The following is a 71749-nucleotide window of genomic DNA, read 5'->3' on the forward strand; positions in this document are numbered from 1 at the left end:
GTTTTTTTCCTTTACTTTTTATTCTGTGCCGAATCTGTTTTGCCCGTGACGCTCATTGCAGAATGATCTCTCCCTGTCCTTATCTCAGCTTATGTTTTGTCTGGCAAATTCAAAGACTGCTCAGGTACCGAGACCGTCTGTGTCATTACCTCCTCTGCTCCTTGAATCCACCGGCCCAAGGAGGTTTCTTTTTCTGGCAGGACTGAGTTTGTCCTCCAGAAGACTGTTGGTGACACTGGGATGCCTCTTGTAAGACCACTGGGGTCTTGAGGGAACTGGCAGTGCAGGCAGAGAAAGCAGGACAAAAAAACTCTCTCAGTCAGAGAAGAGGGGGAAAGGAAGGGCAGGAAGCAGAGGAGGTACTAAGTGGAAAAGGAGTATCATCCCTTGGGCGGCACTGATGAGGTGGAAAGCAGGTCCCTCTTGTGCAGGGGAGATTTATGCTCAGCTTCCTCAGCAACCCAGCCACTGTGTTTAACTCAGCACAATAATATACACCAGAGTCATTGAGAAAGGCACGATCTATCAAGATGGTCATGCTGTTTCCTTTTATCTTATTGGGCTTGAAACGGCTTCGGAAATCCTCCTCAACATCTGGATTACTGTCTTCAAACGCAGAAGCGACGAGGACCAGCCTGGAGTCCTTCCCCAAAGGCAATTTATACCAGTACAAGCTGTAGGTACTAGTCTTTTCGGAACAGGTTAGATTCACAGACTGGCCTTCTCGTATCACCGTGTCTGGGGACTGTTTCAGAGCCAGCGCTGGAAGGGAAAAGAAGGAGCATTGAGGAGGACAAAGAGGAGAAAATGGAAAAGCATGAGCTCGGCACCACGGGTGTTTAGAGAAGATGTTGAAAAGCAACAGGACATGCTAGGGAGCAGCAGAAGGGATGGGACAGTTCTTCAGATCATCAGCTGAGTTTCCAATCTCTCTCTGATAGGCCATAAACACTCTTGGGCAGTTTTTGTCTAAGCTCCGTTTAGTTGCTGAGTAGTGCCAGCAGCTGAGTCCACAGCTGGCACAGCAGCAGGGCCAGCGATGTAGGTGCTCAGGGGTGAGTTGATTTCACTTACCCATGGAGGCCAGCACGGCCACAAAGAAGCAGCGGGGAGCCATGGGAGGAAAGGCCCTGTTCTTTCAGGGACCTGCCTGTTATAGCCACCCAGAGCTATGTGAAGAAGCCGCCCTGAGGGTGAGACATGTTGGGGCTGGTCAGGACACAAGCTGTGAGTGAGGATTGGCTGGCTGGGAACACGGGGGAGTGACACACGTGACCACAGGAAACTATAAACCTTGCAGAGATGGGGGAGGGGAAAGGGGGGTTTCATGCATTCTGATGTGTCATGGGAGTCTCCATGTGTAAGGCAGAAGAATGCTGAGCCACCTTGTCTCCTTGCAGTTTCCCAATCATTTTCTCTCTCCATTCCAGCCGTGGCTGGTCTATTAAAATATTCCTTGAATTTTGTCCTGACTTTGGAAGGGCTTTTTTCTCTATGCAGTACTGTAAGCACAGCAACAACTATCAGTGAGAGGCAGGAGCATGAAAGACTCCACAGCAGCACAACCAGTCTGCCTGCCTGCTGAGGGGTCTCATGGGCTTTGAAGGTCAGCTCTTCCCCCATCCCTCCTCTGAAGAACAAAATTGTGTCTAGCATGGAGCATAGCATGGAGCTATGCTGAGGTGTCATGGGAGTCTAATTGTGCGCAAAGGCGAGCACTGGTTAGAGCTGCCCTGTCTCCTTTGAGAGTACTTGAGAGCTGGAGAAATGAGATTTGAAGGACACACATAGGTCCCCTGCATTTTCCAACAGTTGAGGCCACACATAGGTGCTTTGTATTTTTCCAATGATATTTTCTCCCCTACCTCCCCAAATATGGTTGGTCTCTTATGAGGTTCTTCTAATGTTGTCCTGACTGTGGAAGGGTTTTTTACTCTATGCAGTACTGTAAGCACAGCAATTGCTATCAGTGGGAGGCAGGAGCAGAAAAAGACTCCACAGCATCCCAAGCAGTCTGCCTGTTGGGGTGTCTCATGTGCTTTGAAGGGAAGTGCTTCACCCATCCCTTTCTCTGAAGAGCAAAATGGTCTCTGCAGCTTCTACCTGCATCTGTCAAAAAGGGACGGGTGCGGGGAGATGCTTTAAGATCTGTCTTTACTTCTCAATATACAACTCTGGTTTTGCTGTGTCCATGTCTGTAGTATAATAGATGAGATGTTTTTTTCCTTTCCTGTTTATGCTACGTTAAGTATGTTTTGCCTTCAATGCTAATTTCGAAACTATCTCTCCCTGTCTTTATCTCGACTCCTAAGTCTCCCAATATATATTCTCTTCACTGTTCAGCTGAAAGTCGGAGGGATAAAATGATGTCAGTGGGCGTCTGGCCTCCAGAATGGGTCAAAGTACCCCACTGTCTCAGCCGCCACACACTATCCCTACCCATAGCACCTTGTCGTGGGCCAGCAGGGGCAGGAAACAAAGCTGACAAGGTCCCTCTTTCCTGGCTGCTTTCCCCAGCCCTCCCTGCTCCACCAAGAGACTGCAGGGAAAGGAGATGCTGAGCAGCCCAAACCTCTGCCCACTCCAGCCAGGTCAGTCACATGCGTGTTTAATTCTTGACAGTGCCCCATGCTGCTGCAGTGGTCATGGTACTGGGCATGGGAGGTGTAGGAGGTGTCAGTGTGCCTGTGTGCTGTGCATGCACACTTGTGCACATGTGTAACTATGTGTGCATGCGTGTGTGTGTGTGTTAGGGCTTCCCCCAGCCCTGGTGCAGCAGAACTGGTGAGAGTGGTAGGAGAGGAAGGTAAGTGCCTGTGAAGTGCCAAAAACAACCAGTTCACTGGCGTGGGAAGGAAGAAGGAATTGAGTGCAGCCCAAAGTGGGAGACATGCACGAGAAGAGGTGCTGAGGATAAAGGGCAGGGTGACCTCTCCCTCCACCTTTCTTGCTAACAGGCAGTAGCCCAAGTTTCTCCCTGGGGTGCCCCAAGTGTCTCAGTCGGGTTCTGAGCCTCTTGGGCAAGAGCTTCTCGCAGGTCTGTTTTGTCTGGAAAATTCAATGCCTGCTCAGGTACCGAGATAGTCTGTGTCATTGCCTCCTCTGCCACATGAATCCACCTGCCTAAGGCGTTTTATTTTTCTGGCAGGACTGAGTTTGGCGTCCTGAAGTATGTGGAGGTTGCCATTGCAATCGTGGAATCAAAGAATGACAAAATCTCTAGATTAGAATAGATATTGAGATAGGCAAGTCCAACAGTTTCTATCCTATGCTAAACCATATCTCTTGGCCCCACATCTAATTTTTTTAAACACATCCAGGGTTGGTGACTCAACCACCTCCCTGGAACAAAATCTAGCTTGTGACACCACTGGAATCTTATAAAGAGCTGGCAATGCAATCAGAATCAGAGAAGAGGTGGAAAGGAAGGCCAGAGAGCAGAGGAGGTAGTAAGTGGAGTATCATGCCTTAGGCAGCACTGAAGAGGAGGAAAGCAGGTCCCATTTTTTGCAGGTGAAGATTTATGCTCAGCTTCCTCAGGAACCCAGCCACTGTGATTCACTCTCAGCACAGTAATACACACCAGAGTCATTGAGAAAGGCACCATCTATCAAGATGGTCATGCTGTTTCCTTCTATATGACTGGGCTTGAAACGGCTTCGGAAACCTTCCTCAACATCTGATGTTCCTAGCTGGACTGTAGAAGACACAAGGACCAGCCTGGAGTCCTTTCCCGAAGGCAGCTTGTACCAGTACATAACTGTACTAGAGGATTTCTTCTCGGAACAGGTTAGAGTCACAGACTGGCCTTGTCGTATCACCGTGTCTGGGGACTGTTTCAGAGCCAGCGCTGGAAGGGAAAAGAAGGAGCATTGAGGAGGACAAGAAGGAGAAAATGGAAAAGCATGAGCTCGGCACCGCGGGTGTGTAGAGAAGATGTTGAAAAGCAACAGGACATGCTAGGGAGCAGCAGAAGGGATGGGACAGTTCCTCAATTCATCAGGTGAGCTTCCAATCTCTCTCTGATAGGCCAGGAACATTCTTGGGCAGTTTGTGTCTAAGCTCCGTTTAGACGCTGAGTTGTGCCAGCAGCTGAGTCTGCAGCTGGCACAGCAGCAGGGCCAGCGATGTAGGTGCTCAGGGGTGAGTTGATTTCACTTACCCATGGAGGCCAGCACGGCCACAAAGAAGCAGCGGGGAGCCATGTGGGTGTTAAAGGCCCTGTTCTTTCAGGGACCTGCCTTTTGTAGCTGCCCAGAGCTATGTGAAGAAGCCGCACTGAGGATGATATATGTTGGGGCTGGTCAGGACACAAGCTGTGAGTAAGGATTGGCTGGCTGGCAACATGGGGGAGTGACGCTCGTGATCACAGGAAACTATAAACCCTGCAGAGATGGGGGAGGGGAGAAGGGGGTTTCATGGATGGAACTTATTGAGGTGTCATGGAGCCTTGAGTGTGTGCAAGGGAGAAGAATGCCATGTTTCTTTTTTTTCTTTCTGAAGTCCTTGAGAGCTGGAGAAATGAGATATGAAGGACACACATAGGTCATTTGCATTTTCCCAATCATTATGTATCTCCTCAAGCCATGGCTGGTTTTGTTATGGGGTTTTTTTATTATTATTTTTTCCTAACTTTTGAAGGGTTCTTTTCCTCTTTGCAGTATTGTAAGCAAAGATATTAATAGCAGTGAGAGGCAGGAGCAGTATAGACTCCACAGCAGCCCAAGCTGTCTGCCTCCTGAGAAGGTCTCGTGGGCTCCAATGTGAAGCTCTTACTCCATCCCTTTCTCTGAGGAGCAAAATGATGCCTGCACCTTCCAGCTGTTCCACTGCAGGGAAGATTGAATCCCTCTGCAATTAGTCTCTCTTGCTCTCTGCTGAATTGTTGGGGATGTTCCTGAACACCAAAAAGGACAGAGTGGGATGGGTGTCGGTTGTGGTCTTGTGTGGCTGGGTTCCGGTGCAGCGGGATGGCTGCAGGGGTGACTTCTGCAAGGAGCAGCTAGAAGCTTCCCTCTGCCCGACTGAGTAAATACCGGCTGGAGTCAAAGCTGCACCCCTTCTCTCTCCTGCAATGGAGAAGAATGTCCCATTTCCTCTTCTCCTTCTGAAGTCCTTGAGAGCTGGAGCAATGAGATATGAATGCCACACATAGGTGCCTTGCATTTTCTATCTCCTCAAGGCTTGTCTGGTCTATTTTTTAATTCCTTGAATTTTCTCCTGTCTGTGGAAGACTTTTTTTCTCTATGCAGTACTGTAATTACAGCAGTACTGTAAGTATATCAATGAGAGGCAGGAGCAGGAATGCCTCCACAGCAGCCCAAGCACTCTACCTGCTGGGGTGTCTCATGCGCTTTGAAGGGAAGCTCTTTCACCCTCCCATTCTCTGAAGAGAAAAATGGTGTCTGCAGCTTCCTTCTGTTCTCCTGCAGAGAAGTGTGAATCCCACTGCGGTTCATCTCTCTTGCTCTCTGCAGTAGTGTTGAGAATGTTCCTGAACACCAAAAATGTGAGTGTGGGATAGGTGTGTGTTGTGGTTTTGTGTGGAAAGGGAAGGACAGAGGCTGCAGGGTGGCTTCTGCACAAAGCAGCTAGAAGCTTCCCCTTGGACCAACAGATTAAATACCGGCCGGCATCAAGTCTGGTCCTTCTGCTGACCCAGACCAATCCCATGAGTGAACGTCACAGAACCTCTGTGAATCACATGAAAGAAAAACAAAGTGCAAGCAGACACTTTTTCCATGAGAGAATTGACTGAGGAGATGTAAGGGACCCTGCAGACACTTAGGTCAGTGAAGAACGTAGCCAGGATGTCCTTCAGGTATTATAAATACCATATGAATTATTATATTATTCTGATGTTAATGTAAGATATGATTGTGACTCTAAGGGAAATGTAGTAGTTTTCTGAATGTAAAGTATCTTTTAGGCTTTTAGGGATAAGACGGTGTGTGCCTTGATCACTATGGAAAATCACTGTGGACTCTGAATTAAAACAGTGGGTACTGGTTATGGACCTTGAGTTAAAACAGGAGGCACAAGAAAGAACTGGCTGTGGTTATGAAAGTTCAGCCGGAGGTGAAATGAGCATGTGCAAGAATGGGGGTCACTCACAGACACAGTGAGGAAGACTATCGACGACCACCATAGGACCCCTGCTCAACATAGCTACACATGTGCAGAGGACATTTGCATATGATAATGATTTCCAGGAAGTAACATGAATATGCTAATCACTACCCTCCCCTCTTTGTCTTTAAAACACTCAGCAAAGTTAACCAATGATTTTTATAGAACAAGAATATCGATAAAGTGAAGCAATTGAATGCCAACCATTACAACAGTCAGATTAAGAAGCAATCATTCTATGCAATTATAAACAATGTCTTTGCTAAATAATTATATAAAGATACATTGTGCTTTGTACCTGTGCATGAACAAGTTTTTGGAGGAGCTATCCCCTGTGATCCCCAGTGCTGGAATAAGAGAAGCGCCTGCTGATCTTCTTTGTAAGTAGGTTCTTGTAATTGTGACCGCTTACATAGGTGCCAGAAGAGAGATTCCTCTGCAACCCGTGGAGAAGACCATGGTGCAGTGGGTTGAACTCCAGCATGGGAGCGCATGGAAGATGATGGGGAGCAAAGATCCCCTCTGCTGCCTGTGGGGAAACCTCGTGCTGGAATGGGTGGAGATACATGGAAGATTCTGTGCAGTGTGTTGCAGAAAATTCCTGGCAGGTCCTGCACAACATGGATTGAGAGAGGGAAAGTGGCCCATGCCAGAGGTCGTATCCTGGGGGGAGGTGTGACTCAATGGGGAACCAGGCTGGATCCGTTTGTGCCCGAGAGATTTCACCCCACTGAAGTGTCCCATGCTGGAGCAGCTGATGAAGAGCCGAAGCCCCGTACGAAGCGTCTGTGATTCTGTGTGATTCTCTGATTCACTTTGGAGAAGTTTGGGAACTGGGGGAGCAAATTCCCCCCACTGTAAGAGCAGAGCAAGTCCGAGACCGCCTCATGAGACTGAATGTCTACAAGTCTATGGGGCCGGATGACATGCATCCCAGGGTCCTGAAGGAGCTGGCTGATGTGGTTGCTGAGCCGCTCTCCATCATATTTGAAAAGTCGTGGCTGTCAGGAGAGGTCCTTGGGAACTGGAAAAAAGGTCACATCACTCCCATTTATAAGAAAGGGAGCAAGGAAGACCAAGGGAATTACAGGCCGGTGAGCCTCACCTCTGTGCCTGGGAAGATCATGGAACAGATCCTCCTGGATGACATGTTGGAGCACATGAGGGAAGAGCATGTGATCCGGGACAGACAGCATGGCTTCACCAAGGGAAGGTCGTGCCTCACCAATCTGGTGACCTTCTATGATGGAGTGACAGCATCGGTAGATAAAGGGAAGGCGACCAATGTCATCTACCTGGACTTGTGCAAGGCCTTTGACACAGTCCCCCACCACATCCTTATCTCTAAATTGGAGAGATTTGGGTTTGATGGATGGACCATCCAGTGGATAAGAAACTGGTTAACAGACTGTAGCCAAAGGGTGGTGGTCAATGGGTCTATGTCCAGGTGGAGGCTGGTGACAAGCAGTGTCCCCCGGGGGTCTGTCTTGGGATAAGTACTCTAACATCTTTATCAATGACATGGATGATGGAATTGAGTGCACCCTCAGCAAGTTTGTGGATGACACCAAGCTGAATGGTGTGGTCGACACCCAAGAAGGAAAGGAAGCCATCCAGAGGGATCTTGACAGGCTGGAAAGATGGGCCCGGGGGAACCTAATGAGGTTCAACACTGCCAAGTGCCAGGTGTTGCACTTGGGCCGGAAGAATCCCAGACACAGATACAGACTGGGAGAAGACCTTATTGAGAGTAGCCCTGCTGAGAAGGACTTGGGGATTGTGGTAGATGAGAAGCTTGACATGAGCCAGCAGTGTGCTCTTGCAGCTCGTAGGGCCAATGGTATCCTGGGCTCCATCAGGAGAGGAGTGGCCAGCAGGGACAGGGAGGTGATTGTCCCTCTCTACTCTGCCCTCGTGAGGCCCCATCTGGAGTACTGTGTCCAGATCTGGGGCCCCCAATACAAGAAAGATGTGGAACTGTTGGAGAGGGTTCAGAGGAGCTGGAGGGCTGGAGCACCTGCCCTGCGAAGAGATGCTGGGGGAGCTGGGCTTGTTCAGCCTGGAGAAGAGAAGGCTGCGGGGGGACCTCATTGCAGCCTTCCAGTACCTGAAGTGAGCTTATAAGCAGAAGGGAATTCAACTTTTTAAAAGGGTAGACAATGTCAGGACAAGGGAGAATGGATTAAAACTAAAGGAAGGAAGTTTTAGATTAGATATTAGGGGAATTGTTTTACAGAAAGAGTGGTGAGGTGCTGGAACAGGCTGCCCAGAGAAGCAGTGGATGCCTCGTCCCTGGAAGTGTTCAAAGCCAGGTTGGAAGGGGCCCTGGGCAACCTTGTGTGGATCCAGGCCTGGAGGTTGGTTGCTCTGCCTGTGACAGGGGGGTTGGAGCTCTATGATCCTTGGGGTCCCTTCCAACCCATGCCATTCTATGATTCTATGATTCTAAGTTTCTGGAGGACTGTCTCCTGTGGGTGCAACCCCATGATGGAGCACGGGAAGAGTGTGAGGAATGCGACCCCCACCCCAGCTAGGAAGGAAAACAACTTGTGAGGAACTGACACAAACACACATTTACCCCATTCCCCATGCCCATCCCCCACGTCCCCATTTCTGCCACCCTGAGGGGAAAAAGGAAGAGAAATCGTGAATAAAGGTGACTCTACAAAAAAAGGGAGGGTTGGTGGGAGGTCTTTTAAGATATGGTTTGATTTCTCAGTATCCAACTCTACTTTCACTGTGTCTCTGTGGGTGGTGCAATAGATTGGATTTTTTTCCTTTACTTTTTATTCCGTGCTGACTCTGTTTTGCCCGTGAGGCTGATTGGGGAATGATCTCTCCCTGTCCCTATCTCACCTTATGATATGTGTGGCAAATTCAAGGCCCGTTCAGGTACCGAGACCGTCTGTGTCCTTGCCTCCTCTGCCAAAGGTAGTTTCTTTTTCTGACAGGACAGAGTTTGTTGTCCAGGGAACTGTTGAGGGTGCCACTGGGATGCCTCTGGTGAGACCACTGGAGTCTTGAAAAGATCTGGCAGTCCAAGGAGAGGAATCAGGACAAACTCTCAGAGTTGGAGAAGAGGAGGAAAGAAAGGCTAGGAAGCAGAGGAGGTGATGACTGGAACACAACTGTCATGCCTCTGGGCAGCACTGATGAGGAGGAAAGCAGGTCCCTTTTGTAGAGGGGAAGATTTATGCTCAGCTTCCTCAGCAACCCAGCCACTGTGATTCACTCTCAGCACAATAATACACACCAGAGTCATTGAGAAAGGCACGATCTATCAAGATGGTCATGCTGTTTCCTTCGATCTGACTGGGCTTGAAACGGCTTCGGAAATCCTCTTCAGCTTCTGCCTTACCAACTTCGAATGCAGAAGCCACAAGAACCAGCCCAGTCTCCTTTCCCAAAGGTATCTTATACCAGTACAAGCTGTAGCCTGGTTTCTTCTCAGAACAGGTTAGAGTCACAGACTGGCCTTGTCGTATCACAGTGTCTGGGGACTGTTTCAGAGCCAGCGCTGGAAGGGAAAAGAAGGAGCGTTGAGGAGGACAAGAAGGAGAAAATGGAAAAGCATGAGCTTGGCACCCCGGGTGTGTAGAGAAGATGTTGAAAAGCAACAGGACATGGTAGGGAGCAGCAGAAGGGATGGGACAGTTCTTCAGATCATCAGGTGAGTTTCCAATCTCTCTCTGATAGGCAATAAACACTCTTGGGCAGTTTGTGTCTAAGCTCCATTTAGACACTGAGTTGTGCCAGCAGCTGAGTCCACAGCTGGCACAGCAGCAGGGCCAGCGATGTAGGTGCTCAGGGGTGAGTTGATTTCACTTACCCATGGAGGCCAGCAGGGCCACAAAGAAGCAGCGGGGAGCCATGGGGGGAAAGTCCCTGTTCCTTCAGGGACCTGCCTGTTGTAGCTGCCCGGAGCTATGTGAAGAAGCTGCACTGAGGGTGAGACATGTTGGGGCTGGTCAGGACACAAGCTGTGAGTGAGGATTGGCTGGCTGGGAACACGGGGGAGTGACACGTGTGATCACAGGAAACTATAAGCCCTGCAGAGATGGGGGAGGGGAGAGGGGGGTTTCATGAATGGAATTTTGCTGAGGTGTCATAGGACTCCATAGTGTGTGCAAGGGAGAATGATGTTGAGTTTCCTTTTTTTCCTTCTGAAGTCCTTTAGAGCTGGAGGAATTAGATATGAAGGCCACACATAGTTGCTTTGTATTTTTCCAATGATATTTTCTCCCCTACCTCCCCAAATATGGTTGGTCTCTTATAATGTTCTTTTAATGGTCTCCTGACTGTGGAAGGGCTTTTTTCTCTATGAAGTACTGTAAGCACAGCAATTGCTATCAATGAGAGGCAGGAGCGGGAAAGACTCCACAGCAGCCCAAGCAATCTGCCTGCCTGCTGAGGGGTCTCATGAGCTTTGAAGGGAAGTGCTTCACCCAACCCTTACTCTGAAGAGCAAAATGGTGCCTAGAGCTTCCTGCTGCTCTCCTCCAGCAAAGTGTGACTCCCAGTGCAGTTAGTCTCTCTTATAGTAGAGTTGTGGATGGTCCTGAACACCAAAATGGCAGAGTGGGAAGGGTGTCTGTTGTTTTTTTGTGGCTGGGTTCTGGTGGAACAGGGTAGCTGCAGGAGTAGCTTCTGCAAGGAGCAGTTTGTAGCTTCTCATAAGTCTGATGGAGTAAATACCATCTGGCCTCAAGCCTGGACCCACTGCTGACACATGACTCAGTGGGGGACCAGGATGGATATGCCTGTGACTGAGAGATGCAGCATATAGAAGTGACCCACACTGGGGCAGTTGCTGAATAGCTGAAGCCCCGTGGGTAAGGACTGTGAATCTGTGTGCTTCCCTGACTCACTTTGTAGAAGTTTGTTGAGGACTGTCTCCTGTGTGGGAGACCCCATGATGTAGCAGGGGAAGAGTGAGAGGAATGGCCCTCCCCATCTAAGAAGGAAAACAACTTGCGAGGAACTGACCCAAACCCCCATTTCTCAACCTGCATCCTTCTTGTACCAGACTGTGGGAAAAAAGGAAGAGAAATCTTAAATAAATTTGAGTCTGCAAAGACAGGAGGATTAGGGGAAGGCTTTTTAAGGTACAGCTTGACTTCTCGGTATTCGACTCTGCTTTCACTGTGTCTCTGTGTGTAGCGTTAATAAATTTCCTTTGTATTCTGAGTTGAGTCTGTTTTACCCGGGACACTAATCACGGAACCATAGAATCACAGAATCACAGAACATGAGGAGTTGGAAGGGACCTCAAAGACCATCTAGTCCAACCCCCTGCCAGAGCAGGATCACCTAGATTAGGTCACGCAGGAACGCGTCAAGGTGGGTTTTGAATGTCTCCAGAGAAGGAGACTCCACAGCCTCTCTGGGCAGCCTGTTCCAGGGCTCTGTCACCCTCACGGTGAAAAAGTTCCTCCTTCTAGTCACATGGAACTTCCTGTGCTCCAACTTACTCCCTTTGCCCCTTGAACTATCCCTGCCCATCACTGAGAACAGCCTGGTTCTGTCCTCCTGACTCTCACCCTTTACGTATGTATAAACATTAATAAGGTCACCCCTCAGTCTTCCCTTCTCCAAGCAAAAGAGAACCAGCTCCTTCAGCCTCTACTCATAAGGAAGATGTTCCACTCCCTTTATCATCTTGGTGGCCCTGCACTGGACTCTCACGAGGAGTTCTAGCTCCTTCTTGAAATGAGGGGCCCAGAACTAGACACAATATTCCAGGTGTGGTCACACCAGGGCAGAGTAGAGGGGGAGAAGGGCCAGTCTTCAATGACTAACCACACCCCTTCTCATACACCCCAGGATGCCGTTAGCCGCCTTTGTCAGGTTGCTGGCTCATGGTCACCCTGCTGTCCGCCAGGACCCCCAGGTGCCTCTCACCTATGCTGCTTTCCAACTGCCCAGTCCCCAGCCTGTACTGGTACCTGGGGTTGTTGCACTTCCCATTATCCAACTCCAGTTTCACTGGGTTTGTAGTGTAGTTATAATAAATTATTTTTCTTTACTTTTCTCTCTCTTGAGTCTGTTCTGCCCTTTGCACTAATTTCATAGTGATCCTTCTCGGTCCTTATCTCCAATCCTGAACCTCTCAATATGTATTTTCTTCCCTTTCTGGCTGAAAAAGGGGAGTGATGCAGCAGCTTTGGTGGGTGTCTGGCCTCTAGCCAGGGCCAAACCACCTCACATGGGGAAGAAGAAGGAATTGAGTGCCACCCAAAGGGGGAGACATGCAGGAGAAGAGGTGCTGAGGATTAGGGCCAGGGTGACCTCTCCCTCCACCTTTCTTGCTAACAGGCAGGAGCCCAAGTTTCTTCCTGGGGAACCCTGACTATCTCAGTCTGGTTCTGAGTCTCGGGGGAAAAGCTTCTGGCAGCTCTGCTTTGGGAACAAGTTTTGTCTGGAAAATTCAAGGACTGGTGAGGTATTGAAACCATCTATGTTCTTGCCTCCACTGCCCCCTGACTCCACCTGCCCAAGGTGGTTTCTTTATCTTGCAGGACTGAGTTTGTTATCCAGAAGAGTGGCAAGGGTGCCACTGGGGTGCCGCTGGTGAGATCACTAGCGACTGGAGGGAGCTGGCAGTGCAAGGAGAAAATGCAGAACAAATAAACTCTCAGATTCAGAGAAGAGGAGAAAAGGAAGGTCAGGGAGCAGAGGAGGGACTGAGTGGAAAACGATTATCATGCCTTGGGAAGCACTGATGAGGAGGAAAGCAGGTCCTTCTTGTGTAGAGGGAGATTTATGCTCAGTTTCCTCAGCAACCCAGCCACTGTGATTCACTCTCAGCACAATAATACACTCCAGAATCATTGAGAAAGGCACGATCTATCAAGATGGTCATGCTGTTTCTTTCTATCTGACTGGGCTTGAAACGGCTTCAGAAACCTTCCTCAACATCTGGATTACTGCCTTCGATTCCAAAAGCCACGAGCACCAGCCTGGAGTCCTTCCCCAAAGACTGCCTGTACCAGTACATTTCAGTGTTGGTGGATTTCTTCTCAGAACAGGTTAGATTCACAGACTGGCCTTGTCGTATCACCGTGTCTGGGGACTGTTTCAGAGCCAGCGCTGGAAGGGAAAAGAAGGAGCGTTGAGGAGGACAAGGAGGAGAATATGGAAAAGCATGAGCTCGGCACCGCGGGTGTGTAGAGAAGATGTTGAAAAGGAACAGGACATGCTAGGGAGCAGCAGAAGGGATGGGACAGTTCTTCAGATCATCAGGTGAGCTTCCAATCTTTCTCTGATAGGCCATAAACACTCTTGGGCAGTTTGTGTCTAAGCTCTGTTTAGACGCTGAGTTGTGCCAGCAGCTGAGTCCACAGCTGGCACAGCAGCAGGGCCAGCGATGTAGGTGCTCAGGGGTGAGTTGATTTCACTTACCCATGGAGGCCAGCAGGGCCACAAAGAAGCAGCGGGGAGCCATGGGGGGAAAGTCCCTGTTCCTTCAGGGACCTGCCCGTTGTAGCCACCCAGAGCTATGTGAAGAAGCCGCACTGAGGGTGAGACATGTTGGGGCTGGTCAGGACACAAGCTGTGAGTAAGGATTGGCTGGCTGGGAACACAGGGGAGTGACACTTGTGATCACAGGAAACTATAAACCCTGCAGAGATGGGGGAGGGTAGAAGGGGGGGTTTATGCATGGTGCTGTGTTGATGTATCATGGGAGTCTGTTCATTTGCAAGGGAGAAGTATGCAGTACTGTAAGCACAGCAATTGCTATCAGTGAGAGGCAGGTTCAGGTAAGACTCCGAATCAGCCCAATCACTCTTCCTGCTGTGGGGTCTAACAGGCTTTGAAGGGAAGCGCCTAACCCATCCCCTTCTCTGAGGATCAAAATGGTGCCTGCAGCTTCCATCTGCCCTCCTCCAAGGAAACCTGAATCCCACTGCTGTTGATCTCTCTGCAGTAGTGTTGTAGATATTCCTGAACAGCTAAAATAACTTTGTGGGATGGGTATTGGTTCTGGTTTTGCGTGGCTGGGTTCTGGTAGAGAGGATGGCTGCAGGGGTGGCTGCTGCAGGAATCAGCTAGAAGCTTCCCCTAGGCCTGACAGAGTAAATACCGGCCGGTATCAAGGCAGGACCATCCGCTGACACAGACCAAATCCATAAGTGATGTTCACAGCAGCCCTGTGAATGACGTGTACGAGGGAAAAAATGAAAGCAGAGACTTTTTACCACCAGACAAGGAAGTGAGAGGATGTAAGGAACTCTGCAGTGTCCAAGGTCAGTGAAGAAGTTGGGAAGGAGGCGCTCCAGGTACTAGAGGGAATGAAGGCATTGAAGCCTGTGGAGTAGACTGTGGTGGAATGGGTTGTCCCCCTGCATGGAAGCCAGTGGAAGGTATTCTGGAGAAGAGATCCCAGCGGAAGCTTGTGGGGACCCACATGCTGGTGCAGGTGGAGCTGAGGGTGTGAAGATGCTGTGACCCGTGTTGCAGAAAACTCCTGGCAGGTCCTGCCCAACATGGATTGAGATAGAGAGAGAAGCCCATGCCAGAGGCCGTCTCCTGGGGGGATGTGTGACTCAGTGGATCCGTTTGTGCCTGAGAGATTACACCCCGTCGAAGTGTCCCATGTTGGGGCAGTTGATGAAGAGCCAAAGCCCTGTGGGAAGGGTATGTGATTCTGTGTGATTCTTTGCTGAGATTGACGATGTTTGTCAAGAACTGTATCCTGTGGGTTGGACTCCATGATGGAGCAGGGGAAAAGTTTGAGAAATGCACCCCCCCACTCCAGCTAGGAAGGAAAACAACTTGTGAGGAACTGACACAAACACAGTTTTGGAATTTACCACATTACTCCAGCTGATCCCCACGTTCCCTCTTTGTGCCACCCTGAGGGGAAAAAGGAAGAGAAATCATGAATAAAGGTGACTCTACAAAAAAAGGGAGGGGTGGCAGGAGGTTTTTTAAGATATGGTTTGATTTCTCAGTATCCAACTCTACTTTCACTGTGTCTGTGTGGGTAGTGCTATAGATTTTTTCTCCTTCACTTTTTATTCCATGTTGAGTCTGTTTTGCCCGTGACGCTCATTGCAGAATGTTCTCTCACTGTCCCTATCTCAACTTATGATTAGTCTGTCAAATTCAAGGCCTCCACGGGTACAAAGTCTGTCTCTGTCATTCCCTCCTCTGCCCCATTAATCAACCTGCCCAAGGTGTGGTTTTTTTCCAGGCAGGATGGAGTTTGTCCTCCAAAGGACTAATGAGGGTTCCACTGGGATTCCTCTGGGGAGACCACTGGAGTCTTGAAAGCAGCTAGGTGTGCAGGGAGAGAAATCATGACAAATAAACTCTCTAAGTCGGAGAAGGGGAGGAAAGCAAGGCCATGAAGCATAGGAGGTAGTGAGTAGAAAAGGACTATCATGCCTTGGGCAGCACTGATGAGGAGGTTTATGCTCCCTGCAGGGGAGGTTTATGCTCAACTTCCTCAGCAACCCAGCCACTGTGATTCCTTCTCAGCACAATAATATACACCAGAGTCATTGAGAAAGGCATGATCTATCAAGATGGTCATGCTGTTTCCTTCTATCTTACTGGGATTGAAACGGCTTCGGAAATCCTCCTCAATATCTGGGTCATTGCCTTGTACTGCAGAAACAACGAGGACCAGCCTGGAGTCCTTTCCCAAAGACTGCCTGTACCAGCACATATACAAGTAGTCTGGAGTCTTCTCAGAACAGGTTAGAGTCACAGACTGGCCTTGTCGTATCACCGTGTCTGGGGACTGTTTCAGAGCCAGCGCTGGAAGGGAAAAGAAGGACCATTGAGGAGGACAAGAAGGAGAAAATGGAAAAGCATGAGCTAGGCACCGCGGGTGTGTAGAGAAGATGTTAAAAAGGAACAGGACATGCTAGGGAGCAGCAGAAGGGATGGGACAGTTCTTCAGATCATCAGGTGAGCTTCCAATCTCTCTCTGATAGGCCATAAACGTTCTTGGGCAGTTTGTGTCTAAGCTCCGTTTGGACGCTGAGTTGTGCCAGCAGCTGAGTCCACAGCTGGCACAGCAGCAGGGACAGCGATGTAGGTGCTCAGGGGTGAGTTGATTTCACTTACCCATGGAGGCCAGCACGGCCACAAAGAAGCAGCGGGGAGCCATGGGGGGAAAGGCCCTGTTCTTTCAGGGACCTGCCCGTTGTAACCACCCAGAGCTATGTGAAGAAGCCACACTGAGGGTGAGACATGTTGGGGCTGGTCAGGACACAAGCTGTGAGTGAGGATTGGCTGGCTGGGAACACGGGGGAGTGACACTTGTGATCACAGGAAACTATAAACCCTGCAGAGATGGGGGAGGGGAGAGGAGGGCTTTCATGCATGGAGCTATGCTTCAGTGTCATGGGAGTCCAAGTGTGCACAAGGGCTAGCAACGGTTAGAGCTGCCCTTTCTCCTTCACAAGTTCTTGAGAGCTGGAGGAATGAGATATGAAGGCCACCCATAGGTCCCTTGCATTTTCCGAAAGTTATTTTCTCCCTTACCTTCCCAGACGTGGTTGGGCTTGAATTTTCTCCTGATTGTGGAAGGGCTTTTTTCTCTATGCAGTACTGTAAGCACAGCAATTGCTATCAGTGAGAGGCAGGAGCAGGAAAGACTGCACAGCAGCCCAAGCAGTCTGCCTGCTGAGGGGTCTCATGGGCTTGAAAGTGAAGCTCTTCCCCTATCCCTTTCTCTGAAGTGAAAAATGGTGTCTGCAGCTTCCACCTGCGTTTGTTAAAAAGGGATGGTGTAGGAGAGATTTTTTAAAGTCTGTTTTTACTTCTCAGTGTCCAATTCTGCTTTCAATGTGTCCATGTCTGTAATATAACAGACGAGCTGTTTGTTTCCTTTCCTGTTTATTCCATGTTGAGTCTGTTTTGCCTGTGAGGCTGATTGGGGAATGATCTCTCCCTGTCCTTATCTCGCCTTATGTTTTGTGTGGCAAATTCAAGGCCTGCTCATGTACCGAGACCGTCTGTGTCCTTGCTTCCTCTACCAAAGGTGGTTTCTTTTTCGGACAGGATGGAGTTGTCCTCCAGGGAACTGTAGAAGGTGCCACTGGGATGCGTCTGGTGAGATCACTGGAGTCTTGAAAATATCTGGCAGTCCAGGGAGAGGAATCAGGACAAATAAACTCTCAGAGTTGGAGAAGAAGAGGAGGAAAGAAAGGCTCGAAAGCAGAGGAGGTAGTGAGTTGAATACAACAATCAAGCCTTGGGCAGCACTGATGAGGACTAAAGCAGGTCCCGTTTCTGCAGGGGGGGAATTCTGCTCAGTTTCCTCAGCAAACCAGCCACTGTGTTCCATCCTCTGCACAGTAATAGACACCAGAGTCATTGAGAAAGGCACGATCTACCAAGATGGTCATGCTGTTTCCTTCTATCTGACTGGGATTGAAACGGCTTCGGAAATCCTCCTCAACATCTCGTTTACTGCCTTGCAATACGTAAGCCACAAGGACCAGCCTGGAGTCCTTCCCCAAAGGCAATTTATACCAGTACATTTGAGTGCTGGTGGATTTCTTCTCAGAACAGGTTAGATTCACAGACTGGCCTTGTCGTATCACCGTGTCTGGGGACTGTTTCAGAGCCAGCGCTGGAAGGGAAAAGAAGGACCATTGAGGAGGACAAGGAGGAGAAAATGGAAAAGCATGAGCTCGGCACCGCGGGTGTGTAGAGAAGATGTTGAAAAGGAACAAGACATGCTAGGGAGCAGCAGAAAGGATGGGATAGTTCTTCAGATCATCAGGTGAGCTTCCAATCTCTCTCTGATAGGCCAAAAACATTCTTGGGCACTTTGTGTCTAAGCTCTGTTTAGACGCTGAGTTGTGCCAGCAGCTGAGTCCACAGCTGGCACAGCAGCAGGGCCAGCGATGTAGGTGCTCAGGGGTGAGTTGATTTCACTTACCCATGGAGGCCAGTAGGGCCACAAAGAAGCAGCGGGGAGCCATGGGGGGAAAGGCCCTGTTCTTTCAGGGACCTGCCTGTTGTAGCTGCCCAGAGCTATGTGAAGAAGCCGCACTGAGGGTGAGACATGTTGGGGCTGGTCAGGACACAAGCTGTGAGTAAGGATTGGCTGGCTGGGAACATGGGGGAGTGACACGTGTGATCACAGGAAACTATAAACCCTGCAGAGATGGGGGAGGGGAGAAGGGGGCTTCATGTGTGGAGCTATGCTGATGTGTCATGGGAGTCTTTGCATTTGCAAGGGATAAGTATGCAGTACTGTAAGCACAGCAACTGCTATCAGTGAGAGGCAGGTGCAGGAAAGACTCCACAGGAGCCCAAGCAGTCTATCCACTGAGGGGTCTCATGGGCTTTGAAGGGAAGTCCTTCACCCAACCCTTTCTCTGAGAAGCAAAATGATGCCTGCACCTTCCAGCTGCCCTCCTCCAAGGAAACCTGAATCCCACTGCAGATAGTCTCTCTTGACCTCTGCTGCAGTGTTGGGATGTTCCTGAACACCAAAAAGGACACAGTGGGATGGGTGTCGGTTGTGGTTTTGCGTGGCTGCGTTCCGGTGCAGTGGGATGGCTGCAGGGGTGGCTTCTGCAAGAAGCAGCTAGAAGCTTCCCTTTGCCTGACTGAGTAAATACCTGCCAGAATCAAAGCTGGACCCATTATTTACCCAGTCCATGCACAGGGTTGACCTTCATAGCACCTCTCTGAATCCCATGCAAGAGGGAAAAAACGTAAGCAAACACTTTTTCGCACCAGAGAAGGGAGTGAGAAGATGTAAGAAACTCAGCAGACACCAAGGTCAGTGAAGAAGGTGAGGAGGAGGTGCTCAAGGTACCAGAGGAGAGATTCCCCTGCAGCCTTTGAAGGACACCATGGTGGAACAGCATTTCCCCCTGCACTGAAGGCCATGGACAATGATGGGGAGGAGAGATGCCCCCATGCAGCTAGTGAGGAGACCCTACGCTGGAGTAGGTGGACATACATGGAGGATGCTGTGATCCATGTTGAGCAATGTCCTGTCTGTTCCTACCCCTATGGAGAGAGAGAGACAGAGAGAGAAGGCCTCATGCCAGAGGAGGTTTCTTGGGGGAAAATGTGGCTCAGTGTTGGATCAGGATGGATCGGTTTGTGCCTGAGAGATTGCACACCGTAGCGGTGACCCACACAAGGGCTGTTGCTGAAGAGCTGAGCCCCATGGGAAGGGTCTGTGATTCTGTGTGATTCTCTGACTCACTTTGGAGAAGTTTATGGAGAACTGTCTCCTGTGGGTGGGACCCCATGATGGAGCAGGGGAAGGGTGTGAGGAATGCCCTGCTGCCCCCTGCCCCTGCCAGCTATGAAGGAAAAGAACTTGTGAGAAACTGACGCAAACACCCATTTCTCCCCTTATGGGGCCCGTACCACCCTGTGGGAAAGAAGGAGAAGAAATCATGAAAAAAAGGGAGTCTGCAAAGAAAGGAGGGGGTGGTGGGAGGTATATTAATATCTAGCTTTACTTCTCAGTATCCTAGTCCTCTTTCACAATGGCTCTGTGTGTAGTGTAATAGAGTCAGGAACAGTCAATACATTGGAACGGAAGAAGGAATTGAGTGCAGCCCAGAGAGGGAGACATACAGGAGAAGAGGTGCTGAGGATTAGGGGCAGGGTGACATCTCGATCCACCTTTCTTGCTAGCAGGCAGGAGCCCAAGTTCCTCCATGGGGCGCCCCGACTGTCTCAGTGTTGTGCTGAGCCTCTGGGGCAAGAACTTCTGGCATCTCTGCTTTGGGAGCATGTTTTGTCTGGCAAATTCAAGGTGTGTTCAGTGACCGAGATCATCTGTGTCCTTGCCTCCTCTGCCCCATTAATCCGCCTGCCCAAGGTGGGGTTTTTTTCTGGCAGGATTGAGTTTGTCCTCCAGAGCAATGTGGAGTGTGCTGCTGCAATCATGGAACCAAAGAATGACAAAACCACTAGGTTGGAAAAGACCTTTGAGATCAGCGAGTCCAACTGTTCCTGTCCTATGCTAAACCATATCTCTTAGTACCTCATCTAACCTTTTTTTAAACACATCCAGGGTTGGTGACTCAACCTCCTCCCTGGGATAAAACGCAGCTGGGTGACACCAATGCGGTCTTAAAAACAGCTACCAATGCAAGGAGAGAAAGCAGGATAACTAAACTCTCATAGATAAGAGGAGGAAAGGAAGGGCAGGGAGCAGAGGAGTTAGTGAGTGGAAAAGGGCTATCATACATTGGGCAGCACTGATGAGGAGGAAAGCAGGTCCCTCTTGTTCAAGGGGGAGATTTATGCTCAGCTTCCTCAGCAACCCAGCCACTGTGTTTCACTCTCAGCACAATAATACACACCAGAGTCATTGAGAAAGGCACTATCGATCAAGATGGTCATGCTGTTTCCTTCGATCTTACTGGGCTTGAAACGGCTTCGGAAATCCTCCTCAACATCTGGGTCACTGTCTCGGAATGCAGAAGCCACAAGGACCAGCCTGGAGTCCTTCCCCAAAGACTGCCTGTACCAGTACATATACCGATAGGAGGGATTCTTCTCAGAACAGGTTAGATTCGCAGACTGGCCTTGTCGTATCACCGTGTCTGGGGACTGTTTCAGAGCCAGCGCTGGAAGGGAAAAGAAGGACCATTGAGGAGGACAAGAAGGAGAAAATGGAAAAGCATGAGCTCGGCACCGCGGGTGTGTGGAGAAGATGTTGAAAAGGAGCAGGACATGCTAGGGAGCAGCAGAAGGGATGGGACAGTTCCTCAATTCATCAGGTGAGTTTCCAATCTCTCTCTGATAGGCCATAAACGTTCTTGGGCAGTTTGTGTCTAAGCTTCGTTTAGACGCTGAGTTGTGCCAGCAGCTGAGTCTGCAGCTGGCACAGCAGCAGGGCCAGCGATGTAGGTGCTCAGGGGTGAGTTGATTTCACTTACCCATGAAGGCCAGAATGGCCACAAAGAAGCAGCAGGGAGCCATGGGGAGAAAGGCCCTGTTCTTTCAGGGACCTGCCTTTTGTAGCTGCCCAGAGCTATGTGAAGATGCCGCACTGAGGGTGAGACATGTTGGGGCTGGTCAGGACACAAGTTGTGAGTAAGGATTGGCTGGCTGTGAACACGGGGGAGTGACACGTGTGATCACAGGAAACTGTAAACTCTGGAGACATTGGGGAGGGTAGAAGGGAGTTTCATGCATGGTGCTATGCTGAGTTGTCATGGGAGTCTGTGCATGGAGAAGGGAGAAGAATGGCCCATTTCCTTTTCTTCTTCTGAAGCCCTTGAGAACTGGAGGAATGAGATATGAAGGCGACACATAGGTGTCTTGTATTTTTCCAGTGATATTTTCTCTCCTACCTCCCCAAATAGAGTTGGTCTGTTATTATGTTCTTCTAATGTTCTCCTGACTGGGGAAGGGCTTTTTTCTCTATGCAGTACTGTAAGCACAGCAACTGCTATCAGTGCGGGGCGGGAGCAGGAATGCCTCCACAGCAGCTCAAGCACTCTACCTGCTGGGGTGTCTCATGCGCTTTGAAGGGAAGCTCTTTCCCCCATCCCTTTCTCTGAAGAGAAAAATGGTGCCTACAGCTTCCTTCTGCTCTCCTGCAGAGAAGTATGAATCCCACTGCGGTTCATCTCTCTTGCTCTCTGCAATTGTATTGGGGATGTTCCTGAACACCAAAAAGAGAGTGTGGGATGGGTGTGTGTTGTGGTTTTGTGTGGAAAGGGGAGGACAGAGGCTGCAGGATGGCTTCTGCACAAAGCAGCTAGAAGCTTCCCCTTGGACCAACAGATTAAATACTGGCCAGCACCAATCTGGTCCTTCTGCTGAACTAGACCAAGCCCATAAGTGAACGTCACAGAACCTCTGTGAATCACATGAAAGAAAAACAAAGTGCAAGCAGACACTTTTTCCATGAGAGAATTGACTGAGGAGATGTAAGGGACTCTGCAGACACTTAGGTCAGTGAAGAACGTAGCCAGGATGTCCTTCAGGTATTATAAATACCATATGAATTATTATATTATTCTGATTTTAATGTAAGATATGATTGTGACTCTAAGGGAAATGTAGTAGTTTTCTGAATGTAAAGTATCTTTTAGGCTTTTAGGGATAAGACGGTGTGTGCCTTGATCACTATGGAAAATCACTGTGGACTCTGAATTAAAACAGTGGGTACTGGTTATGGACCTTGAGTTAAAACAGGAGGCACAAGAAAGAACTGGCTGTGGTTATGAAAGTTCAGCCGGAGGTGAAATGAGCATGTGCAAGAATGGGGGTCACTCACAGACACAATGAGGAAGACTATCGACGACCACCATAGGACCCCTGCTCAACATAGCTACACATACGCAGAGGACATTTGCATATGATAATGATTTCCAGGAAGTAACATGATTATGCTAATCACTACCCTCCCCTCTTTGTCTTTAAAACACTCAGCAAAGTTAACCAATGATTTTTATAGAACAAGAATATCGATAAAGTGAAGCAATTGAATGCCAACCATTGCAACAGTCAGATTAAGAAGCAATCATTCTATGCAATTATAAACAATGTCTTTGCTAAATAATTATATAAAGATACATTGTGCTTTGTGCCTGTGCATGAACAGGATTTTGGAGGAGCTATCCCCTGTGATCCCCAGTGCTGGAATAAGAGAAGCGCCTGCTGATAGACTTTGTGGAGGTAAGTTCTTGCAATTGTGACTGGTATGATAGGCGCCAGAAGAGAGATTCCTCTGCAACCCATGGAGAAGACAGTGGTGGAGTGAATTGAACTCCAGCATGGGAGCGCATGGAAGATGATGGGGAGCAAAGATCCCCTCTGCTGCCTGTGGGGAAACCTCGTGCTAGAATGAGTGGAGATACATGGTAGATGCTGTGCAGTGTGTTGGAGAAAATTCCTGACAGGTCCTGCACAACATGGATTGAGAGAGAGAAAGAGGCCCATGCCAGAGGTCATTTACTGGGGGGATGTGTGACTCAGTGGGGAACCAGACTGGATCCCTTTGTGCCTGAGAGATTACACCCCACTGAAGTGTCCCATGCTGGAGCAGCTGATGAAGAGCTGAAGCCCCATGGGAAGGGTGTTGGAATTTGTGTGATCCTCTGACTCACTTTGGAGAAGTGTGTTCAGGACTGTCTCCTGTGGGTGCAACCCCATGATGGAGCACGGGAAGAGTGTGAGGAATGCGACCCCCACCCCAGCTAGGAAGGAAAACACACATTTACCCCATTCCCCATGCCCATCCCCCACGTCCCCATTTCTGCCACCCTGAGGGGAAAAAGGAAGAGAAATCGTGAATAAAGGTGACTCTACAAAAAAAGGGAGGGTTGGTGGGAGGTCTTTTAAGATATGGTTTGATTTCTCAGTATCCAACTCTACTTTCACTGTGTCTCTGTGGGTGGTGCAATAGATTGGATTTTTTTCCTTTACTTTTTATTCCGTGCTGACTCTGTTTTGCCTGTGAGGCTGACTGGGGAATGATCTCTCCCTGTCCTTATCTTGCCTTATGTTTTGTGTGGCAAATTCAAGGCCTGCTCAGGTACTGAGACCGTCTGTGTCCTTGCCTCCTCTGCCAAAGGTGGTTTCTTTTTCTGACAGGACGGAGTTTGTTGTCCAGGGAACTGTTGAGGGTGCCACTGGGATGCCTCTGGTGAGACCACTGGAGTCTTGAAAATATCTGGCAGTCCAGGGAGAAGAATCAGGACAAATATACACTCAGGGTTGAACAAGAAGAGGAAAGAAAGGCTCGAAAGCAGAGGAGGTAGTGAGTTGAAAATGACTATCAAGCCTTGGGCAGCACTGATGAGGAGGAAAGCAGGTCCCTCTTGTTCAAGGGGGAGATTTATGCTCAGCATCCTTGGCAAACCAGCCACTGTGTTGCATCCTCTGCACAGTAATACACACCAGAGTCATTGAGAAAGGCACGATCTATCAAGATGGTCATGTTGTTTCCTTCTATCTTACTGGGCTTGAAACGGCTTCGGAAATCCTCCTCAACATCTGGGTCACTGCGTTGGACTGCAGAAACAACCAGGAGCAGCCTTGAGTCCTTCCCCAAAGACTGCTTGTACAAGCGAATAAATGTGCTACTGGATTGTTTCTCAGAACAGGATAGATTCACAGACTGTCCTTCTCGTATCACCATGTCTGGGGACTGTTTCAGAGCCAGTGCTGGAAGGGAAAAGAAGGAGCGTTGAGGAGGACAAGGAGAAAATGGAAAAGCATGAGCTTGGCAACATGGGTCTGTAGAGAAGATGTTGAAAAGGAACAGGACATGCTAGGGAGCAGCAGAAGGGATGGGACAGTTCCTCAATTCATCAGGTGAGCTTCCAATATCTCTCTGATAGGCCATAAACTCTCTTGGGCAGTTTGTGTCTAAGCTCCATTTAGACGCTGAGTTGTGCCAGCAGCTGAGTCTGCAGCTGGCACAGCAGCAGGGCCAGCGATATAGGTGCTCAGGGGTGAGTTGATTTCACTTACCCATGGAGGCCAGCATGGCCAAAAAGAAGCAGCGGGGAGCCATGGGGGGAAGTCCCTCTTCTTGCAGGGACCTGCTTTTTGTAGCTTCCCAAAGCTATGTGAAGAAGCTGCACTGAGGATGAGACATGTTGGGGCTGGTCAGGACACAAGCTGTGAGTGAGGATTGGCTGGCTGGGAACACGGGGGAGTGACACACGTGATCACAGGAAACTATAAACCCTGCAGAGATGGGGAAGGGGAGAGGAGGGCTTTCATGCATGGAGCTATGCTTCAGTGTCATGGGAGTCCAAGTGTGCACAAGGGCTAGCAATGGTTAGAGCTGCCCTTTCTCCTTCGCAAGTCCTTGAGAGCTGGAGGAATGAGATGTGAAGGCCACACATAGGTTCCTTTCATTTTCCCAAAGTTATTTTCTCCCCTACCTTCCCAGACGTGGTTGGGCTTGAATTTTCTCCTGACTGTGGAAGGGCTTTTTTCTCTATGCAGTACTGTAAGCACAGCAACAGCTATCAGTGAGAGGCAGAAGCAGGAAAGACTGCATAGCAGCCCAAGCACTCTTACTGCCTGCTAAGGGGTCTCATGGGCTTGAAAGTGAAGCTCTTCCCCCATTCCTTGCTCTGAAGAGGCAAATGGTGTCTGCAGCTTCTACCTGCGTCTGTTAAAAAGGGATGGTTGGGGGGAGATGCTTTAAGGTCTGTCTTTACTTCTCAGTATCCAACTCTGCTTTCACTGTGTCCATGTCTATAGTGCAATAGTTTAGATGTTTTTTTCCTTTCCTTTATTCCATGTTGAGTATGTTTTGCCTTCAATGCTAACTGCAAATCGATCACTCTCCGTCCTTATCTCGACTCCTAAGTCTCCCAACATGTATTCTCTCACCAGTACAGCTGAAAGGGGGAGGGATACAATGACATAGGTGGGCGTCTGGCCTCCAGAAAGGGTCAAACTACCCCACTGTCTCAGCCACCGCACACTATCCCTACCCATAGCATCTCATCCTTTGGCCATCAGGGGCAGGAAGCAAAAGCTGGCCAGGACCCTCTTTCCTGACTGCTTTCCCTACCCTCCCTGCTCTACTGAGGGACTGCAGGGAAAGGAGATGCTGAGCAGCCCAAACCTCTGCCCACTCAGGCCAGTTCGGTCACACACGTGTTTAAATATTGACAGTGCTCCACGCTGCTGCAGTGGTCATTGTACCAGGCATAGGAGGTGTAGGAGGTGTCAGTGTGCCTGTGTGCTGTGTATGCACACTTGTGCACATGTGTGCCTATGTGTGCATGCGTGTGTGTGTGTGTCAGGGCTTCCCCCAGCCCTGGTGCAGCAGAACTGTTGAGAGAGGTAGGAGAGGAAGGTAAGTGCCTGGGAAGAGCCAAGAACAGTCAGTGCACTGTTGTGGAAAGTAAGAAGGAATTGAGTGCAGCCCAAAGTGGGACGTCCTGCACGAGAAGAGGTGCTGAGGATTAGGGCCAGGGTGGCCTCGTCCTCCACCTTTCTTGCTAACAAGCAGTAGCACAAGTTTCTCCCTGAGGTGCCCCAAGTGTCGCAATCTGGTCATGTGCCTCTTGGGCAAGAGCTTCTGGCAGCTCTGCTTTGGGAGCATGTTTTGTATGGCAAATTCAAGGTGTGTTCAGGTACCAAGATCATCTGTGTCCTTGCCTTCTCTGCCCCATTAATCCACCTGAACAAGGAGCTTTATTTTTCTTGAGAGAAAGAGTATGTCTTCCAGAGCAGTGTGGAAGATGCCAGTGAAATAATGAAATCAGAGGATCACAGAATCACTGGGTTGGAAAAGACCTTTAAGATCAGCAATTCCAATTGTTCCTGTCCTATGCTAAACCATATCTCTTAGTACCTCATCTACCCTTTTTTTAAACACAACCAGGGGTGGTGACCCAACCTCCTCCCTGGAGAAAATGTAGCTGGTGAGACCACTGGTATCTTATAAAGAGCTAGCAAATCAAGGAGAGAAAGCAGGACAAATCAACTCTCAGAGTCCAAGAAGAGGAGGAAAGAAAGGCTAGGAAGCAGAGGTAGTAGTGAGTGGCAGCACTGACGAAGAGGAACACAGGTCCCACTTGTGCAGGGGGAGATTTATGCTCAGCTTCCTTGGCAAACCAGCCACTGTGTATAACTCTCAACACAGTAATACACTCCAGAGTCATTGAGAAAGGCACGATCTATCAAGATGGTCATGCTGTTTCCTTCGATCTTACTGGGCTTGAAACGGCTTCGGAAATCCTCCTCAACATCTGGATTATTGCCTTGCAATACGTAAGCAACAAGGACCAGCCTGGAGTCTTTCACCACAGGCAATTTATACCAGTACATTTGAGTGCTGCTGGATTTCTTCTCAGAACAGGTTAGAGTCACAGACTGTCCTTGTCCTATGACCGTGTCTGGGGACTGTTTCAGAGCCAGCGCTGGAAGGGAAAAGAAGGAGCTTTGAGGAGAGCAAGAAGGAGAAAATGGAAAAGCATGAGCTCCACACCGTGGGTCTGTAGAGAAGATGTTGAGAAGGAACAGGACATGCTAGGGAGCAGCAGAAGGGATGGGACAGTTCTTCAGATCATCAGGTGAGCTTCCAATCTCCCTCTCGTAGGGCATAAACATTCTTGGGCAGTTTGTGTCTAAGCTCCGTTTAGACACTGAGTTGTGCCAGCAGCTGAGTCCACAGCTGGCACAGCAGCAGGGACAGTGATGTAGGTGCTCAGGGGTGAGTTGATTTCACTTACCCATGGAGGCCAGCAGGGCCAAAAAGAAGCAGCGGGGAGCCATGGGAGGAAAGGCCCTGTTCTTTCAGAGACCTGCCCGTTGTAGCCACCCAGAGATGTGAAGATGCCGCACTGAGGGTGAGACATGTTGGGGTTGGTCAGGACACAAGCTGTGAGTAAGGATTGGCTGGGTGGGAACACAGGGGAGTGACACTTGTGATCACAGGAAACTATAAACCCTGCAGAGATGGGGGAGGGGAGAAGGGGGCTTCACGTGTGGAGCTATGCTGATGTGTCATGGAATTCTTTGCATTTGCAAGGTAGAAGTATGCAGTACTGTAAGCACAGCAACTGCTATCAGTGAGAGGCAGGTGCAGGAAAGACTCCACAGGAGCCCAAGCAGTATATCTACTGAGGGGTCTCATGGGCTTTGAAGGGAAGTTCCTCCCCCATCCCTTTCTCTGAGAAGCAAAAAGATGCCTGCACCTTCCAGCTGCCCTCCTCCAAGGAAACCTGAATCCCACTGCAGATAGTCTCTCTTGCTCTCTGCTGCAGTGTTGGGATGTTCCTGAACACCAAAAAGGACACAGTGGGATGGGTGTCAGTTGTGGTTCTGCGTGGCTGCGTTCCGGTGCAGCGGGATGGCTGCAGGGGTGGCTTCTGCAAGAAGCAGCTAGAAGCTTCCCTTTGCCTGACTGAGTAAATACCAGCTGGAATCAAAGCCGGACCCATTGTTTACCCAGTCCATGCACAGGGTTGACCTTCATAGCACCTCTCTGAATCCCATGCAAGAGGGAAAAAACGTAAGCAAACACTTTTTGGCACCAGAGAAGGGAGTGAGAAGATGTAAGAAACTCAGCAGACACCAAGGTCAGTGAAGAAGGTGAGGAGGAGGTGCTCAAGGTACCAGAGGAGAGATTTCCCTGCAGCCTTTGAAGGACACCATGGTGGAACAGTATTTCCCCCTGCACTGAAGGCCATGGACAATGATGGGGAGGAGAGATGCCCCCATGCAGCTAGTGAGGAGACCCTACGCTGGAGTAGGTGGACATACATGGAGGATGCTGTGATCCATGTTGAGCAATGTCCTGTCTGTTCCTACCCCTATGGAGAGAGAGAGACAGAGAGAGAAGGCCTCATGCCAGAGGAGGTTTCCTGGGGGGAAATGTGGCTCAGTGTTGGATCAGGATGGATCGGTTTGTGCCTGAGAGATTGCACACCATAGCGGTGACCCACACTGGGGCTGTTGTTGAAGAGCTGAGCCCCATGGGAAGGGTCTGTGATTCTGTGTGATTCTCTGACTCACTTTGGAGAAGTTTATGGAGAACTGTCTCCTGTGGGTGGGACCCCATGATGGAGCAGGGGAAGGGTGTGAGGAATGCCCTGCTGCCCCATGCCCCTGCCAGCTATGAAGGAAAAGAACTTGTGAGAAACTGACGCAAACACCCATTTCTCCCCTTATGGGGCCCGTACCACCCTGTGGGAAAGAAGGAGAAGAAATCATGAAAAAAAGGGAGTCTGCAAAGAAGGGAGGGGGTGGTGGGAGGTATATTAATATCTAGCTTTACTTCTCAGTATCCTAGTCCTCTTTCACAATGGCTCTGTGTGTAGTGTAATAGAGTCAGGAACAGTCAATACATTGGAACGGAAGAAGGAATTGAGTGCAGCCCAGAGAGGGAGACATACAGGAGAAGAGGTGCTGAGGATTAGGGGCAGGGTGACATCTCGATCCACCTTTCTTGCTAGCAGGCAGGAGCCCAAGTTTCACCCTGGGGCGCCCCGACTGTCTCAGTGTTGTGCTGAGCCTCTGGGGCAAGAACTTCTGGCATCTCTGCTTTGGGAGCATGTTTTGTCTGGCAAATTCAAGGTGTGTTCAGTGACCGAGATTATCTGTGTCCTTGCCTCCTCTGCCCCATTAATCCACCTGCCCAAGGTGGGTTTTTTTTTACTGGCAGGATTGAGCTTGTCCTCCAGAGGAATGTGGAGTGTGCCACTTCAATCATGGAACCAAAGAATGACAAAATCACTAGGTTGGAAAAGACCTTCGAGATCAGCGAGTCCAACCGTTCCTGTCCTATGCTAAACCATATCTCTTAGTACCTCATCTATGCTTTTTTTAAACACATCCAGGGTTGGTGACTCAACCTCCTCCCTGGGATAAAATGCAGCTGGGTGTTAAAAACAGCTATCAATGCAAGGAGAGAAAGCAAGACAACTAAACTCTCATAGTTTGATAGGATGAAAGGAAGGGCAGGGAGCAGAGGAGTTAGTGAGTGGAAAAGGGCTATCATACATTGGGCAGCACTGATGAGGAGGAAAGCAGGTCCCTTTTGTTCAAGGGGGAGATTTATGCTCAACTTCCTCAGCAACCCAGCCACTGTGTTTCATTCTCAGCGCAATAATACACACCAGAGTCATTGAGAAAGGCACGATCTATCAAGATGGTCATGCTGTTTTCTTTTATTGGTGTGGGCTTGAAACGGCTTCGGAAAGCCTCCTCAACATCTGGTTCTCCTACGTCGAATACAGAAGCCACGTAGACCAGCCTGGTGTCCTTCCCCAAAAAAACCTTGTATAAGCGAATAAAAGTGCTACTGGATTGTTTCTCAGAACAGGTTAGATTCGCAGACTGGCCTTCTCGTATCACCGTGTCTGGGGACTGTTTCAGAGCCAGCGCTGGAAGGGAAAAGAAGGAGCGTTGAGGAGGACAAGAAGGAGAAAATGGAAAAGCATGAGCTCGGCACCGCGGGTGTGTAGAGAAGATGTTGAAAAGGAACAGGACATGCTAGGGAGCAGCAGAAGGGATGGGACAGTTCTTCAGATCATCAGGTGAGTTTCCAATCTCTCTCTCAGAGGCCATAAACATTCTTGAGCAGTTTATGTCTAAGCTCCCTTTAGATGCTGAGTTGTGCCAGCAGCTGAGTCCACAGCTGGCACAGCAGCAGGGCCAGCGATGTAGGTGCTCAGGGGTGAGTTGATTTCACTTACCCATGGAGGCCAGCAGGGCCACAAAGAAGCAGCGGGGAGCCATGGGGAGAAAGGCCCTGTTCTTTCAGGGACCTGCCTGTTGTAGCCACCCAGAGATGTGAAGAAGCCGCACTGAGGGTGAGACATGTTGGGGCTGGTCAGGACACAAGCTGTGAGTAAGGATTGGCTGGGTGGGAACATGGGGGAGTGACACACGTGATCACAGGAAACTATAAACCCTGCAGAGATGGGGGAGGGGAGAAGGGGTTTTCATGCATGGAGCTATGCTGAGGTGTCATGGGAGTGTGTGCATGTGCAAGGCAGAGCAATGGTTAGAGCTGCCCTTTCTCCTTCTGAAGTCCTTGAGAGCTGGAGGAATGATATGAATGCTTCACCTAGGTGCGCTGCACTTTCACAATCATTTTTTCTCTCTCCTCTCCAGCCATGGCCACTCTATTAACATATTCCTTGAATTTTCTCGACTGTGCAAGGGATTTTTTTTCTCTATGCAGTACTCTAAGCATAGCAGTTGCTATCAGTGAAAGGCAAGAGCAGGAAAGACTCCACAGCAGCCCAAGCAATCTGCCTGCTGAGTGGTCTCACGGGCTTTGTAGGGAAGCTCTTCCTCCATCCTTTTCTCTGAAGAGAAAAATTGTTCCCATATGTTCCAGCTGCTCTCCTTCAGGGAAATGTGCATCCCACTGCAGTTAGTCTCTCTTGCTCTTTGCAGTAGCGTTGAGGATGTTCCTGAACAGCAAAAATAGACAGTGCAGGATGGGTGTATGTTGTGGTTTTGCGTGACTGGGTTCTGGTAGAAAGGACGGCTGCAGAGGTGGCTGCTGCAAGAATCAGCTAGAAGTTTCCCCTAGGCTTGACAGAGTAAATACTGGACAGCCTCAAGGCTGGACTTGCCACTGTTGCAGACCAAGCTCATGAGTGACGTTCATAGCACATCTGTGAATGACATCTAAGAGGAAAATAATGCAAGCAGACACTTCTTGCCACCAGAGAAGGGACTGAGAAGATGTAAGGAACTCTGCAGACACCAAGTCCAGTGAAGAAGGTAGGAAGGGGGCATTGCAGGCTCAAAAGAAGAGATTCCCTCACAGCCTGTGGGGAGACCCTGTGCTGGAGAGGATGGAGATAGATAGAAGATGCTGTGACACATGTTGGAGCAATTTCCTCGCCTCATGGAGAGAGAAAAAGAGGGATAGGGACATGCCAGAGGAGGTTTCCTGGGGGGAGTTGGGACTTGGTGGGGGACCACGTTGGATCCGCTCATGCCTGAGAGGTATACCCCACAGAAGTGACCCACACTGGGGCAGTTGGGGAAGAGCTGAAGCCCCACTGGAAAGGACTGCGATTCTATGTGGTACTCTGACTCACTTTGGAGAAGTTTGTTGAGAACTGTCTCCTTGAGGGTGGCACTCAATGAGAGAACAGGGGAAGAGTGTGAAGACTGCGCCCCCCGCACCAGCTAGGAAGGAAAACAACTTGTTAAGAACTGACTCAAACCCCCATTGCTCATCCTGCCCCTGCCCGTATCACCCTGTGGGAAAAAAAGGAAGAGAAATCTTGAATAAATTTGAGTCTGCAAAGATAGGAGGATTGGGGGGAGGGTTTTTAAAGTACAACTGGACTTCTTGGTATTCAACTCTGCTTTCACTGTGTCTCTGTGTGTAGCGTTAATAAATTTCCTTTGTATTCTGAGTTGAGTCTGTTTTACCCGGGACACTAATCACGGAGCCATAGAATCACTTAATCACAGAACATGAGGAGTTGAAAGGGACCTCAAAGACCATCTAGTCCAACCCCCCTGCCAGAGCAGGATCACCTAGATTAGGTCACGCAGGAACGCGTCAAGGTGGGTTTTGAATGTCTCCAGAGAAGGAGACTCCACAGCCTCTCTGGGCAGCCTGTTCCAGGGCTCTGTCACCCTCACGGTGAAAAAGTTCCTCCTTCTAGTCACAGGGAACTTCCTGTGCTCCAGCTTACTCCCTTTGCCCCTTGAACTATCCCTGCCCATCACTGAGAACAGCCTGGTTCTGTCCTCCTGGCTCTCACCCTTTACGTATGTATAAACATTAATAAGGTCACCCCTCAGTCTTCCCTTCTCCAAGCAAAAGAGAACCAGCTCCTTCAGCCTCTACTCATAAGGAAGATGTTCCACTCCCTTTATCATCTTGGTGGCCCTGCACTGGACTCTCACGAGGAGTTCTAGCTCTTTCTTGAAATGAGGGGCCCAGAACTAGACACAATATTCCAGGTGTGGTCACACCAGGGCAGAGTAGAGGGGGAGAAGGGCCAGTCTTCAATGACTAACCACACCCCTTCTCATACACCCCAGGATGCCGTTAGCCGCCTTTGTCACGAGGGCAGGTTGCTGGCTCATGGTCACCCTGCTGTCCGCCAGGACCCCCAGGTGCCTCTCACCTATGCTGCTTTCCAACTGCCCAGTCCCCAGCCTGTACTGGTACCTGGGGTTGTTCTTCCCCAGATTCAAGACTTTACGCTTGCTCTTGCTAAATCTCATTAAACCTCTCCCTGCCCAGCTCTCCAGCCTGTCTGAGTCCTGCTGAATAGCAGCACAACCTTCTGGTGTGTCAGCCACCCCTCCCAGGTTTGAGTCATCAGAAAACTTGCTGGCTGTACACTCTACTCGCTCATCCAGGTCATCGATAAATATATTGAATAGTACAGGTCCCAGTACCAACCCCTGAGGGACTCCAGTAGATACAGGCCTCCAGCGAGACTCTGTCCCACTGATCAAAACTTGCTGGCTTCTTCCCTTTAATCAGCTCTCAACCCACCTCACTGCTCTATTGTCCAGACCACGCTTCCTCAGTTTAACCACGAGGATGCTGTGAGAGACAGTGTCAAATCGTTTACTAAGGTCAACATAGTCCACATCTTCTGCCCTACCATCATCTATCCTCTTGTTTATATCTTCATAACAGGCTACTGATTAGTAAGACATGATTTCACCTTGGTGAAACTATGTTGACTGCTCATCACAACCCTTTTATCCTTGATGTGCTTACAGACAGCACCAAGGATGTCTTTCCATCATATTTCCAGGGATGGAAGTGAGGTTGACCGTCTGTAGTTACCCAGGTTCTCCTTCTTGCCCTTTTAGAAGACTGGCCGCCCCAGCTAAGAAGGAAATCAGATCTGGAGGAACTGACTGAACACCCCCCACCACCACCACCCCCCCATTCCCTGCACTTTCCCGTGCTACAATGAGGAGAAGAAGGGAGAGAATTTCTGATTAAAGTAAATTCTGCAAAGAAAGGAGGGGTGGGGGGAAGTAGAGGTGGTTTAAGATCTGGAGAAGGAAAGTAGCTTGTGAGGAACTGACCAAAACCCCACTCACCATTCCCAGCCCCTCCCTGCACCATGATGGGGCGGGAAGAATGGAGTAAAATCATGAGTTAATTTGAGTCAACTAAGAAGGGACGTGGTCGTGCTTTTAAAACCTGGCTGCACTTCCCATTATCCGACTCCAGTTTCACTGGGTTTGTAGTGTAGTTATAATAAATTATTTTTCTTTACTTTTCTCTCTCTTGAGTCTGTTCTGCCCTTTGCACTAATTTCATAGTGATCCTTCTCGGTCCTTATCTCCAATCCTGAACCTCTCAATATGTATTTTCTTCCCTTTCTGGCTGAAAAAGGGGAGTGATGCAGCAGCTTTGGTGGGTGTCTGGCCTCTAGCCAGGGCCAAACCACCTCACATGGGGAAGAAGAAGGAATTGAGTGCCACCCAAAGGGGGAGACATGCAGGAGAAGAGGTGCTGAGGATTAGGGCCAGGGTGACCTCTCCCTCCACCTTTCTTGCTAACAGGCAGGAGCCCAAGTTTCTTCCTGGGGAACCCTGACTATCTCAGTCTGGTTCTCAGTCTCGGGGGAAAAGCTTCTGGCAGCTCTGCTTTGGGAACAAGTTTTGTCTGGAAAATTCAAGGACTGGTGAGGTATTGAAACCATCTATGTTCTTGCCTCCACTGCCCCCTGACTCCACCTGCCCAAGGTGGTTTCTTTATCTTGCAGGACTGAGTTTGTTATCCAGAAGAGTAGCAAGGGTGCCACTGGGGTGCCGCTGGTGAGACCACTAGCGACTGGAGGGAGCTGGCAGTGCAAGGAGAAAATGCAGAACAAATAAACTCTCAGACTCAGAGAAGAGGAGAAAAGGAAGGTCAGGGAGCAGAGGAGGGACTGAGTGGAAAACGATTATCATGCCTTGGGAAGCACTGATGAGGAGGAAAGCAGGTCCTTCTTGTGTAGAGGGAGATTTATGCTCAGTTTCCTCAGCAACCCAGCCACTGTGATTCACTCTCAGCACAATAATACACACCACAGTCATTGAGAAAGGCACGATCTATCAAGATGGTCATGCTGTTTCTTTCTATCTGACTGGGCTTGAAACGGCTTCGGAAACCTTCCTCAACATCTGGATTACGGACTTCGATTCCAAAAGCCACGAGGACCAGCCTGGAGTCCTTCCCCAAAGACTGCCTGTACCAGTACATTTCAGTGTTGGTGGATTTCTTCTCAGAACAGGTTAGAGTCACAGACTGCCCTTGTCGTATCACCGTGTCTGGGGACTGTTTCAGAGCCAGCGCTGGAAGGGAAAAGAAGGAGCGTTGAGGAGGACAAGGAGGAGAAAATGGAAAAGCATGAGCTTGGCACCCCGGGTCTGTAGAGAAGATGTTGAAAAGGAACAGGACATGCTAGGGAGCAGCAGAAGGGATGGGACAGTTCTTCAGATCATCAGGTGAGTTTCCAATCTCTCTCTGACAGGCCATAAACATTCTTGGGCAGTTTGTGTCTAAGCTCCATTTAGACGCTGAGTTGTGCCAGCAGCTGAGTCCACAGCTGGCACAGCAGCAGGGTCAGCGATGTAGGTGCTCAGGGGTGAGTTGATTTCACTTACCCATGGAGGCCAGCACGGCCACAAAGAAGCAGCGGGGAGCCATGGGGGGAAAGGCCCTGTTCTTTCAGGGACCTGCCTGTTGTAGCTACCCAGAGCTATGTGAAGATGCCGCACTGAGGGTGAGACATGTTGGGGCTGGTCAGGACACAAGCTGTGAGTAAGGATTGGCTGGCTGGGAACACGGGGGAGTGGCACGTGTGATCACAGGAAACTATAAACCCTGGAGAGATGGGGGAGGGGAGAGGGGGGTTTCACGTGTGGAGCTATGCTGAGGTGTCATGGGAGTCTGTTCATTTGCAAGGGAAAAGTATGCAGTACTCTAAGGATAGTAACTGCTATCAGTGAGAGGCAGGTGCAGGAAAGACTCCACAGGAGCCCAAGAAGTCTACCTGCTGAGGGGTCTCATGGGCTTTGAAGGGAAGCTCCTCACCCATCCCTTTCTCTGAGGAGCAAAATGATGCCTGCACCTTCCAGCTGTTCTACTGCAGGGAAGATTGAATCCCTCTGCAGATAGTCTCTCGGTCTCTGCTGCAGTGTTGGGATGTTCCAGAACAGGAAAAACGACATAGTGGGATAGGTGTCGGTTGTGGTTTTGCGTGGCTGCATTCCGGTGCAGCGGGATGGCTGCAGGGGTGGCTTCTGCAAGAAGCAGCTAGAAGCTTCCCTCTGCCTGACTGAGTAAATACCGGCTGGAATCAAAGCCGGACCCATTATTTACCCAGTCCATGCACAGGGTTGACCTTCATAGCACCTCTCTGAATCCCATGCAAGAGGGAAAAAACGTAAGCAAACACTTTTTCGCACCAGAGAAGGGAGTGAGAAGATGTAAGAAACTCAGCAGACACCAAGGTCAGTGAAGAAGGTGAGGAGGAGGTGTTCAAGGTACCAGAGGAGAGATTCCCCTGCAGCCTTTGAAGGACACCATGGTAGAGCAGTATTTCCCCCTGCATTGAAGGCCATGGACAATGATGGGGAGGAGAGAATCCCCCATGCAGCTAGTGAGGAGACCCTACGCTGGAGTAGGTGGACATACATGGAGGATGCTGTGATCCATGTTGAGCAATATCCTGTCTGTTCCTACCCCCCATGGAGAGAGAGAGAAAGAAAGAGAGGGCCCCATGCCAGAGGAGGTTTCCTGGGGGGAAATGTGGCTCAGTGTTGGATCAGGATGGATATGTTTGTGCCTGGGATATTGCACACCGTAGCGGTGACCCACACGAGGGCTGTTGCTGCAGAGCTGAAGCCCCATGGGAAGGGTCTGTGATTCTGTGTGATTCTCTGACTCACTTTGGAGAAGTTTATGGAGAACTGTCTCCTGTGGGTGGGACCCCATGATGGAGCAGGGGAAGGGTGTGAGGAATGCCCTGCTGCCCCATGCCCCTGCCAGCCATGAAGGAAAACAACTTGTGAGAAACTGACGCAAACACCCATTTCTCCCCTTATGGGGCCCGTACCACCCTGGGGGAAAGAAGGAGAAGAAATCATGTAAAAAAGGGAGTCTGCAAAGAAGGGAGGGGGTGGTGGGAGGTATATTAATATCTAGCTTTACTTCTCAGTATCCTAGTCCTCTTTCACAATGGCTCTGTGTGTAGTGTAATAAAGTAGAGTCAGGAACAGTCAATACATTGGCACGGGAAGGAAGAAGGAATTGAGTGCAGCCCAGAGAGGGAGACATGCAGGAGAAGAGGTGCTGAGGATTAGGGGCAGGGTGACATCTCCATCCACTTTTCTTGCTAGCAGGCAGGAGCCCAAGTTTCTCCATGGGGTGCCCCAACTGTCTCAGTCTTGTGCTGAGCCTCTGGGGCAAGAACTTCTGGCATCTCTGCTTTGGGAGCATGTTTTGTCTGGCAAATTCAAGATTTGTTCAGTGACCAAGATCATCTGTGTCCTTGCCTCCTCTGCCCCATTAATCCACCTGCCCAAGGTGGGTTTTTTTTCTGGCAGGATTGAGCTTGTCCTCCAGAGGAATGTGGAGTGTGCTGCTGCAATCATGGAACCAAAGAATGACAAAATCACTGGGTTGGAAAAGACCTTCGAGATCAGCGAGTCCAACTGTTCCTGTCCTATGCTAAACCATATCTCTTAGTACCTCATCTACGCTTTTTTTAAACACATCCAGGGTTGGTGACTCAACCTCCTCCCTGGGATAAAATGCAGCTGGGTGACACCAATGCGGTCTTAAAAACAGCTACCAATGCAAGGAGATAAAGCAGGATAACTAAACTCTCATAGATAGGAGGAGGAAAGGATAGCCATGAAGCAGAGGAGTTAGTGAGTGGAAAAGGGCTATCATACATTGGGCAGCACTGATGAGGATGAAAGCAGGTCCCTCTTGTTCAAGGGGGAGATTTATGCTCAGCTTCCTCAGGAACCTAGCCACTGTGTTTCACTCTCAGCACAGTAATACACCCCAGAGTCATTGAGAAAGGCATGATCTATCAAGATGGTCATGCTGTTTTCTTTTATCTTACTGGGCTTGAAACGGCTTCGGAAATCCTCCTCAACATCTGGATTATTGTCTTCAAATGCATAAGCCACAAGGACCAGCCTGGAGTCTTTCCCCAAAGACTGCCTGTACCAGTACATATAGCTGTAGGAGGGAGTCTTCTCAGAACAGGTTAGAGTCACAGACTGGCCTTGTTGTATCACCGTGTCTGGGGACTGTTTCAGAGCCAGCGCTGGAAGGGAAAAGAAGGAGCGTTGAGGAGGACAAGGAGGAGAAAATGGAAAAGCATGAGCTCGGCACCGCAGGTGTGTAGAGAAGATGTTTAAAAGGAACAGGACATGCTAGGGAGCAGCAGAAGGGATGGGACAGTTCTTCAGATCATCAGGTCAGTTTCCAATCTCTCTCTGATAGGCCAGGAACGTTCTTGGGCAGTTTGTGTCTAAGCTCCCTTTAGATGCTGAGTTGTGCCAGCAGCTGAGTCCACAGCTGGCACAGCAGCAGGGCCAGCGATGTAGGTGCTCAGGGGTGAGTTGATTTCACTTACCCATGGAGGCCAGCACGGCCACAAAGAAGCAGCAGGGAGCCATGGGGGGAAAGGCCCTGTTCTTTCAGGGACCTGCCCGTTGTCGCTGCCCAGAGATCTGTGAAGATGCCGCACTGAGGGTGAGACATGTTGGGGCTGGTCAGGACACAAGCTGTGAGTGAGGATTGGCTGGCTGGGAACACGGGGGAGTGACACGTGTGATCACAGGAAACTGTAAACTCTGGAGACATGTGGGAGGGGAGAAAGTAGTTTCATGCTTGGAGCTGTGCTGAGGTGTCATGGAGACTGTGCATGTTGAAGGGAGAAGAATGTCCCGTTTCTTTTTCTTCTTCTGAAGCCCTTGAGACCTGGAAGAATGAGATATGAATTCACAAATAGGTGCCTTATATTTTTCCAATGATATTTTCTCCCCTACCTCCCCAAATATGGTTGGTGTGTTACTATGTTCTTCTAATGTTCTCCTGACTGGGGAAGGGCTTTTTTTCTCTATGAAGTACTGTAAGCACAGCAACTGCTATCAGTGATGGTCAGGAGCAGGAAAGACTGCACAGCAGCCCAAGCAATCTGTCTGCTGGGGTGTCTCATGCAATTTGAAGGGAAGCTCTTCCCCCATCCCTTTCTCTGGAGAGAAAAATGGTGCCTACAGCTTTCTCCTGCTCTCCTGCAGAGAAGTATGAATCCCACTGCGGTTCATCTCTCTTGCTCTCTGCAATTGTATTGGGGATGTTCCTGAACACCAAAAAGAGAGTGTGGGATGGGTGTGTGTTGTGGTTTTGTGTGGAAAGGGAAGGACAGAGGCTGCAGGGTGGCTTCTGCACAAAGCAGCTAGAAGCTTCGCCGTGGACCAACAGATTAAATACTGGCCAGCACCAATCTTGTTCTTCTGCTGAACTAGACCAAGCCCATAAGTGAACGTCACAGAAGCTCTGTGAATCACATGAAAGAAAAACAAAGTGCAAGCAGACACTTTTTCCATGAGAGAATTGACTGAGGAGATGTAAGGGACTCTGCAGACACTTAGGTCAGTGAAGAACGTCACCAGGATGTGCTTCAGGTATTATAAATACCATATGAATTATTATATTATTCTGATTTTAATGTAAGATATGATTGTGACTCTAAGGGAAATGTAGTAGTTTTCTGAATGTAAAGTATCTTTTAGGCTTTTAGGGATAAGACGGTGTGTGCCTTGATCACTATGGAAAATCACTGTGGACTCTGAATTAAAACAGTGGGTACTGGTTATGGACCTTGAGTTAAAACAGGAGGCACAAGAAAGAACTGGCTGTGGTTATGAAAGTTCAGCCGGAGGTGAAATGAGCATGTGCAAGAATGGGGGTCACTCACAGACACAGTGAGGAAGACTATCGACGACCACCATAGGACCCCTGCTCAACATAGCTACACATACGCAGAGGACATTTGCATATGATAATGATTTCCAGGAAGTAACATGATTATGCTAATCACTACCCTCCCCTCTTTGTCTTTAAAACACTCAGCAAAGTTAACCAATGATTTTTATAGAACAAGAATATCGATAAAGTGAAGCAATTGAATGCCAACCATTGCAACAGTCAGATTAAGAAGCAATCATTCTATGCAATTATAAACAATGTCTTTGCTAAATAATTATATAAAGATACATTGTGCTTTGTACCTGTGCATGAACAGGTTTTTGGAGGAGCTATCCCCCATGATCCCCAGTGCTGGAATAAGAGAAGCGCCTGCTGATAGACTTTGTGGAGGTAAGTTCTTGCAATTGTGACTGGTATGATAGGCGCCAGAAGAGAGATTCCTCTGCAACCCATGGAGAAGACAGTGGTGGAGTGAATTGAACTCCAGCATGGGAGCGCATGGAAGATGATGGGGAGCAAAGATCCCCCCTGCAGCCTGTGGGGAAACCTCGTGCTAGAATGAGTGGAGATACAGGGAAGATGCTGTGCAATGTGTTGAAGAAAATTCCTGGCAGGTCCTGCACAACATGGATTGAGAGAGAGAAAGATGCCCATGCCAGAGATCGCATCCAGGGGGGATGTGTGACTCAATGGGGAACCAGGCTGGATCCTTTTGTGCCTGAGAGATTACACCCCATTGCAGTATCCCATGCTGGGGCAGCTGATGAAGAGCTGAAGCCCCATGGGAAGGGTTTTGGAATTTGTGTGATTCTCTGACTCACTTTGGAGAAGAGTGTTGAGTACTGTCTCCTGTGGGTTGGACCCCCATGATGGAGAAGGGGAAAAGTTTGAGGAATATGCCCCCCACCCCAGCTAGGAAGGAAAACAACTTGTGAGGAACTGACACAAACACACATTTACCCCATTCCCCATGCCCATCCCCCACGCCCCCGTTTCTGCCACTCTGAGGGGAAAATGGAAGAGAAATCGTGAATAAAGGTGACTCTACAAAAAAAGGGAGGGATGGCGGGAGGTCTTTTAAGATATGGTTTGATTTCTCAGTATCCAACTGTACTTTCACTGTGTCTGTGTGGGTGGTGCAATAGATTGGATTTTTTTCCTTCACTTTTTATTCCGTGCTGACTCTGTTTTGCCCGTGAGGCTGATTGGGGAATGATCTCTCCCTGTCCCTATCTCACCTTATGTTTTGCGTGGCAAATTCAAGGCCTGCTCAGGTACCAAGTCCGTCTGTGTCCTTGCCTCCTCTGCCAAAGGTGGTTTCTTTTTCTGACAGGACGGAGTTTGTTGTCCAGGGAACTGTTGAGGGTGCCACTGGGATGCCTCTGGTGAGACCACTGGAGTCTTGAAAATATCTGGCAGTCCAGGGAGAAGAATCAGGACAAATATACACTCAGAGTTGGACAAGAAGAGGAAAGAAAGGCTCGAAAGCAGAGGAGGTAGTGAGTGGAAAATTACTATCAAGCCTTGGGCAGCACTGATGAGGAGGAAAGCAGGTTCCTCTTGTTCAAGGGGGAGATTTATGCTCAGCATCCTTGGCAAACCAGCCACTGTGTTGCATCCTCTGCACAGTAATACACACCAGAGTCATTGAGAAAGGCACGATCTATCAAGATGGTCATGTTGTTTCCTTCTATCTTACTGGGCTTGAAACGGCTTCGGAAATCCTCCTCAACATCTGGGTCACTGTGTTGGACTGCAGAAGCGACCAGGAGCAGCCTTGAGTCCTACCCCAAAGACTGCTTGTACAAGCGAATAAATGTGCTACTGGATTGTTTCTCAGAACAGGATAGATTCACAGACTGTCCTTCTCGTATCACCATGTCTGGGGACTGTTTCAGAGCCAGCGCTGGAAGGGAAAAGAAGGAGCGTTGAGGAGGACAAGGAGAAAAGGGAAAAGCATGAGCTCGGCACCATGGGTGTGTAGAGAAGATGTTGAAAAGGAACAGGACATGCTAGGGAGCAGCAGAAGGGATGGGACAGTTCCTCAATTCATCAGGTGAGCTTCCAATATCTCTCTGATAGGCCATAAACACTCTTGGGCAGTTTGTGTCTAAGCTCCGTTTGGACGCTGACTCCTGCCAGCAGCTGAGTCTGCAGCTGGCACAGCAGCAGGGTCAGCGATGTAGGTGCTCAGGGGTGAGTTGATTTCACTTACCCATGGAGGCCAGCAGGGCCACAAAGAAGCAGCGGGGAGCCATGGGGGGAAGTCCCTCTTCTTGCAGGGACCTGCCTTTTGTAGCTTCCCAAAGCTATGTGAAGAAGCTGCACTGAGGATGAGACATGTTGGGGCTGGTCAGGACACAAGCTGTGAGTGAGGATTGGCTGGCTGGGAACACGGGGGAGTGACACACGTGATCACAGGAAACTATAAACCCTGAAGAGATGGGGAAGGGGAGAGGAGGGCTTTCATGCATTGAGCTATGCTTCAGTGTCATGGGAGTCTGATTGTGCACAAGGGCTAGCAATGGTTAGAGCTGCCCTTTCTCCTTCGCAAGTCCTTGAGAGCTGGAGGAATGAGATATGAAGGCCACACATAGGTTCCTTTCATTTTCCCAAAGTTATTTTCTCCCCTACCTCCCCAGACGTGTTTGGGCTTGAATTTTCTCCTGACTGTGGAAGGGCTTTTTTCTCTATGCAGTACTGTAAGCACAGCAACAGCTATCAGTGAGAGGCAGGAGCAGGAAAGACTGCATAGCAGCCCAAGCACTCTTACTGCCTGCTAAGGGGTCTCATGGGCTTGAAAGTGAAGCTCTTCCCCCATCCCTTGCTCTGAAGAGGCAAATGGTGTCTGCAGCTTCTACCTGCGTCTGTTAAAAAGGGATGGTTGGGGGGAGATGCTTTAAGGTCTGTCTTTACTTCTCAGTATCCAACTCTGCTTTCACTGTGTCCATGTCTATAGTGCAATAGTTTAGATGTTTTTTTCCTTTCCTTTATTCCATGTTGAGTATGTTTTGCCTTCAATGCTAACTGCAAATCGATCACTCTCCGTCCTTATCTCGACTCCTAAGTCTCCCAACATATATTCTCTCACCAGTACAGCTGAAAGGGGGAGGGATACAATGACATAGGTGGGCGTCTGGCCTCCAGAAAGGGTCAAACTACCCCACTGTCTCAGCCACCACACACTATCCCTACCCATAGCATCTCATCCTTTGGCCATCAGGGGCAGGAAGCAAAAGCTGGCCAGGACCCTCTTTCCTGACTGCTTTCCCTACCCTCCCTGCTCTACTGAGGGACTGCAGGGAAAGGAGATGCTGAGCAGCCCAAACCTCTGCCCACTCAGGCCAGTTCGGTCACACACGTGTTTAAATATTGACAGTGCTCCACGCTGCTGCAGTGGTCATTGTACCAGGCATAGGAGGTGTAGGAGGTGTCAGTGTGCCTGTGTGCTGTGTATGCACACTTGTGCACATGTGTGCCTATGTGTGCATGCGTGTGTGTGTGTGTGTCAGGGCTTCCCCCAGCCCTGGTGCAGCAGAACTGTTGAGAGAGGTAGGAGAGGAAGGTAAGTGCCTGGGAAGAGCCAAGAACAACCAGTCCACTGGTGTGGGAAGGAAGAAGGAATTGAGTGCAGCCCAAAGTGGGACGCCTGCACGAGAAGAGGTGCTGAGGATTAGGGCCAGGGTGGCCTCGTCCTCCACCTTTCTTGCTAACAAGCAGTAGCACAAGTTTCTCCCTGAGGTGCCCCAAGTGTCGCAATCTGGTCATGTGCCTCTTGGGCAAGAGCTTCTGGCAGCTCTGCTTTGGGAGCATGTTTTGTATGGCAAATTCAAGGTGTGTTCAGGTACCAAGATCATCTGTGTCCTTGCCTCCTCTGCCCCATTAATCCACCTGTCAAAGGAGGTTTTTTTCCTTGAGAGAAAGTGTATGTCCTCCAGAGCTGTGTGGAAGATGCCAGTGAAATAATTAAATCAGAGGATCACAGAATCATTGGGTTGGAAAAGACCTTTAAGATCAGCAATTCCAACTGTTCCTGTCCTATTGTAAACCATATCTCTTAGTACCTCACCTACCCTTTTTTTAAACACAGCCAGGGTTGGTGACTCAACCTCCTCCCTGGACAAAATGTAGCTGGTGAGACCACTGGTATCTTATAAAGAGCTAGCAAATCAAGGAGAGAAAGCAGGACAAATCAACTCTCAGAGTCCAAGAAAAGGAGGAAAGGAAGGCTAGGAAGCAGAGGCAGTAGTGAGTGGAAAACGACTATCCTGCCTTGGGCAGCACTGACGAAGAGGAACACAGGTCCCTCTTGTGCAGGGGCAGATTTATGCTCAGCTTCCTTGGCAAACCAGCCACTGTGTTTAACTCTCAGCACAATAATACACACCAGAGTCATTGAGAAAGGCACGATCTATCAAGATGGTCATGCTGTTTCCTTTGATCTTACTGGGCTTGAAACGGCTTCGGAAACCTTCCTCAACATCTGGATTACTGTCTTCAATTGCAGAAGTAACGAGGACGAGCCTGGAGTCCTTTCCCAAAGGTAATTTATACCAGTACAAGCTGTAGCCTGGTTTCTTCTCAGAACAGGTTAGATTCACAGACTGGCCTTGTCGTATCACTGTGTCTGGGGACTGTTTCAGAGCCAGCGCTGGAAGGGAAAAGAAGGAGCGTTGAGGAGGACAAGAAGGAGAAAATGGAAAAGCATGAGCTCGGCACCGCGGGTATGTAGAGAAGATGTTGAAAAGGAACAGGACATGCTAGGGAGCAGCAGAAGGGATGGGACAGTTCTTCAGATCACCAGGTGAGTTTCCAATCTCTCTCTGATAGGCCATAAACACTCTTGGGCAGTTTGTGTCTAAGCTCCGTTTAGACGCTGAGTTGTGCCAGCAGCTGAGTCCACAGCTGGCACAGCAGCAGGGACAGCGATGTAGGTGCTCAGGGGTGAGTTGATTTCACTTACCCATGGAGGCTAGCATGGCCACAAAGAAGCAGCAGGGAGCCATGTGGCCTTGTCCTTCCAGGGACCTGCCTTTTGTAGCCACCCAAAGATGTGTGAAGAAGCTGCACTGAGGTAGAGACATGTTGGGGCTGGTCAGGACACAAGCTGTGAGTAAGGATTGGCTGGCTGGGAACACAGGGGAGTGACGTGTATGATCACAGGAAACTATAAACCCTGTAGAGATGGGGAAGGGGAGAAGCGGTTTCATTCATGGAACTATGGCGAGGTGTCATTGGAGTCTTTGCATGTGCAAGGGATTGAAATGGTTAGAGTTGCCCTTTCTCCTTCTAAAGCCCTTAAGAGCTGGAGGAATGAGATATGAAGGACACCTACAGGTCACTTGCATTTTTTCAACTGTTTTCTCCCACTCCCGCTACCCAAACATGGCTGCTCTATTTTTTTATTCTTTTATTTGTCTCCTTACTGTGTAAAGGCTTTTTTCTCTTTGCAGTACTTTAAGCAAAGGAATTGCTATCATTGAGAGGCAGGAGCAGGAAAGACTCCACAGCAGCCCAAGCAGTCTGCCTGCTGGGGGCTTTGAAGGGACTTTGAACGGAAGCTCTTCCCCCACCCCTTTCTCTGAAGAGCAATATGGTGCCTGCAGCTTCCTTCTGTTCTCCTTCAGGGAAGTGTGAATCCCACTGCAGTTGGTCTGTCTTTCACTTTGCATTAGTGTTGAGAATGTTCTTGGACATCAAAAAGGAAAGAGTGGGACGCGTGTCTGTTGTGGTTTTGTGTCACTGGGTTCTGGTGGAAGGGGACAGCTGCAGAAGTGGCTTCTGCAAGAAGCAGTTAGAAGCTTCCCCTTGGCCAGATCGAGTAAATACCACTTGGGGTCAAGACTTGACTTGCTGCTGATCCAGGCCAAGCCCATGAGTCACATTCATAGCACCTCTATGAATAATATTTGAGAGGAAAAATATGCAAGCAGACTCTTCTTGTCACCAGAGTAGACACTGAGAAGATGTAAGGAACATTGCAGACATCAAGGTCAGTAAAGAAGGAGGCGAAGAATTAATCTAGGCATCGGAGGGGAGATTGCCCTTCAGCCTGTGGAGAAGACCATTGTGGAGTGTGTTGTAGCCCCGGCATGGAAGCCTATGAGCGATGACAGCTAGCAAAGACTCCCCCCCTGCAGCCTGTGGGTAGACCCCATGCTGGAGAAGATGATGATACGTGGAAGATGCTGTGATCCCTGTTGAGCAAGCTCCTGGCAGGATCTGAAGCCCATGGAGAGTGAGAAAGGGAGAGAGGCCCATGCAAGAAGTTGTTTCCTAGGGGGATGTGTGACTCAGTCACAGGATCCGCCTGTGACTAATAGACGCACCCCATTGAAGTGACCCACGCTGGGGCAGTTGGTGAAGAGCTGAAGCCCCATGGGTAAGGATTGTAATACTGTGTGACTCTATGACCCACACTGGAGAAGTGTGTTGAGGACTGTCTCCTGTGCGTGGGACCCCATGATGGAGCAAAGGAAGAGTGTAAGGAATGCCCCCTCCCCAATTAGAAGGAAAACAACATGTGAGGAACTGACCCAACCCCCCATTTCTACCTCTTCCGGGGCGAATACCAACCTGGGGGAAAAAAAAAGGAGAGGAAATGAATAAATTTGAGTCTGCACAGATGGGAATGGTGCTGGAAGGTGTTTCAATATCTGGCTTTACTTCTCAGTATCTGACTCTGCTTTCACTGTGTTTGTGTGTGTGGTGTAATATATTAAATGGATTTTTCCTTTCCTTTTTATTCTATGTGGAGTCTGTTTTGCCCGTGAATATGATTGCAGAATGATCTCTCCCTGTCCTTGTCTCCACTCTTAAGCATCTCACTATATATTTTCTCCCATGTCCAGCTAAAAGGGGGAGGGATAAAATGACATAGGTGGGCATCTGGCCTCCAGAAAGGGTCAAACTACCCCAGCGTTTTAGCTGCCACACACTATCCCTAACCATAGCACCTCGTCTTGGGCCATCAGGGGCAGGAAACAAAGCAGGCCAGGACCGTCTTTCCTGGCTGCTTTCCCCAGCCCTCTCTGCCCCACCGAGGGACTGCAGGGAAAGGAGATGCTGAGCAGCCCAAACCTCTGCCCACTCAGGCCAGTTCGGTCACACAAATGTTTAAGTATTGGCAGTGTTCCACGCTGCTGCAGTGGTCATTGTACCAGGCATGGGAGGTGTAGGAGGTGTCAGTGTGCCTGTGTGCTGTGTATGCACACTTGTGCACATGTGTAACTATGTGTGCATGCGTGTGTGTGTGTGTCAGGGCTTCCCCCAGCCCTGGTGCAGCAGAACTGGTGAGAGGGGTAGGAGAGGAAGGTAAGTGCCTGTGAAGTGCCAAGAACAACCAGTGCACTGGCGTGGGAAGGAAGAATGAATTGAGTGCAGCCCAAAGTGGGAGACATGCACGAGAAGAGGTGCTGAGGATTAGGGACAGGGTGACCTCTCCCTCCAACTTTCTTGCTAACAGGGAAGAGCCCAAGTTTCTCCATGGGGAGCCCCGTGTGTCTCAGTCTGGTGCTGAGCCTCTTGGGCAAGAGCTGCTGGCAGGTCTGTTTTGTCTGGCAAATTCAATGCCTGCTCTGGTACCAAGACAGTTGGTGTCCTTGCCTCCTCTGCCCCATTAATCCACCTGAACAAGGAGGTTTCTTTTTCTGGCGGGATGGAATTTGTCCTCCAGAGGAATGTGAAAGTTGCCACTGAAATAATGAAATCAAAGAATCTCAGAATAACATGGTTAGAAAAGACTTTTATGATCAGCAATTCCAACTGTTCCTGTCCTATGCTAAACCATATCTCTCAGTTCCTCATCTACGCTTTTTTTAAACACAACCAGGGTTGGTGACTCAAACACTTCCCAGGAGCAATATCTAGCTGTTCAGACCACTGCAATATTGAAAACAGCTAGCAATACATGAGGAGAAAGCAGGACAAATAACTGTCAGTGTCAGAGAAGAAGAGGAAAAGAACACCAGAGAGCAGAAGAGGTAGTGAGTGGAAAAGGACTATGATGCCTTGGGCAGCACTGATGAAGAGGAAAGCAGGTCCCTTTTGTGCAAGTGGGAGATTTATGCTCAGCTTCCTCAGCAAACAAGCCACTGTGTTTCTTCCTCACCACAGTAATATACTCCAGAGTCATTGAGAAAGACACGATCTATCAAGATGGTCATGCTGTTCCCTTTTATTGGACTGGGTTTGAAACGGCTTCGGAAATCCTCCTTAACCTCTGATTTACCAAGTTCAACTGCAGAAGCAACAAGGACCAGCCTGGAGTCCTTCCCCATAGGTAGTTTGTACCAGTACATAATTCTACTGGTGGTTCTCTTCTCAGAACAGGTTAGAGTCACAGACTGGCCTTGTCGTATCACCGTGTCTGGGGACTGTTTCAGAGCCAGCGCTGGAAGGGAAAAGAAGGAGCGTTGAGGAGGACAAGGAGGAGAAAATGGAAAAGCATGAGCTCGGCACCACGGGTGTGTGGAGAAGATGTTGAAAAGGAACAGGACATGCTAGGGAGCAGCAGAAGGGATGGGACAGTTCCTCAATTCATCAGGTGAGCTTCCAATCTCTCTCTGATAGGCCAGGAACGTTCTTGGGCAGTTTGTGTCTAAGCTCCCTTTAGATGCTGAGTTGTGCCAGCAGCTGAGTCCACAGCTGGCACAGCAGCAGGGCCAGCGATGTAGGTGCTCAGGGGTGAGTTGATTTCACTTACCCATGGAGGCCAGCACGGCCACAAAGAAGCAGCGGGGAGCCATGGAGGGAAAGGCCCTGTTCTTTCAGGGACCTGCCCGTTGTCGCTGCCCAGAGCTATGTGAAGAAGCTGCACTGAGGATGAGACATGTTGGGGCTGGTCAGGACACAAGCTGTGAGTGAGGATTGGCTGGCTGGGAACACGGGGGAGTGACACACGTGATCACAGGAAACTATAAACCCTGCAGAGATGGGGGAGGGGAGAAGGGGTTTTCATGCATGGAGCTATGCTGAGGTGTCATGGGAGTGTGTGCATGTGCAAGGCAGAGCAATGGTTAGAGCTGCCCTTTCTCCTTCTGAAGTCCTTGAGAGCTGGAGGAATGAGATATGAATGCTTCACCTAGGTGCACTGCACTTTCACAATCATTTTTTTTCTCTCCTCTCCAGCCATGGCCACTCTATTAACATATTCCTTGAATTTTCTCGACTGTGCAAGGGCTTTTTTTCTCTATGCAGTACTGTAAGCAAAAAAATTTCTATCAGTCAGAGGCAGGAGCAGTAAAGACTCCACAGCAGCCCAAGCAGTCTGCCTGCTGGGGGGTCTCATGGGCTTGGAAGGGAAGCTCTTCCCCCATCCCTTTCTCTGAAGTGACAAATGGTGCCTGCAGCTTCCAGCTGCTCTCCTTTAGGAAAACTTTAATCCATCTGCAGTTGGTCTCTCTTGCTCTCTGAAGTAGTGTTGAGGATGTTGCTAAACAACAAATAGGACAGAGTTGCATGGGTGTCTGTTTCGGTTTTGTGTGGCTGGGTTCTGGTGTAATAGGGTGGCTGCAGGTTGGCTTCTGCAAGAAGCTGCTAGAATCCTCACCTTGGCCCAACAGAGTAAATACCATCTGGCATCATGCCTGGATCCACCACTGATGCAGGCCAAACCCCGAGTGACATTCATAGCACCTCTTTGAATCATATTTGAGAGGAAAAATATGCAAGCAGACTCTTCTTGCCACCAGAGAAGACACTGAGAAGATGTAAGGAACAATGCAGAGTCCAATGTCAGTAAAGAAGGTAGGAAGGAGGTACCCTAGGCATCAGAGGGGAGATTGCCCTGCAGCCTGTGGAGAAGGCCATGGTGGAATGTGTTGTAGCCCTGGCATGTAAGCCTATGGACGATGACGACTAGCAAAGACTCCCCCCCTGCAACCTGTGGGTAGACCCCATGCTGGTGCAGGTGGAGATACATGGAAGATGCTGTGATCTATGTTGAACAAGTTCCTGGCAGGATCTGAAGACATGGTGGGTGAGAAAGCGAGAGAAACCCACCCCAGAAGAGGTTTCCCAGGGGTACTTGTGATTCAGTGGGGGACCAGGATGGATTGACTTGTGACTGAGAGATGAAACCATAGAAGTGACCCACGCTGGGGCAGTTGGTGAGGAACTGAAGCCCTGTGGAAAAGAACTGTGATTCTGTGTGACTCTCTGACTCACATTGGAGAGTTATGTGGAGCACTGTCCCCTGTGTGTGGGACAGCCATGATGGAGCAAAGGAAGAGTGTAAGGAATGCCCCCTCCCCAATTAGAAGAAAAAACAACTTGTGGGGAACTGACCCAACCCCCCATTTTTCCCTCTTCTGAGGCCCATACTACCCTGAAGGGGAAAAAGAAGGCGAAATCATGAATAAATTTGAGTCTGCACAGATAGGAGTGGTCCGGGGAGATGTTTTAAGATCTGGCTTTACTTCTCAGTATCTGACTTTCCTTTCAATGTGTTTGTGTGTCATGTCATAGATAAGGTATTTTTTCCTTTGCTTTTTATTCCATGTGGAGTCTGTTTTGCCCGTGAATATGATTGCAGAATGATCTCTCCCTGTCCTTGTCTCCACTCTTAAGCATCTCACTATATATTTTCTCCCATGTCCAGCTAAAAGGGGGAGGGATAAAATGACATAGGTGTGCATCTGGCCTCCAGAAAGGGTCAAACTACCCCAGCATTTTAGCTGCCACACACTATCCCTAACCATAGCACCTCATCCTGGCCCATCAGAGGCAGGAAACAAAGCCGGCCAGGACCCTCTTTCCTGGCTGCTTTCCCCAGCCCTCTCTGCCCCACTGAGGGACTGCAGGGAAAGGAGATGCTGAGCAGCCCAAACCTCTGTCCATTCAGGCCAGTTCGGTCACACAAGTGTTTAAGTATAGGCAGTGCCCCATGCTGCTGCAGTGGTCATTGTACCAGGCATGGGAGGTGTAGGAGGTGTCAGTGTGCCTGTGTGCTGTGTATGCACACTTGTGCACATGTGTGCCTATGTGTGTATGCATGAGTGAATGTCAGGGCTTCCCCCAGCCGTAGTCTAGCAGATTTGATGAGAGGGGTAGGAGAGGAAGGTAAGTGCCTGTGAAGAGCCAGGAACAGTCAGTGCACTGGCATGGAAAGAAAGAAGGAATTGAGTGCAGCCCAAAGTGGGACGCCTGCAAGAGAAGAGGTGCTGAGGATTAGGGACAGGGTGGCCTCGCCCTCCACCTTTCTTGCTAATAGGCAGGAGCCCAAGTTTCTCCCCCGGAAACCCCAACTGTCTCAGTCTGGTGCTGAGCCTCTTGGGCAAGAGCTTCTGTCAGGTCTGTTTTGTCTGGCAAATTCAATGCCTGCTCTGGTACCAAGACAGTTGGTGTCCTTGCCTCCTCTGCCCCATTAATGCACCTGAACAAGGTGGTTTCTTTTTCTTGAGGGTTGGAATTTGTCTTCCGGAGGAGTGGTGCAGGTGCGACTGGGATACCACTGATCTCTTGAGGGAGCTTGCAGTACAGGGAGAGAAAACAGGACAAGTAAACATACAGAGTAAGAGAAGAGGAGGAAAGGAAGGTCATGAAGCAGAGGAGGTAGTGAGGGGAAAAGGACTATCATGGCTTGGGAAGTACTGATGAGGAGGAAAGCAGGTCCCTTTTGTGCAGGGGCAGATTTATGCTCAGCTTCCTCAGCAACCCAGCCACTGTGTTTCCTTCTCAGCACAGTAATACACACCAGAGTCATTGAGAAAGGCATGATCTATCGAGATGGTCATGCTGTTTTCTTTTATCTTACTGGGCTTGAAACGGCTTCGGAAATCCTCCTCAACATCTGGATTATTGTCTTCAAATGCATAAGCCACAAGGACCAGCCTGGAGTCTTTCCCCAAAGACTGCCTGTACCAGTACATATAGCTGTAGGAGGGAGTCTTGTCAGAACAGGTTAGAGTCACAGACTGGCCTTGTCGTATCACCATGTCTGGGGACTGTTTCAGAGCCAGCGCTGGAAGGGAAAAGAAGGAGCGTTGAGGAGGACAAGAAGGAGAAAATGGAAAAGCATGAGCTCGGCACCCCGGGTGTGTAGAGAAGATGTTGAAAAGGAACAGGACATGCTAGGGAGCAGCAGAAGGGATGGGACAGTTCTTCAGATCATCAGCTGAGTTTCTAATCTCTCTCTGATAGGCCATAAGCATTCTTGGGCAGTTTGTGTCTAAGCTCCCTTTAGATGCTGAGTTGTGTCAGCAGCTGAGTCCACAGCTGGCACAGCAGCAGGGCCAGTGATGTAGGTGCTCAGGGGTGAGTTGATTTCACTTACCCATGGAGGCCAGCACGGCCACAAAGAAGCAGCGGGGAGCCATGGGAGAAAAAGGCCCTGTTCCTTCAGGGACCTGCCCGTTGTAGCTGCTCAGAGCTATGTGAAGAAGCCACACTGAGGGTGAGACATGTTGGGGCTGGTCAGGACACAAGCTGTGAGTAAGGATTGGCTGGCTGGGAACACTGGGGGAGTGACGCTCGTGACCACAGGAAGCTATAAACCCTGCAGAGATGGGGGAGGGGAGAGGGGTGTTTCATGCATGGAGCAATGCTGAGTTTTCATGGGAGTCTGAGTGTGTGCAAGGCAGAGCAATGGTTAGAGCTGCCCTTTCTCCTTCTGAAGCCCTTGAGAGCTGGAAGAATGAGATATGAAGGACACACATACGTGCCTTGAATTTTCACAATCATTTATTCTACCTCGCTCCCCAGCCATGGTTCATCTATTACTATATTCTTATAATGTTCTCCTGAGGGTGGAAGGGCTTTTTTCTCTATGCAGTACTGTAAGCACAGATATTAATATCAATGAGGGGCAGGAGCAAGTAAGGCTCCACAGCAGCCCAAGTAGTCTTCCTGCAGAGGGGTCTCCTGGGCTTTGAAGGAAGGCTCTTCTTCCATCCCTTTCTCTGAAGAGAAAAATTGTTCCTGTATGTTCCAGCTGCTCTCTTTCAGAGAAGCATCAATCCCACTTCAGTTAGTCTCTCTTTCTCTCTGCAGTAGCGTTGAGGATGTTCCTGAACACCGAAATGGAAATAGGACGAAGGGTGTCTGTTGTTTTGGGTGGCTGAGTTCTAGTAGAGAGGACGGCTGCAGGGGTGGCTGTGCAGGAATCATCTGGAAGCTTCCCCTAGGCCCAACACAGTTAATACTGTCCAGGCTCAAGGATGGACCCACCATTGACCCAGGCCACATCCATGAGTGATGTTCATAGCACCTCTGTGATTCACAGGTGTGAGGAAAAAAATGCAAGCTGACACTTTTTGCCACCAGTCAATGAATTGAGAAGATGTAAGGAATTCTGCAGTGTCCAAGGTCAGTGAAGAAGATTGGAAGTAGGTGCTCCAGGTACTGGAGGGAAAGATTGTCCTGCAGCCCATGGAGAAGACCATGGTGGAGTGGGTTGTCCCCCTGCATGGAAGCCTATGGATGATTATGTCTAAGCAAAGATTCCCCCCCGCAGCCCGTGGAGAGACCCCATGCTGGAGTCAGTGGAGATATATGAAAGATGCTGTGACTTTTGTTGGAGCAAGCTCCTAGCAGGACCTGCTCCCCATGGAGAGAGAGAGACAGAGGGAGAGGGCCCCATTGCAGAGGAGGTTTCCTAGGGGAAAGTGTGATTCACTGGGGGACCATGCTGGATCCATTTGTGCCTGAGAAATTGCAGCCCACAGAAGTCACCTATGCTGGGGCAGTTGGTTTAGAGCTGAAGCCCCATGGGAAAGGACTGTGATTCTGTGTGATTCTCTGACTCACAATGGAGAAGTTTTGATGAATGTCTTCTGTGGCTGGGACCCCACAATGGAGCAGGGGAAGAGTATGAGGTATGCGCTCCCCACCCCATCTATGAAGGAAAACAACTTGTGAGGAACTTACCCAAACACACATTTACCCTATTTACCCCATCCCTCCCTGCCACCAAACCCTTCCCATTTGTGCCACCTTGGGGGAAAAAAGTAAGTGAAATCATGAATAAATATGAGTCTGGAAAGAAGGGAGGGGTGGCAGGAGGTCTTTTAAGATCTGGCTTAACTTCTCAGGATCTTACTCTGTTTTCATTGTGTCAGTGTATGTGGTGTAATAGATGTGATGTAGTTTTCCTTTTCTTTTTATTCCATGCTGAGTCTATTGTATCCATGACGCTCACTGCGGCATGATCTCTCCTTATCTCAGCTTACGTTTTGTCTGTCAAAATCAACGCATGCTCAGGCTGTCTGTGTCACTGCCTCCTCACCCCGTGACTCCACCTGCCAAGGTGGCTTCTTTTTCTGTCAGGATGCAGTTTGTCCACCAGAGGAGTGGTGAGGGTTCCACTGGGATGCCTCTGGTGGGACCACTGGAATATTGAAAGTAGCTGGCAATGCAGGGTGCGAAATCAAGACAAATACACTAACAGAGTCTGAGAATAGGAGGAAAAGAAGGAATATTAGCATAGGATATAGTGAGTGGAAAAGGACTATCATGCCTTGGGAAGCACTGATGAGGAGGAAAGCAGGTCCCTCTTGTGCAGGTGAGATTTATGCTCAGCTTCCTCAGCAACCCAGCCACTGTGATTCACTCTCAGCACAGTAATACACACCAGAGTCATTGAGAAAGGCACGATCTATGAAGATGGTCATGTTGTTTCCTTCTATCTGACTGGGCTTGAAATGGCTTCGGAAATCCTCCTCAACATCTGGATTACTGCCTTGTACAGCATAAGCCACGAGGACCAGCCTGGAGTCCTTTCCCAATGGCAGCTTGTACCAGTACATATAGAGGTTGGAGGATTTCTTCTCAGAACAGGTTAGATTCACAGACTGCCCTTGTCGTATCACCGTGTCTGGGGACTGTTTCAGAGCCAGCGCTGGAAGGGAAAAGAAGGAGCATTGAGTAGGACAAGAAGGAGAAAATGGAAAAGCATGAGCTTGGCACCCCGGGTGTGTGGAGAAGATGTTGAAAAGGAACAGGACATGCTAGGGAGCAGCAGAAGGGATGGGACAGTTCTTCAGATCATCAGGTGAGTTTCCAATCTCTCTCTGATAGGCCATAAACGTTCTTGGGCAGTTTGTGTCTAAGCTCCATTTAGACACTGAGTTGTGCCAGCAGCTGAGTCCACAGCTGGCACAGCAGCAGGGACAGCGATGTAGGTGCTCAGGGGTGAGTTGATTTCACTTACCCATGGAGGCCAGCAGGGCCACAAAGAAGCAGCGGGGAGCCATGTGGTCTTGTTCTTGCACGGACCTGCCTGTTGTAGCTGCCCAGAGCTATGTGAAGAAGCCGCACTGAGGGTGAGACATGTTGGGGCTGGTCAGGACACAAGCTGTGAGTAAGGATTGGCTGGCTGGGAACACAGGGGTGTGACGCTTGTGATCACAGGAAACTATAAACCCTGCAGAGATGGGGGAGGGGAGAAGGGGTTTTCATGCATGGAACTATGGTGAGGTGTCATTGGAGTCTTTGCATGTGCAAGGGAGAGAAATGGTTAGAGCTGCCCTTTCTCCTTCTCAAGTCCTTGTGTAGGAGGAATGAGATATGAATGCCACACATATGCACCTTGCAGTTTCCCAATCATTTTCTCTCTCCACCCCAGACGTGGCTGCTCTATTAAAATAATCCTTGAATGTTCTCTTGACTATGCCAGGGATTTTTTTTTCTCTATGCAGTACTCTAAGCATAGCAGTTGCTATCAGTGAAAGGCAAGAGCAGGAAAGACTCCACAGCAGCCCAAGCAATCTGCCTGCTGAGTGGTCTCACGGGCTTTGTAGGGAAGCTCTTCCTCCATCCTTTTCTCTGAAGAGAAAAATTGTTCCCATATGTTCCAGCTGCTCTCCTTCAGGGAAATGTGCATCCCACTGCAGTTAGTCTCTCTTGCTCTTTGCAGTAGCGTTGAGGATGTTCCTGAACAGCAAAAATAGACAGTGCAGGATGGGTGTATGTTGTGGTTTTGCGTGACTGGGTTCTGGTAGAAAGGACGGCTGCAGAGGTGGCTGCTGCAAGAATCAGCTAGAAGTTTCCCCTAGGCTTGACAGAGTAAATACTGGACAGCCTCAAGGCTGGACTTGCCACTGTTGCAGACCAAGCTCATGAGTGACGTTCATAGCACATCTGTGAATGACATCTAAGAGGAAAATAATGCAAGCAGACACTTCTTGCCACCAGAGAAGGGACTGAGAAGATGTAAGGAACTCTGCAGACACCAAGTCCAGTGAAGAAGGTAGGAAGGGGGCATTGCAGGCTCAAAAGAAGAGATTCCCTCACAGCCTGTGGGGAGACCCTGTGCTGGAGAGGATGGAGATAGATAGAAGATGCTGTGACACATGTTGGAGCAATTTCCTCGCCTCATGGAGAGAGAGAAAGAGGGATAGGGACATGCCAGAGGAGGTTTCCTGGGGGGAGTTGGGACTTGGTGGGGGACCACGTTGGATCCGCTCATGCCTGAGAGGTATACCCCACAGAAGTGACCCACACTGGGGCAGTTGGGGAAGAGCTGAAGCCCCACTGGAAAGGACTGCGATTCTATGTGGTACTCTGACTCACTTTGGAGAAGTTTGTTGAGAACTGTCTCCTTGAGGGTGGCACTCAATGAGAGAACAGGGGAAGAGTGTGAAGACTGCGCCCCCCGCACCAGCTAGGAAGGAAAACAACTTGTTAAGAACTGACTCAAACCCCCATTGCTCATCCTGCCCCGGCCCGTATCACCCTGTGGGAAAAAAAAGGAAGAGAAATCTTGAATAAATTTGAGTCTGCAAAGATAGGAGGATTGGGGGGAGGGTTTTTAAGGTACAACTGGACTTCTCGGTATTCGACTCTGCTTTCACTGTGTCTCTGTGTGTAGCGTTAATAAATTTCCTTTGTATTCTGAGTTGAGTCTGTTTTACCCGGGACACTAATCGCGGAGCCATAGAATCACAGAATCACAGAACATGAGGAGTTGGAAGGGACCTCAAAAGACCATCTAGTCTAACCCCCTGCCAGAGCAGGATCACCTAGATCAGGTCACGCAGGAACGCGTCAAGGTGGGTTTTGAATGTCTCCAGAGACGGAGACTCCACAGCCTCTCTGGGCAGCCTGTTCCAGGGCTCTGTCACCCTCACGGTGAAAAAGTTCCTCCTTCTAGTCACAGGGAACTTCCTGTGCTCCAGCTTGTTCCCTTTGCCCCTTGAACTATCCCTGCCCATCACTGAGAACAGCCTGGTTCTGTCCTCCTGGCTCTCACCCTTTACGTATGTATAAACATTAATAAGGTCACCCCTCAGTCTTCCCTTCTCCAAGCAAAAGAGAACCAGCTCCTTCAGCCTCTACTCATAAGGAAGATGTTCCACTCCCTTTATCATCTTGGTGGCCCTGCACTGGACTCTCATGAGGAGTTCTAGCTCCTTCTTGAAATGAGGGGCCCAGAACTAGACACAATATTCCAGGTGTGGTCACACCAGGGCAGAGTAGAGGGGGAGAAGGGCCAGTCTTCAATGACTAACCACACCCCTTCTCATACACCCCAGGATGCCGTTAGCCGCCTTTGTCAGGTTGCTGGCTCATGGTCACCCTGCTGTCCGCCAGGACCCCCAGGTGCCTCTCACCTATGCTGCTTTCCAACTGCCCAGTCCCCAGCCTGTACTGGTACCTGGGGTTGTTCTTCCCCAGATTCAAGACTTTATGCTTGCTCTTGCTAAATCTCATTAAACCTCTCCCTGCCCAGCTCTCCAGCCTGTCTGAGTCCTGCTGAATAGCAGCACAACCCTCTGGTGTGTCAGCCACCCCTCCCAGGTTTGAGTCATCAGAAAACTTGCTGGCTGTACACTCTACTCGCTCATCCAGGTCATCGATAAATATATTGAATAGTACAGGTCCCAGTACCAACCCCTGAGGGACTCCAGTAGATACAGGCCTCCAGCGAGACTCTGTCCCACTGATCAAAACTTGCTGGCTTCTTCCCTTTAACCAGCTCTCAACCCACCTCACTGCTCTATTGTCCAGACCACACTTCCTCAGTTTAACCACGAGGATGCTGTGAGAGACAGTGTCAAATCCTTTACTGAGGTCAAGGTAGTCCACATCTTCTGCCCTACCATCATCTATCCTCTTGTTTATATCTTCATAACAGGCTACTGATTAGTCAGACATGATTTCACCTTGGTGAAACCATGTTGACTGCTCGTCACAACCCTCTTATCCTTGATGTGCCTACAGACAGCACCAAGGATGTCTTTCCATCATATTTCCAGGGATGGAAGTGAGGTTGACCGTCTGTAGTTACCCACGTTCTCCTTCCTGCCATTTTAGAAGACTGAAGGAACATTTGTTTTCCTCTAGTCCTCAGGCACCTCTCTTGTGTCACAAGATTTATCAAAAATGATGGACAGTGGCCTAGCAATGCATCTAGGAATGATCTCTCCCTGTCCTTCTCTCAGTATATATTCACTCACCCGTCCCGCCAAAAGGGCGGAGTAAAAAAGCAATGTTGGTGGACATTTGGACTCCAGAAAGGGTCTACCCCAGCATTTTAGCTGCCACACACTATCCCTACCCATAGCACCTTGTCCTGGGCCAGCAGAGGCAGGAAACAAAGCTGGCCAGGACCCTCTTTCCTGGCTGCTTTCCCCAGCCCTCTCTGCTCCACAGGGGGACTGCAGGGAAAGGAGATGCTGAGCAGCCCAAACTTCTGCCCACTCCAGCCAGGTCAGTCACATGCGTGTTTAAGTATTGGCAGTGTTCCACACTGCTGCAGTGGTAATTGTACCAGGCATAGGAGGTGTAGGAGGTGTCAGTGTGCCTGTGTGCTGTGTATGCACACTTGTGCACATGTATGACTATGTGTGCATGCGTGTGTGTGTGTGTGTCAGGGCTTCCCCCAGCCCTGGTGCAGCAGAACTGGTGAGGGGAGTAGGAGAGGAAGGTAAGTGCCTATGAAGAGCCAGGAACAGTCAATGCACTGGCGTGGGAAGGAAGAAGGAATTGAGTGCAGCCCAAGGTCGGACGCCTGCACGGGAAGAGGTGCTGAGGATTAGGGCCAGGGTAACCTCTCCTTCCACCTTTCTTGCTAACAGGGAAGAGCCCAAGTTTCTCCCTGGGAGACTGCCTGTACCAATACATATACCGATAGAACGGATTCTTCTCAGAACAGGTTAGATTCACAGACTGGCCTTGTCTCAGTCTGGTGCTGAGCCTCTGGGAAAAGAGCCTCTGGCATCTCTGCTTTGGGAGCATGTTTTGTCTGGCAAATTCAAGGCCTGCTCAGGTACGAAGGCCATCTGTGTCCTTGCCTCCTCTACTCCATTAATCCACCTGCCCAAGCTGTGGTTTTTTTCCTGGCAGGATGGAGTTTGTCCTCCAGAGGAGTATGGAAGATGCCATTGCAATCACAAAATCAAGCAACCTCAGAATCACTAAGTTGGAAAAGACCTTGAAGTAAGTAAGTCCAACTGTTACTGTCCTATGATAAAAGATATCACTTGGTACCTCATCTACCCTTTTTTAAAAAACTGCCAGGGTTGGTTACTCAAACACTTCCTTGGGACAAAATGAAGCTGGTGACACCACTGGTGTCATAGAAAAAGCTGGCAAGGCAAGGAGACAAAGCACAACAAATAAACTCTCATAGTCCGATAAGTAGAGGAAAGGAAGGCCAGGGAACAGAGGAGGCAGTGAGTGGAAAAGGACTATCATGCCTTGGGCAGCACTGAAGAGGATGAAAGCAGGTCCTTTTTTTGCAGGGGCAGATTTATGCTCAGCTTCCTCAGCAACCCAGCCACTGTGTTTCCTTCTCAGCACAGTAATAGACACCAGAGTCATTGAGAAAGGCACGATCTATCAAGATGGTTATGTTGTTTTCTTTTATCTTACTGGGCTTGAAACGGCTTCGGAAATCCTCCTCAACATCTGGGTCATTGTCTTCAAATGCATAAGCCACAAGGACCAGCCTGGAGTCCTTTCCCAAAGACTGCTTGTACCAGTACATATACCGATAGGAGGGATTCTTCTCAGAACAGGTTAGAGTCACAGACTGGCCTTGTCGTATCACCGTGTCTGGGGACTGTTTCAGAGCCAGCGCTGGAAGGGAAAAGAAGGAGCGTTGAGGAGGACAAGGAGGAGAAAAGGGAAAAGCATGAGCTCGGCACCGCGGGTGTTTAGAGAAGATGTTGAAAAGGAGCAGGACATGCTAGGGAGCAGCAGAAGGGTTGGGACAGTTCTTCAGATCATCAGGTGAGTTTCTAATCTCTCTCTGATAGGCCATAAACACTCTTGGGCAGTTTGTGTCTAAGCTCCATTTAGACGCTGAGTTGTGCCAGCAGCTGAGTCCACAGCTGGCACAGCAGCAGGGCCAGCGATGTAGGTGCTCAGGGGTGAGTTGATTTCACTTACCCATGGAGGCCAGCAGGGCCACAAAGAAGCAGCGGGGAGCCATGGGGGGAAAGGCCCTGTTTTTTCAGGGACCTGCCCGTTGTAGCTGCTCAGAGATCTGTGAAGAAGCCACACTGAGGGTGATACATGTTGGGGCTGGTCAGGACACAAGCTGTGAGTAAGGATTGGCTGGCTGGGAACACGGGGGAGTGACACTTGTGATCACAGGAAACTATAAACCCTGCAGAGATGGGGGAGGGGAGAGGGGGGTTTCATGCATGGAACCATGCTGAGGTGTCATGGGAGTCTGAGTGTGTGCAAGGCAGAGCAAAGGTTAGAGCTGCCCTTTCTCCTTCTGAAGTCCTTGAGAGCTGGAGGAATGAGATATGAAGGACACACATACGTGCCTTGAATTTTCCCAGTTTTCCCCCCTCTGCTCCTCAGGCCATGGTTGGTCTATATTTTTATTCATTGAATTTTCTCCTTAGTGTGGAAGGGCTTTTTTCTCTATGCAATACTGTAAGCACAGATATTAATATCAATGAGGGTTACGTGCAGGAAAGACTCCACAGCAGCCCAAATAGTCTTCCTGCAGAGGGGTCTCCTGGGCTTTGAAGGAATGCTCTTCTTCCATCCCCTTCTCTGAAGAGAAAAATTGTTCCTGTATGTTCCAGCTGCTCTCTTTCAGAGAAGCATCAATCCCACTTCAGTTAGTCTCTCTTTCTCTCTGCAGTAGCATTGAGGATGTTCCTGAACACCGAAATGGAAATAGGACAATGGGTGTCTGTTGTTTTGGGTGGCTGAGTTCTAGTAGAGAGGACGGCTGCAGGGGTGGCTGATGCAGGAATCATCTGGAAGCTTCCCCTAGGCCCAACACAGTTAATACTGTCCAGGCTCAAGGATGGACCCACCATTGACCCAGGCCACATCCATGAGTGATGTTCATAGCACCTCTGTGATTCACAGGTGTGAGGAAAAAAATGCAAGCTGACACTTTTTGCCACCAGTCAATGAATTGAGAAGATGTAAGGAATTCTGCAGTGTCCAAGGTCAGTGAAGAAGATTGGAAGTAGGTGCTCCAGGTACTGGAGGGAAAGATTGTCCTGCAGCCCATGGAGAAGACCATGGTGGAGTGGGTTGTCCCCCTGCATGGAAGCCTATGGATGATTATGTCTAAGCAAAGATTCCCCCCCGCAGCCCGTGGAGAGACCCCATGCTGGAGTCAGTGGAGATATATGAAAGATGCTGTGACTTTTGTTGGAGCAAGCTCCTAGCAGGACCTGCTCCCCATGGAGAGAGAGAGACAGAGGGAGAGGGCCCCATTGCAGAGGAGGTTTCCTAGGGGAAAGTGTGATTCACTGGGGGACCATGCTGGATCCATTTGTGCCTGAGAAATTGCAGCCCACAGAAGTCACCTATGCTGGGGCAGTTGGTTTAGAGCTGAAGCCCCATGGGAAAGGACTGTGATTCTGTGTGATTCTCTGACTCACAATGGAGAAGTTTTGATGAATGTCTTCTGTGGCTGGGACCCCACAATGGAGCAGGGGAAGAGTATGAGGTATGCGCTCCCCACCCCATCTATGAAGGAAAACAACTTGTGAGGAACTTACCCAAACACACATTTACCCTATTTACCCCATCCCTCCCTGCCACCAAACCCTTCCCATTTGTGCCACCTTGGGGGAAAAAAGTAAGTGAAATCATGAATAAATATGAGTCTGGAAAGAAGGGAGGGGTGGCAGGAGGTCTTTTAAGATCTGGCTTAACTTCTCAGGATCTTACTCTGTTTTCATTGTGTCAGTGTATGTGGTGTAATAGATGTGATGTAGTTTTCCTTTTCTTTTTATTCCATGCTGAGTCTGTTGTATCCATGACGCTCACTGCGGCATGATCTCTCCCTGTCCTTATCTCAACTTATGTTTTGTCTGTCAAAATCAACACATGCTCAGGCTGTCTGTGTCACTGACTCCTCACCCCGTGAATCCACCTACCAAGGTGGCTTCTTTTTCTGTCAGGATGCAGTTTGTCCTCTAGAAGAGTGGTGAGGGTTCCACTGGGATGGCTCTGTTGGTCTTGAGGTAGCTGGCAGTGCAGGCAGAGAAAACAGGACAAATAAACTTTCAGAATCTGAGAAAGGCCAGGGAGCAGCGGCTATAGTGAGTGGAAAAGGACTATCATGCCTTGGGCAGCACTGATGAGGATGAAAGCAGGTCCCTCTTGTGCAGGGGGAGATTTATGCTCAGCTTCCTCAGCAACCCAGCCACTGTGATTCACTCTCAGCACAATAATACACACCAGAGTCATTGAGAAAGGCACCATCTATCAAGATGGTCATGTTGTTTCCTTCTATCTTACTGGGATTGAAACGGCTTCGAAAATCCTCCTCGACATCTGGATTACTGCCTTTTACTGCATAAACAACGAGGACCAGCCTGGAGTCCTTCCCCAAAGACTGCTTGTACCAGTACATATAGTTGTAGTCTGGATTCTTCTCAGAACAGGTTAGAGTCACAGACTGGCCTTGTCGTATCACCATGTCTGGGGACTGTTTCAGAGCCAGCGCTGGAAGGGAAAAGAAGGAGCATTGAGGAGGACAAGAAGGAGAAAATTGAAAAGCATGAGCTTGGCACCCCGGCTGTGTGGAGAAGATGTTGAAAAGGAACAGGACATGCTAGGGAGCAGCAGAAGGGATGGGACAGTTCTTCAGATCATCAGGTGAGTTTCCAATCTCCCTCTCAGAGGCCATAAACATTCTTGGGCAGTTTGTGTCTAAGCTCCGTTTAGATGCTGAGTTGTGCCAGCAGCTGAGTCCACAGCTGGCACAGCAGCAGGGCCAGCAATGTAGGTGCTCAGGGGTGAGTTGATTTCACTTACCCATGGAGGCCAGCAGGGCCACAAAGAAGCAGCGGGGAGCCATGGGGGGAAAGGCCCTGTTCTTTCAGGGACCTGCCTTTTGTAGCTGCCCAGATCTATGTGAAGAAGCCGCACTGAGGGTGAGACATGTTGGGGCTGGTCAGGACACAAGCTGTGAGTAAGGATTGGCTGGCTGGGAACACGGGGGAGTGACACTTTTGATCACAGGAAACTATAAACCCTGCAGAGATGGGGGAGGGGAGAAGGGGGTTTCATACTTGGAACTATGGTGAGGTGTCATGGGACTCTGAGCGTGTGCAAGGGAGAGAAATGGTTAGAGCTGCCCTTTCTCCTTCTGAAGTCCTTGAGAGCTGGAGGAATGAGATATGAAGGACACCAATAAGTCCCTTGCATTTTCCCAAACATACTCTATCTCCTCAATCCATGTGGAAGATTTTGGGGAGCAGAGATCCCCTTTGCAGCTTGTGGGGACGATGCCGTGTCCAGTGTTAGAGCAAGCCCCTGTCAGGACCTGTACCCCATGGAGATACAGTGTGGCCTATTGCAGGGGAGGTTTCCTAGCGGAAATTGTGACATGGTGGAGGACCGGGCTGGACCCGTTTCTGCCTGAGAAATTGCAGCCCCTAGAAGTGACCCACACTGGGGCAGTTGGTGAAGAGCTGAAGCCCTATGAGAAAAATATTGTGATTCTGTGTGATTCTCTGCTCACCTTGGAGAAGTTTTGATGAATGTCTCCTGTGGGTGGGACCCCACAATGGTCCAGGGGAAGAGTGTGAGAAATGCCCCCCCGCCCCCAGCTTAGAAGGAAAACTACTTGTGAGGAACTGACCCAAACCCCCATTTACCTCATTCTCTTGAGAGCTAGAGGAAGGAGATATGAAGGACACACATATGTCCCTTGCGTTTACCTAATGATTTTCTCTTTCCCCCTCAGCTATGTCTGGTCTATATAATTTTTTAATTATTATTTTCCTTGATTATGCACACAGTTTCATTCACTCGTGGTCTACCAGTGACGCTTCCTTGCTGCTCTGGTCACACGAGTACAAGATTCAGAGAACTTGTACTCTCTCCACAGAGCAAATGGAAGGCTTCTCAGAAGGAGATACTCATCCTAAATGGGGTGAATTCATCATAGGCTAGCTGAGGAATGCAATGAGGTCAGCTATGAACAGCATTGGGAGGCTAAAAGTACCCTAGGCAACAAATGACAGAGATCTTCACCACGCCAAACTCTGATGAACTTTTGTACCCTGTGCCTTAAGCTCTTCTTTGCAATAGAGAGGAAGTGGAAATGGGCTAGCATCCTCAGTGACACTTCCTCCTCATGATGCTGGGAAAGAGAAGTTGGGTTTCACCTAACTTGGTGTTTCTGACGAATAAATGTCACTGTAAGGAAAACTGTATGCAGGTGATAAACAGGAGGCATTGGATCAACAGATGGAGACTGTGGTGTTGCAGTTCATTTGCATGCCAGACATCAGCTCCTTGTTCCCACAGCATGAGCTGAAACACCTCCAACCAGGACTATGCTTTACACTCCACGAAGGATTTCTCAGCTTCTGTACCTAGTCAACTGTGGAAACGTACCTGAGCATCAGGGGATTTCCACTCTCTTTTGCTGCTCAGTGGCCCTGGATATAAAGAAGGGTAAGAAAGTCAGGGCAGCCTTCTTGTCTTGTGGCAGGGGATTTGGTGGGTGAGCCAGATCACATGCTAGGCAACAGCTGAGGTCCCAACAATCGCTTCTGAACTTCTTTGGGACTTTTTCATTCTGGTCACCACAGCCATCGTATGACTTACTTGGGGTGTCTTCTACTGTGTGTAGGGAAGATTCACAGTTTAGCTCCTGTTGCTTCTCTCACCCCTTTCAGTCATAAATCCCCCTGCCTGCCAGTACAGGGTAGGTGGGAAGATAGGCCGTGCCTTCAGCTCCAGTTAATTCTTGGATGGTTTTGATCTTGATAACCTCATGTCCTAGATAGCTGGGGTTGTGGTTCATAAGCCTGTGACGCACACAAGGTTCCTAACAAATTCATTTGTAAACATTTGACATAGTCCCTCCTCACCCTCTCCAAGTTTCTCTGTTCTCTATGTTCACCATCTATAGCCTTGGTTTTCCATTTTTGTTCTCCACAAACCCAGAGCCCCATGCCTCCATACTGAAGGGAGTGGAGAGTTATACATGGAGGAGGCAGAGGCCTGAGTTTGTCTTTTGAGGCTAAGAAATAGGAACTCACATAAATGGGATGCATCCCTGTCTGAGCCATGGCTGGTTTAGTCATGCACATGAAGAATCCTCAGAAATGTTGCACCCACTCCTCTTTTCCACTGACCCTGGGAGAACTGGCTTCCAGTACCCCACAAGCTTATTTACTCCATGCTGTAGTGAAGTGATTATTTTAATTCTTTGAAGATTTTGTGGATCTGGGAGTGGGGAGGACTGCCTCAAAGCTGGCTTTCTCAATTTACTGCTGGGAAGCCAGGTGTGTCGGCAGATTAGAGCAAGGGCTAGTGGCCCAATCTTGTTTTCCTTGGAGGGCATTTGGTTTTGGGAATTAGAGCAGAGCATGTCTGTATGTTGGGTTCTTGAGGAGGAGGAGTCTTATAGTCAAATGATAAGCCTCACACAGTCACTTTTGGGGAAAGGTTTGGAGAGTGGGTTCGGTAAACTGGATTTTAATAGATAACCAGGGACACTTATGCGGGGTGGGGGTTCCTAGGAGCTTTTGGAGTATCTCAGTAAGGTGCAGGCTTCCTGCTCAGCTGAAAGCCTCTTCATACACACTTGGGAGGAGCTGAGTGCAGATGGGAGATGTGAGGAGAGTCATGACAGGGGCAGTGACAGAGTCCTGTTCTTTCAGCAGCCACTAGTGCTACCTCGTGGTTAAAATCTTTACTGCACCAGTCCAACCGTTCATGAAACACCAACCACATTAAATGAGAAGGCAGTGTTGTGCATTTGTGTGGCAAGGTTCTGGTGGAGGAGGGGGGCTGCAGGGGTGCCTTCTGCAACAATCTGCTAGAAGCTTCCCCTAGGTCAGACAGAACCAACACCAGCTGGGTCCAAGATGGACCTGCTGCTGAACAAGGCCAAGCCCATCAGCAACGGTTACAGCACCTCTATGAATCATATTTAAGAGAAAAAAATCGCAAGTGGCTGTTTTTTGCCATTAGAGAAGGGAATGAGAAGATGTAAGAAACTTTGCAGACACCAAGGTCAGTGAAGAAGGCGGGGAGGAGGTGCTCCAGGTGCAGAGAGAGACATTCCCCTGCAGCCTGTGAAGACCATGGTGAGGCAGGTTGTCTCCCTGCAGCCCACAGAAGATGATGGGGAGCAGAGATCCCACCTGGAGGCTGAGGAGAGACCCCATGCTGGAGTGGGTGGAGACATACAGAAGGTGCTGTGACCTGTGTTGGAGTAAGCTCCTGGTAGGACCTACAGCCCATGGAGAGAGAGAGGCCCATGCTGGAGCAGGTTTGCTGGAGGGACTTATGACTCCCCAGGAGCAACCTGCGCCTGAAAGACTGAGAGATACTCTGTGATTCTATGACTGTGCCCCATAGAATTGACCCATGCTGGGGTAGTTGGTGAAGATCTGACGCCCCATGGGAAAGGACTCACATTGGAGAAGTTTGTGGAGGACTGTCTCCCATGGGTGGGACCCCACGCTGGAACAGGGGAAGAGTGTGAAGAATCCCCCTCCACTAAGAAGGAAAATGCCTCATGAGGAACTGACCAAAACCCCCTTTCCCCATCTCCCCCTGTGCCACAATGGCGGGAAGGGGGGTAGGGGGGTGACAAATCGTTAGTAAAATGGAGTCTGCTAAGAAGGGAGGGGTGGGGGGAGCTATTATAAGATCTGGCCCCACTTCTGGTGTCACTGGGTGTGCAGAGCAGTGTCATAAATTAGAGAGTTTCTTTCCTTTATTCTGTTTTGAGTCTGTTGTGCCCGTGACGCTGATGGCGGGATGGTCTCTCCCTATCCTTATCTTGACTCCTGAGCCTCTCAATATATATTTTCTCCCCTGTCCAGCTGAAAAGGGGAGTGATAGAGTGGCTTTGGTGGGTGTCTGGCCTCCAGTCATGGTCAAACCACCACAGGCTGTCTGCAATTCACCTCAAATCAGGTGCATTGCTCCTCCATCAGGAAAGACACATGGGGCTGAGCATTAAAAGGAACATCAGCTCCAACATCTGGATTCCTTCTGCCTCTGAGTGTGAAGCAGACAACTGCCATGATACAGAAAGGAAAGAAGCTACATGCCCTGGTCCTGTTCTCAGCTTTCATGTGGAGAGATTTAATTCCTGGCTGTTAATCACTACTGTCCTAGCATGACAGATGCAGGACCAGAGTGATGTCCACAGCAGGGACCTCTGTCTCAGGAGACATCTTTAGATGTTAGGAAAGCAACCTCCACACATAAAAAACAGGCAAAGATTCAACACATTTTTTTATACTTAAAACAGTGATTTAGTTAAAAGATTTAAGAATGGAAGGTTCACACGAAACTTGCAGTGGTTTCCTAAATCATATCACATACACACAGACACACACACAGATGCAGAAGTTAATCTATGACCAAGATTATTTTTTTTTTGCACACTGTAGTGAATTATTCTTCTCCTTCATTGGTGTTTGTCAGCAGACAATCTTTGAGCCCTTCTTCTTCCTCAGCATCTTTAAGTGGTTGATCTTTGAAATTCATGAAATCTACCCTGAGAGGCATCCCATGTCAGGGAGAGATACGGGGTCACAGCCTGCCGCAATCCTGGAGAGCTCAAAGGGTCTCACACAGGATCATTGTTTACAGGATTGATTTTGGTCAGTTTTTCATTCCATTCAGGCCATAATTTTTGTCATTACCATTCTGGTACCTTCTATATCAAGCTATGATCCAGGCAACAGGAGATCCAGGTATGGTTTGGGAGTGCCTGATCATCCCAAATTACTGCACTTCTAAGACAAAAACACAATGTTGGGATCACAAAGTGGTCAGGGGGAGGGCGGTAGAACAGGGAGCACTGGTTCCCCATTCTACCACATGACCTAGGTCAGTCTATCTCTCTGCAGAGTGGTGGTGTGGTCACCTCCTGCCTCTCTGCCTATAAATAGACCATGCCACATTCCAATTACAATTTCGGAAAATGTTTATATTAGGTTAATCGCTATTCAAAATTATTGAAAAATATACATGTTGTTTCATCAAATGTGGTTAGACAGTATTATATTTGTGGGGAAGTCTCAGGGATTTCATCAGGATGTATTTCAAAATGACAAATATTTTGCTTAGTGTCAATGCAAATGTCTTGGACCTTAATAACATTGCTTTCACAAGCAAATCCCTGTTGTTTCTGTACCAGCCATATGTCAACAGCTTGTCATTTGTTCACATTCTGTTGGGTCCATCCTCCATGGTCTAATGGATAGAGTTACATGGTGACATAATCCCAGTGTGATGATTAGGTATCTGATGTAAACCTGTTGTGGGTTGACCCTTGCTGCAGGCCAGATACCCACCAAAGCTACTCTATCACTCCCCTCCTCAGATAAACACGAGGGAAAATATATATTAAGAGACATATGTGTCGAGATAAGGACAGGGAGAGATCATTCCGCCATTAGTGCCACAGGCAAAAGAGGCTCAAAACAGAATAAAACGCATTTAATTTATCACCCAATCAAAACACTGTAGGATAATGAGAAATACAACTAAATTTTAAAACATGCCTCTCCACCCCTTCTTTTTTCCCAGGCTCAACTTTATTCCTGAATTCTGTCCCTCCTCCCCAGAACAGCACAAGGGGACAGGGAAATGGGGTTTGTGGTGAGTTCATCATGTATTGTCTCTGCTGTGCCTTCCTCCTCAGGGGGAGGACTCCTCACACTCTGCCCCTACTCCAGCGTGTGGTCCTACCCACTGGAGACAGTACTCTATGAACTTTTCCAACATTAATTCTTCCCACAGGGCTTCAGTTCTTCACCAACTGCCCCAGCATGGCTTCTATGGGGTGCAGACCTTCAGGAACAGACTGCTCCAGCAGAATTCTCCATGAGGTCACAAGTCAACCCAGCAAACCTGCTCCCGTGTGGGCCTTTCTCCATGGACTGCAGGTCCTGTCAGGAGCTTGCTACAACACAGGTCACAGCATCTTCCATATGTCTCCAGCATGGGGTTTCTCCTCAACCTGTAGATGGGATCTCTGCTCCCCATCATCTTCCATGGGCTGCAGGGGAATGTCTCTCTCTGGCACCTGGAGCACCTCCTCCCTCCACTTCTTAACTGACCATGGTGTCCTTCAAAGGCTGCAGGGGAATCTCTCCTCTGGTACCTTGAGCACCTCCTCCTCACCTTCTTCACTGACCTTGGTGTCTGCTGAGTTTCTTACATCTTCTCACTCCCTTCTCTGGTGCCAAAAAGCATCCACTTGCGGTTTTTTTCTCTTAAATGTGATTCACAGAGGTGCTGTGACTGTTGCTGATGGGCTCGACCTTGTTCAGCAGCCTTCTCCCAGGCAGACCCATTGGTCATCTGGCATTCTATTTTAATTTCTTCTCCTGATGTTCCTCAAAGTAGGGAAACGTTGCCGTAAGCTTCATCTTTGCACCAGCTCCACTCATTCTGTGAGTATACTTTAGTTCCATACATGACCACAATGGAAAGATTTAGATTTCCCTCACCCATGAGTGTTCCCATGGTACTGATACATTTAACACAACCATGAGACCATGGTCACGCTAGGGTTCCTCCAGTAAGACTCCCTGGCAAAACTGGGGGAGCATTCAAATTAGGCACTGATGTTGTTTTGATGGTTTTAGTAATTCTGAGAGATCTTTTTTAGCATTATGTTGCATCCTTTTAGAGTTTTCCATCTGTACAATATTTCAACATTACAACATTCCTTCACAATGTCTTGCATTGTGTATGACTGACATTACAGCATTTTCTATATAGCGTGCAAGAGTTATGAATAATCATAACACAAATCCCTTCCTTATTAACAGGTGGTTGGGTTTCACAAGTCATGTTTATTATGTCTGTTAATGACAAGATGGGTGGCTTATCTGTTTTGACACAACTGTGGCTGATTTCTTGATTGATGATTCATTTGATACAGGTGGGCTTTTGTGGGCAAGCAAGTATTACTGGAATCTTCAATAGCAGTAGGATGATGTGCTTATTTTCATCTTGGAGGAGGCTGTAAGACAAAAGGTAAAATAGACCGGCCTTGGTGAGTTTTTCTGAGCAGTTTGTCCTGTTAGAAAGACAGGAAATTCCACTGTGCACTAATTTGATGTTTTGCACCAGTGCTATCAGTAGCTACCTAGGCAAATGAGGGATGAGGTTAGAGTCACAGGCACAGTACTGATCGATGATAGATTGCCTATCACAGACTGTCCTATCTGTAATGTTGTTGGATATTCGCTTTTCCCAATAGGTGGAGCACCAAGTTCTGCTTTTCTGAAGACTGTGTGGGCTCCCAGGGCTCCCAGCAGGCCCATGCTGATTATTCAGTCGATGAAGTACTTTCAAAAATCAAGTATCCCACTGGACCTTGTGTGGCCTAAGACTCTTTTTCAATAAGCCATTAGCTCTTTCTACTATCGCATCTGATTGAGGATAGTAGAGAGTATTAAATACCCATTGAATTTCTTCCCATTCTTACATATTGCTACATGACAAGTGTGAGCCATTTCATAAGATTTTATTAATTTATTTTTATTTTAGAAATAAAAGGGATTTCTTGCACTATGAGAGAATGCATTACCTTATCATCTGGGTTGACCATGCCATACTTTTGATATGGCAAAGACCTACAGATGTAGGTAATGACATGCAATATTATGTAGCAATCACAATTGTATTATTTAAATCACTGGCTATTCTTATCCAAAATCAAATCAAGTGCCCTCAAAGTAAAGAAGTTTTTCCTCATCATGAGCTGGAAGTTCCCGTGTTCCAATTCATGCCCACTGCCCTGTGTCCTGTCACTGGGCACCACTGAGAAGATTCTGGTCCCTTCCTCTTGACATCCACCCTTTAGATAATTGTAAGTATTGACTAGATCTCCTCTCAGCCTTCTGTTCTCCAGACTAAACAGACCCAGCTCTCCCAGCCTTTCCTTACAAGAGAGATGTTCCAATCCACTCATCATCTTGCAACCTTTATAATCTGTCCTGTGGATCTGATGCGCCAGGCCACGGGATCCACACGAAAGTGAAGATCAGCCTAACTATTCGGTCTGTTTCTCCTGGTTTCAGCTAGGAGAGAGTTAATTTTCATGAGACGGTGGGGTGGAACACAGCCAGGACAGGTGACACCAAACTAGCCAAATGATCATTCCAGACCATATGATGCCATGCTCAGGATAAAAGGGGGACAGCTAGGGAGGGGCAATGTGGCTCCAGGCTGCTTCAGGATGGTCTGGGTGGTGGTCGTGTCATTGGATGAGAAACTGCTTTGTGTGACACCTCTTTTGTATGTTCTAAGTACTGTTCCTGTTATTTTCCTCCTGTTTGCTGTCCCAGGAATTGTCCGTATACCAACCCACGAGCTTTGGTCTTGTACAGACCGAGTTACTCAAATGAAAATACCCATTGAATTTCTTCCCATTCTTGCATATCTCCACATGACAAGTGTGAGCCATTGTGACACTTTGGATGACAACAGGAGTAGGTAGGCTTGAGAACCAAGACAATAGTCCTTGTGCTGTATTTTGTCCATGGCACTTTGTCACCAATTTCAATTTACATTAGGGGCATTCTGTAACAATGGTTTCACATGTTTTTCTGCTAAGAGGTCTACCTCTGCTTTGGTCTGCAAGATAAAGTGCTTCTCTGCTCATGTAGCCTAATTTCTAACTTAACCGTTCCCTCACTTGGTACCTGGTGTATCTCCTGGTTTCATTTCCCTCCTTCTGGCTAAACTGCCCACTTGTTGGTTCCAGTTTGTGGCTGCTTTATTGCCCCTGGCGTCAATTTCACCCATCCCATCTTAAAAGCTGGTTTTTTCCAGCCATGTGTCATAATAGCTGCTGCTCTTGAGTCCTCC

This window comes from Gallinula chloropus (genome assembly GCF_964237585.1).
Source record: "Gallinula chloropus genome assembly, chromosome: 1".
Taxonomy (NCBI): domain Eukaryota; kingdom Metazoa; phylum Chordata; class Aves; order Gruiformes; family Rallidae; genus Gallinula; species Gallinula chloropus.